This window comes from Cucumis sativus, chromosome 3 (genome assembly GCF_000004075.3).
Source record: "Cucumis sativus cultivar 9930 chromosome 3, Cucumber_9930_V3, whole genome shotgun sequence".
Taxonomy (NCBI): Eukaryota; Viridiplantae; Streptophyta; class Magnoliopsida; order Cucurbitales; family Cucurbitaceae; genus Cucumis; species Cucumis sativus.
Window position 1 is genome coordinate 24,570,309 of NC_026657.2, and position 51,938 is coordinate 24,622,246.

Consider the following 51,938-nt stretch of genomic DNA (forward strand, 5'->3'; position numbering starts at 1 on the left):
TCTTCTTGGAGAGGCAAAAGCGATGTTACACTGTCGTTTTCATCTTGGAGAGGTGAAGACAGAGTTGCTCGATCATCGTCCTCTCAAAGTTGCACGATCGTCGTCCTCTCAAAGTTGCACGATCGTCGTCGTCTCAAAGTTGCACGATCGTTATCCTCTCGAAGAGCTGAAGTTGCAGCATAGATGAAGCCTTCAAACTTGAATATAAGGAATCCTCAATGAAACCTTTATGTTTGAATATGAGGGATCATTAATTACGCCTTTGAGCTTGAATTTCTTCAATTTATTGCATCTCATAGTTACTTGAGATGAACATCTTGAATTTAGGGATTTGCCTCGAATTTGTTATGATTCCTTATAGAAATGAACATCCTTTGAAGGAAAGAATTAAGTCATGACGTAGTTCAAGGTTTTTTTTTTTTTCTTTTTTTTTTATAATGGTGGACTAAACTTAAAGTTTCCTTTAAGTTGCCTACGTACCCTTTATAATGTAGGGATCAAGTCATAAACGTAGTTCAACTTTTTTTTTTATTTTTTTATTTTGAATTGTTTTTGCTAGACTCGACTTAAGGTTTTTCTTAAGCTACCTACGTACCCTTTATAATATAGGAATCAAGTCATAACGTACTTCAACATTTTTTTTTTTTTTTGCCATTCACCTTTTAAGCTCTTGTGGGCTAGGAGCACCATGCAGTTTAGGCTCTTGCGATAAGGAGCTTCGCATATTTAGCTACTCGTACTTCCATCAAGGATTTGTTCACCTTCTTTGTTTGTAGAATTTGTGAATATAATAACTCTTGGCTTCACTGTCAATGAACCTTCTGTATTTATGTCAACAGACAACCTCCTCTTCATGCGTGATGGGACACGACTGTCAATCTTCTCGTTATTGTTTTCTTCATGAAGTGATTTTACCTTCAAAGTTTTCATCTCTTTTTTATGTTGATCGTTTGTCATCTTTAGTCGATAAAAAACAGATGTTGAAGGTTGATATTTCTTCGATGTGGAGATACTCAAGTCTTTTGAAAGCTGAAGTTCGAGTGGAAGTAAACTTTGGACATTGATTTTCTTCTTCTTTCGTGGCCATACTCAATCTTTGAAATACTGAAGATCGAGTAGTTGAAGGCTTGATACGATCAAAGACAGAAGTCATTTGCTTAATTTCTTTTGAATTGTCGGTTTCTTCAAAAGATGCATAATTGTTGTCGACTTCTTCTATGCTGACAACATGACATGTAGCGACTTCTAATACTTCCTTTGGATGATTATCATGGAAACTTCTTGGGAGGAATTCTGTTAAAGTTATCGACGTCGAGGTCGGAAGAAGTCCTCGTCTTTTCCTTTGATAGGCTTAGGCTTCCACATCTTCTTGTTTCTTTTCTCCTTTTTATGAGAGAATTCCTTTTCCATGCTTCTGATGGACGTGCGACTTCATTTTATTGGGGACACAACTACATTAAAAGGAAAATAAATTCCACATTTGTTCAAAGAAAAAGATAAATCCATATTTTGCACACTTATTAACAACTAAGATAACATTAAAAAAAGAACAATAGTGAAACTAAAGATAACCAATAAATAAAACTGCCACACAATAGTTCAATAAAAAAACTAACACGGTCACACATTAATAAAACTAAAAGTTTGAGAAAAATGAATATAAACATCTAGAAGAAAAAGTCACACAATTATTTGATAATCAAATAGTTCAATTAGATAACAGCCAAAACTAAAAGAAAAGTCAAGTTACCCTCCTCCAAAATCAAAATAAATGATGAAAAAGAAAAAGGGCAAGAATAATATATACAGAAATCACATGTGCAAATTTCCAAAATATTAAAGAAAAATAATAGAAAAACCTGACATGGAAAGCTGTTTGAATCTTGTATCAGCAAAAGTTTCCTGCACTCCAACCAACCAAGCACCCCTAAAAAACTAAACATCAAGACATGGAGGGTAATATCTAGCTGGAACAAGAAAAACGAATTATCTCCCTTACTCTTAAGACTAACTTATTGTGATGAACTAAAGACGGAAAATTGAAACACTTTCACCTGATCAATTGCAGATACATTTTTGGAGTAGTGGAAAGTGGAAATGAGAATGGCCCAAGCATAGACATGGTTGACAGTGACACTAAATTGATGCAGAAGCATCCTTGCCCTCTTTGTCACACATACTCCCCCAGAACTTCCATTCTTCTTACTTCGTTATGGTTATACATTCCCCAATAGACTAACATACTGATGAATGCCACCAACAGAACCCAGAGCAAACTTAGGAAGCCAAGCCCTCTTGGCTTGAATGAATTAATGTGGACCCTTTTCTACTTCCAATTTTTTCATTAAACCTTGCAGCCACTTGAGTGTAAATTTCACATGTAAGTTTTGAACATCTTGACCAAATTAAATAATCAATTTATTCTTATGCAGAAAATCTTTACATGAACTGTGACTCTAAAGAAATAATCAATTCATATTTCTATTTTTTTATCTTGACACAGTTATATGTTAGAATTTCAAGATTTATTTTATGAAGTATTAATTGTAATAGAAATTGTTTCTATTATTTCTTATTGACAAAAGAACTTGAAGGACAAAAGTTGAGAAAAAATTAAACAGAAACAATCAGTTGCAAAATTACCTTTGGTCTTCAATAAAAGGAACGAAAGAAAAAATTGTTTACTAGCAACAAATTTATTTTAAAAGTTTTATGAAATACAGGTTTTCAGTAGTTAACATTCATTTATTACAAAAAAAGAAATTAATTTTTTATTAATAATTACAATACAAATATAAGAGTGTAATAGTAACATGAAGGAAATTTTGAAAGTGACAGAACATACTAGAGATGAAATGAAATTTTATAGATTTAGTTTTTAAAAAATATCCAAAGATGGATCTTATTTAATTTTTTATATACATTTATATAAATATCTTCATTAGAAGGACATGAAAAGTAATAGGGTAGACTTGCCTGTTGACGAGGGACGAACTTTCTTTGGTTGCGGGAGGAGAAGCCTCTTTCTTCACTAGAAAAATGGTTGAATGATTGGGGAGCAGCTTATTACTTGTCATGTTTCTCCTTCACTAGCCCTTGCTAAGCCTAACTAACCAAACACCCCTAAAAAAAAAACCAAACACCGCTTGAAAAAAAAAACCAAACACCCCTTAAAAAAAAACAACCATACACACCTAAAAACACAACTAAACTCCCTTTAAGAACTTAAAGATCAGGACAAGGACAAGGAGGGTAATATCTAGCTGAAACAAGAAAAATGAATTATCTCCCTTAATCTTAAGACTGACTAACTGAGATGAACCAAAGACAGAAAATTCAAACACTTTTACCTGATCAATTGCAGATACATTTTTGGAATAGTGGAAAGTGGAAATGAGAATGGCCAAAGCATAAACATGGTTGACACTGATACTAAATTGATGCAGAAGCATCCTTGCCCTCTTTGTCACATATACTCCCCAAAAACTTCCATTCTTCTTACTATGTTCATAACTATAGATTCCCCTGTAGATTACCATACTGATGACACTTAGGAAGCCAAGCCCTCTTGGCTTGAATGAATTAATGTGGACCCTTTTTTACTAAGGGCGAGAATAATATATACAGAAATCACACATGCAAAATTAAAAAATATTAAAGAAAAAAAATAGAAAAACATTACAGGGCAACTGTTTGAATCGTGTACCAGTGAAAGTTTCGTGCATTCAAACCAACCAAGCACCTCTAAAAAACTAAAAATCAAGACATGGTCTTCAATAAAAGGAACAAAACAAAAAATTGTTTACAACAAATTTATTTTAAAAGTTTTATCAAATACACTTTTTCTCGTAGTTGACATTCATTTGTTAATAGAAAAAATTTTATAATATTTATTACTAATTACAATACAAATATAAGACTATAATGGTAACATGAAGGAAATTTTAAAAGTCAACACATTTTAGAGATGAAATGAAATGTTATAGATTTAATTTTTAAAAAATATGCAAAGATGGATGTTATTTAATTTTTATATATATTTATATAACTATCTTAATTAAAAGGACATGAAAAGTAATGGGTAGAACCTGTTAACGAGGGTTGGTGTTGCCGAAGAAGAAGCATCTTTCTTTACTAGAAAAATGGTTCAATGATTGAGTAGAAGACAATCAAATGCTCCTCTTTCACTAGTCCTTAGTCTTAAGCCTAACTAAACAAACCCCCCAAAAAAAACAACTGAACTCCCCTTAGAAGACAACTAAACTCCCCTTAAAAACTTAAATATTGAAATAAGAAAAATGAGTTATCTCCCTTACTATTAAGCCTAACTAACTGAGACGTATCAAAGACAGAAATCGAAACACATTTACCTGAGCAATTATCAATTGCTGATACATTTTTCGAGTAGTGGAAAGTAGAAATGACAATGACCAAAGAATGGACATGGTTTAACACTATCACTAAATTGATGCGGAAGCATCTTTGTCCTTTGGGGTCACACACATTGCCCAGAACTTCCTTTATTGTAACTCTTGTTAACACCATCCCATTCCCTTATAGATTAACAATACTAATGAATGCCACCAACAAAACCCAGAGCAATAATAACCTAGGAATCCAAACCCCTTGGCTTGAATGGATGTGCATTCTTTTTCACTTTCATTTTGCCCATTATACCTTACAGCCACTGAGTGGTGGCTCTGTTGCAAGTTCATACTACTCAACCAAAGAATTAAGCCAGTCTCTACCTTTTCTCTCTCCCTTCTTCAACCATTATCTCCTTCCTTAATAACCTCATACAAAAGTTGCACATAGAGATGCACAAATATAAGATCACTTTTTCTGAACAAAACAACCATCAATCATTCAAAAGAACCCTAGTTCAAGGATCATGTGTGTTTAAATGCAAGCCAAAAAAACTAAAACGTACTAATCCTCAAAATGACCCAGAACACTCTCCAAAATCAAAAAAGAACAACACAATCAGTGAACGCAAACCTGAACTGTTCGTGGAATTTTCGAGGAAATAACTTCTACTTACATCGACGATTCAAAGTACTCCCTACAACTTAAACCAAGTGCGAATCAGGATCTAAATTAGCTTTCAAAAACCGTAGAAAAAGGAAATGATAATTAATAAGAGTGTAATAGTAACATGGGGGAATTTTAAAAAGTAACCTAACCCAAAATTTTAGAGATGAAAGGAGTATTTATAGATTTTATTTTTAAAAAATTACCAAAGATGGATCTTATTTATTTTGATATATATTTATATAGATTTCTTAAGCAAAAGGACATGAAGAGTAATAGTGTAGACGTACCTGTTAACGAGGGACGAATTTGGCTTCTGTAGGAGCAGCCTCTTTCCTTCCTAGAAAAATGGTCAGATGCTTGAGGAAAAGCTTATTACTTGTTGGACAATCAAATGCTTCCCTTTCACAAGCCCTTACTCTTAAGCCTAACTAGCCACACCCCCCCCCCCCCCAAAAAAAAAAACAACCATACACCCCTATAAAAAACTATGAATCATGACATCATGGTAATTTCGATCTGAGACAAGAAAAATGAATTATCTCCCTTACTCTCAAGCCTAACTAACAGAGACGTATCAAAAATGAAATCAAAATACATTTACCTAGTCAATTGTTGATACATTTTTCGAGTAGTGAAAAGTAGAAATAAGAATGGCCAAAGCATAGACAACACTAACTTTGATGCAAAAGCATCTTTGTCCTTCTGGTCACAGATACTGCCCAGAACTTCCTTTCTTCTAACTTTCTTCACACCATCCATTCCCTTATATCAACAATAGCAACGAATGCCACCAACAGAACCCAGAGCAATAGTAACTTAGGAATCTAAGACCTCATGGCTTGAATGGATGTGCACTCTTTTTTACTTTCATTTTGCACAGCCACTGAGTGGTGGCTTTGCTGCATCTTCATACTCATCCCAACAATTAAGTCATTTCTACGTTTTCTCTCTTCATTCTTCCTCATTTATCTCCATCCTTAATAACCCCATTTTAAAGTTGCACATAGAGATACACAAATATAAGATCACTTCTTCTGAAAACAAAACCAACAATTATTCAAGAACCCCAGTTCAACAACCATGTCTGTGTTTAAATGCAAGCCGAAAAACTAAAAAATGAAAATCCTAAAAATTACTCATGACACTCTTCAAAATAAAAAAAGAACAACAGAATCACAAAATGCAAGAGCGATTAAGGTACTCCGGGTCTATCAATGCTAAAAAACTCTTCCATTTCTTCCAAGAGCAAATAAGGATTTAAATTAACTTTAAAAGACCATAGGAAAAGGACATCATAATAACAACACAAATATAAGAGTGTAATAGTAACATGGAGGGAATTTTAAAAAGTAACAAAATGCAAAATTTTAGAGATGAAATGAGTATTCATAGATTTGTTTTTTAAAAAATTACCAAAGGTGGATCTTATTTATTTTTATATATCCCTTACTTTTAAGCCTAACTAACTGAAGACGTATCAAAAGACAAAAATCGAAACACATTTACTCTGAACAATCGTTGATACATTTCGCGAGGAGTAGAAAGTAGAAAATAGAATAACCAAAGCATGGACATGGTTTAACACTGACAGTAAATTGATGCAGAAGCATCTTTGTCCTCTGGTCACACATACTGCCCAGAAATTCCTTTCTTCTAACTCTCTTAGCACCATCTCATTCTCCTTGTAGATGGGATGGTGTTAAGAGAGTTAGAAGAAAGGAATTGGTGGCTCTGGTGCATCTTCATACTCAACCCAACAATTAAGTCAGTCTCTACCTTTTCTCAGTCCCTTCTTCCACTTTTATCTCCTTCCTTAATAACCTCATATTAAAGTTGCACATAGAGATACACAAATATAAGATCACTTCTTCTAAAAACAAAACAAACAATCATTCAAAAGAACCCCAGTTAAACAACCATGTGTGTGTTTAAATGCAAGCCAAAAGAACTAAACAATAATAATCCTCAAAATGACCCACATCATAAAAAAAAAAAAACAACACAATCAGTGAATGCAAACCTAAACAGTTCGTGGAATTTCCTGAGGAAATAACCTCTGCTTTCATCGGCGATTCAGGTACTCCCTACAACTTAACCCAACAATTAAGTCAGTCTTTACCTTGATTCTTCTCCCTTCTTCCACCTTTATCTCCTTCCTTAATAACCTAATATTAAAGTTGCACATAGAGATACACAAATATAAGATCACTTCTGAAAACAAAACCAACACTTATTCAAGAACCTCAGTTTTAACAAACAAGTGTGTGTGTTTCAATGCAAGGGAAACAACTAAAAAGTAAAAATCCTAAAAATTACACACGACACTCTTGAAAATAAAAAAAAGAACAGAATCACAGAATGCAAACCTGAAAAGTTCGTGGAATTTCCAAGGAAATAACCTCTGTTTTCTTTGACGATTAAGGTACTACAGATCTATCAAGGCTAAAAAACTCTTCCATTCCTTCAACTTAAACCAAGAGCGAATAAGTATTCAAACTTAAAAACTACAGAAAAAGGACATGATAATTATAATACAAATATAAGAGTTGTAATAGTAACATGAAGGAAATTTTAAAATTAACAAAACACAAAATTTTATAGATGAAATGAGTATTTATAGATTTGATTGTTCAAAAATTACCAAAGATGGATCTTATTTATTTTGATATATGTTTATATAAATATCTTAAGTAAAAGGACATGAAAGTAAAAATGAGAATGGCCAAAGCATGGACATGGTTTAACACTGACACTAAATTGACGCAGAAGAATCTTTGTCCTTTGGTCACACAATACTCCCTAGAACTTCCTTTCTTATAACTTTGAATGGATGCACATTCTTTTTTACTTTCTATTTTTCCCATTAAACCTTACAACCACTGACTGGTGGCTCTGCAGCATCTTCATACTCAACCCAACAATTAAGTATGTCTCTAACTATTCTCTCTCCCTTCTTCCTTCTTTATCTCCTTCCTTAATAACCTCATATTAAAGTTGCACATAGAGATACACAAATATAAAATCACTTATTATGAAAACAAAACCAACAATCATTCAATAACACCAGTTCAACAACCATGTGTGTGTTTAAACGCAAGCCAAACAAACTAAAAAATAATAAAAATGACCTAGGACACACTCCAAAATAAAAAAGGAACAACACAATCACTGAATACAAACCTGAACAGTTCGTGAAATTTCCGAGGAAATAAGCTTTGCTTTCATTGGCGATTCAAGTACTCGAGATCTATCAAGGCTAAAAAACTCTTCCATTCCACTTATATACTTAATGCGAATATGGATCTAAATTAACTTTAAAAATCCATAGAAAAATGACATGATAATTACAATATAAATATAGGAGAGTAAAAATAACATGGAGGGAATTTTAAAAAGTAACAAATCACAGAATTTTGGTGATGAAATGAGTAAATATAGTGGAAAGTGGAAATCAGAATGACCAAAGCAAGGACATGGTTTAACACTTGACACTAAATTGATGCAGAAGCATCTTTGTCCTCCGGTCACACACACGGCCCAAAACTTCCTTTCTTCTAACTTTGTTAACACCATCAATTCCCTTGTCGATTAACAATACAAACCAGTGCCACCAACAGAACCCAGAGAAATAGTAATTTAGGAATCCAAGCTCTCTTAGCTTGAGTGGATGTGCACTCTTTTTTACTTTCAATTTGCCCATTAGACCTTACAGCCCCTAGGTGGTGGCTCTACTGCATCTTCACCTTCACACCCATCCCAACAATTAAGTCATTTCTACTTTTTCTCCGTCCCTTCTTCCTCCTTTATCTCCTTCCTTAATAACCTCATATTAAAGTTGCTCATAGAGAAACAAAAATATAAGATCACTTCTTATGAAAATAAAACCAACAATCATTCAATAACCCCTGTTCAACAACCATATAGTATGAAAAGGCAGAGAGAGAGACTGAACCGAAAGGGATGGCTTATGGCCAATTCGCTCCTAACGAACCCTTAAAAAGAAGATTCATTCTCCGAAGCTTGTCTATTTCCCAACGCGCGTGATTAAATGCAAGCCAAAAAAAAATAATAATAATCCTCAAAATTACCCAGGACACTCTCCAAAATCAAAAAAGAACAACAGAATCACAGAATCCAAACCTGAACAATTCGTGGAATTTCTGAGGAAATAATCTGTGTTTCATCGGCGATTCAGGTACTCAAGAGATCTATCAAGGCTAAAAAACTCTTCCATTCAACTTATACCTAGAGCGAATAAGGATCTAAATTAACTTTAAAAAACCATAGAAAAAGGGCACGATAATTACAATATAAATATAAGAGTGTATTAGTAACATCGAGAGAATTTTAAAAAGTACAAATCACATAATTTTAGAGATGAAATGAGTATTTATAGATTTAATTTTTTTAAAAAATACCAAAGATGGATCTTATTTATTTTGATATATATTGACCTAAATATCTTAATTAAAAGGACATGAAAAGCAATGGGGGACTTTGGTTGCCAAAGGAGAAGCTTATTACTTGTAGGACAATCAAATGTTTCTCTTTCACTAGCCCTTACTTCTTAAGCCTAACTAACCAAAACAACCCTAAAAAGGTAACCAAACTCCCCTAATGCAAATAACATCGCACAACGCATGACCAAAGAAAGAAAAAGAAGAAACTCAAAATTTCAAAAAAAACATAATACAAAATGCAAAACAAGCTAACGATAATAAATCTAAATTAAAGATGTATCATCCCCCAACAATGGACCCAAAAAAGAAAAAGAAGAAACTCAAAATTTTGAAACAGTTCAATAAGAAATAATCGACCAGAAAGGGTTCTTTATGGACTGGAAGAAATAGTAACACAATTATTTTTAACAATCCAATAGTGCAAATAAAACTAAAAGAATGTCGAATAAAAGAGGGAAGGAACTTCTACTTACATCGACGATTCAAAGTACTCCCTACAACTTAAACCAAGTGCGAATCAGGATCTAAATTAGCTTTCAAAAACCGTAGAAAAAGGAAATGATAATTAATAAGAGTGTAATAGTAACATGGGGGAATTTTAAAAAGTAACCTAACCCAAAATTTTAGAGATGAAAGGAGTATTTATAGATTTTATTTTTAAAAAATTACCAAAGATGGATCTTATTTATTTTGATATATATTTATATAAATTTCTTAAGCAAAAGGACATGAAGAGTAATAGTGTAGACGTACCTGTTAACGAGGGACGAATTTGGCTTCTGTAGGAGCAGCCTCTTTCTTTCCTAGAAAAATGGTCAGATGCTTGAGGAAAAGCTTATTACTTGTTGGACAATCAAATGCTTCCCTTTCACAAGCCCTTACTCTTAAGCCTAACTAGCCACACCCCCCCCCCCCCCCCCCCCAAAAAAACAACCATACACCCCTAAAAAAAACTATGAATCATGACATCATGGTAATTTCGATCTGAGACAAGAAAAATGAATTATCTCCCTTACTCTCAAGCCTAACTAACAGAGACGTATCAAAAATGAAATCAAAATGCATTTACCTAGTCAATTGTTGATACATTTTTCGAGTAGTGAAAAGTAGAAATAAGAATGGCCAAAGCATGGACAACACTAACTTTGATGCAAAAGCATCTTTGTCCTTCTGGTCACAGATACTGCCCAGAACATCCTTTCTTCTAACTTTCTTCACACCATCCATTCCCTTATATCAACAATAGCAACGAATGCCACCAACAGAACCCAGAGCAATAGTAACTTAGGAATCTAAGACCTCATGGCTTGAATGGATGTGCACTCTTTTTTTACTTTCATTTTGCACAGCCACTGAGTGGTGGCTTTGCTGCATCTTCATACTCATCCCAACAATTAAGTCATTTCTACGTTTTCTCTCTTCATTCTTCCTCATTTATCTCCATCCTTAATAACCCCATTTTAAAGTTGCACATAGAGATACACAAATATAAGATCACTTCTTCTGAAAACAAAACCAACAATTATTCAAGAACCCCAGTTCAACAACCATGTCTGTGTTTTAAATGCAAGCCGAAAAACTAAAAAATGAAAATCCCAAAAATTACTCATGACACTCTTCAAAATAAAAAAGAACAACAGAATCACAAAATGCAAGAGCGATTAAGGTACTCCGGGTCTATCAATGCTAAAAAACTCTTCCATTTCTTCCAAGAGCAAATAAGGATTTAAATTAACTTTAAAAGACCATAGGAAAAGGACATCATAATAACAACACAAATATAAGAGTGTAATAGTAACATGGAGGGAATTTTAAAAAGTAACAAAATGCAAAATTTTAGAGATGAAATGAGTATTCATAGATTTGATTTTTAAAAAATTACCAAAGGTGGATCTTATTTATTTTTATATATCCACTTTTAAGCCTAACTAACTGAGACGTATCAAAGACAAAAATCGAAACACATTTACCTGAACAATCGTTGATACATTTCGCGAGAAGTAGAAAATAGAATAACCAAAGCATGGACATGGTTTAACACTGACAGTAAATTGATGCAGAAGCATCTTTGTCCTCTGGTCACACATACTGCCCAGAAATTCCTTTCTTCTAACTCTCTTAGCACCATCTCATTCCCTTGTAGATGGGATGGTGTTAAGAGAGTTAGAAGAAAGGAATTGGTGGCTCTGGTGCATCTTCATACTCAACCAACAATTAAGTCAGTCTCTACCTTTTCTCAGTCCTTCTTCCACTTTTATCTCCTTCCTTAATAACCTCATATTAAAGTTGCACATAGAGATACACAAATATAAGATCTTATTTATTTTTATATATCCCTTACTTTTAAGCCTAACTAACTGAGACGTATCAAAGACAAAAATCGAAACACATTTACCTGAACAATCGTTGATACATTTCGCGAGGAGTAGAAAGTAGAAAATAGAATAACCAAAGCATGGACATGGTTTAACACTGACAGTAAATTGATGCAGAAGCATCTTTGTCCTCTGGTCACACATACTGCCCAGAAATTCCTTTCTTCTAACTCTCTTAGCACCATCTCATTCCCTTGTAGATGGGATGGTGTTAAGAGAGTTAGAAGAAAGGAATTGGTGGCTCTGGTGCATCTTCATACTCAACCCAACAATTAAGTCAGTCTCTACCTTTTCTCAGTCCCTTCTTCCACTTTTATCTCCTTCCTTAATAACCTCATATTAAAGTTGCACATAGAGATACACAAATATAAGATCACTTCTTCTAAAAACAAAACAAACAATCATTCAAAAGAACCCCAGTTAAACAACCATGTGTGTGTTTAAATGCAAGCCAAAAGAACTAAACAATAATAATCCTCAAAATGACCCACATCATAAAAAAAAAAACAACACAATCAGTGAATGCAAACCTAAACAGTTCGTGGAATTTCCTGAGGAAATAACCTCTGCTTTCATCGGCGATTCAGGTACTCCCTACAACTTAACCCAACAATTAAGTCAGTCTTTACCTTGATTCTCTCCCTTCTTCCACCTTTATCTCCTTCCTTAATAACCTAATATTAAAGTTGCACATAGAGATACACAAATATAAGATCACTTCTGAAAACAAAACCAACACTTATTCAAGAACCTCAGTTTAACAACCAAGTGTGTGTGTTTCAATGCAAGGGAAACAACTAAAAAGTAAAAATCCTAAAAATTACACACGACACTCTTGAAAATAAAAAAAGAACAGAATCACAGAATGCAAACCTGAAAAGTTCGTGGAATTTCCAAGGAAATAACCTCTGTTTTCTTTGACGATTAAGGTACTACAGATCTATCAAGGCTAAAAAACTCTTCCATTCCTTCAACTTAAACCAAGAGCGAATAAGTATTCAAACTTAAAAACTACAGAAAAAGGACATGATAATTATAATACAAATATAAGAGTGTAATAGTAACATGAAGGAAATTTTAAAATTAACAAAACACAAAATTTTATAGATGAAATGAGTATTTATAGATTTGATTGTTCAAAAATTACCAAAGATGGATCTTATTTATTTTGATATATGTTTATATAAATATCTTAAGTAAAAGGACATGAAAGTAAAAATGAGAATGGCCAAAGCATGGACATGGTTTAACACTGACACTAAATTGACGCAGAAGAATCTTTGTCCTTTGGTCACACAATACTCCCTAGAACTTCCTTTCTTATAACTTTGAATGGATGCACATTCTTTTTTACTTTCTATTTTCCCATTAAACCTTACAACCACTGACTGGTGGCTCTGCAGCATCTTCATACTCAACCCAACAATTAAGTATGTCTCTAACTATTCTCTCTCCCTTCTTCCTTCTTTATCTCCTTCCTTAATAACCTCATATTAAAGTTGCACATAGAGATACACAAATATAAAATCACTTATTATGAAAACAAAACCAACAATCATTCAATAACACCAGTTCAACAACCATGTGTGTGTTTAAACGCAAGCCAAACAAACTAAAAAATAATAAAAATGACCTAGGACACACTCCAAAATAAAAAGGAACAACACAATCACTGAATACAAACCTGAACAGTTCGTGAAATTTCCGAGGAAATAAGCTTTGCTTTCATTGGCGATTCAAGTACTCGAGATCTATCAAGGCTAAAAAACTCTTCCATTCCACTTATACTTAATGCGAATATGGATCTAAATTAACTTTAAAAATCCATAGAAAAATGACATGATAATTACAATACAAATATAGGAGAGTAAAAATAACATGGAGGGAATTTTAAAAAGTAACAAATCACAGAATTTTAGTGATGAAATGAGTAAATATAGTGGAAAGTGGAAATCAGAATGACCAAAGCAAGGACATGGTTTAACACTTGACACTAAATTGATGCAGAAGCATCTTTGTCCTCCCGTCACACACACGCCCCAAAACTTCCTTTCTTCTAACTTTGTTAACACCATCAATTCCCTTGTCGTATTAACAATACAAACCAGTGCCACCAACAGAACCCAGAGAAATAGTTAAATTTAGGAATCCAAGCTCTCTTAGCTTGAGTGGATGTGCACTCTTTTTTACTTTCAATTTGCCCATTAGACCTTACAGCCCCTAGGTGGTGGCTCTACTGCATCTTCACCTTCACACCCATCCCAACAATTAAGTCATTTCTACTTTTTCTCCGTCCCTTCTTCCTCCTTTATCTCCTTCCTTAATAACCTCATATTAAAGTTGCTCATAGAGAAACAAAAATATAAGATCACTTCTTATGAAAATAAAACCAACAATCATTCAATAACCCCTGTTCAACAACCATATAGTATGAAAAAGGCAAGAGAGAGACTGAACCGAAAGGGATGGCTTATGGCCAATTCGCTCCTAACGAACCCTTAAAAAGAAGATTCTGAATTTAAAAAACCATAATCCGTAATACAAAATACAAACAAGTTCAAAAATAATAAATCTTAATGTCTTATAAAAAGTTATCGCATTTGAAAAAGAAGAAACTCAAAAATCAGAACAATTCATATATGATACCAAATGCAAGCAGGCTAAAAAATAGTAAACCGAAATTAAAAATATCTCTATCTTATAAAGAGAATATCACACAACAACCTAAGCACTCCTTCTGTGCTTGGTTGGCCATCAGGGATAAGTTGGGTACTAGAGATAGGTTAAGTCGGTGGGATAGGTCGATTCCTTTATCGTGTATGCTGTGTGGAGGGAACTATGAATCTCGTGATCATTTGTTTTTTTCTTGTCCTTTTGGGTGGGAGATTTGGTCGAGAATCCTTTTTGTTATGTCTTCTTCTCATAGAATAGGTTATTGGGGGGTTGAGTTATCTTGGATTTGCAATCAGGGTATTGGGAAGATTGTGAGGAAAAAATTGTCGCGCCTTCTCTGGTGTGCTACAATCTATTTCATTTGGCAGGAGCGAAATCATCGTCTTCATGGTGGTGCTGTTCGGGAGCCTATGGTTATTTTCCAGCTCATTCGGTCGTGTATTAAAGCGCGTGCTGCTTCTTGGAACGATGGAGTTCATGGTCTTATTTAATGTGCTTTTCGTTTGCTTGTCCCCTGGCTGTGGGGTTTCTCTTCTCTTTTTTGTCTTTGTTGTCTTTATCTTTTCTTCTTGTCCTTTTAAGGTTTGGTACACTAGTTGGTTTCTTTTGGTTTTGGTTCTTGTCCCCGTGATGTGGGGTTGTTTTGGGTACTTTTGGGTTGTTTTGTCTAACTACTTGTTCTGTGAGTGTTGTTCGCTCTTGTGCCTTGACCTCAGGCTGTGAGGTCCACCTTGTTGTTGTATAATATTATCATTACCTTTTAAAAAAAAAGAATATCACACAACAAATGACATAAAAAACAAAAGCAGAAATTCAAAATTTCAGAACAATCCATGCAAGCAACCTAAAAAATTAACCTAAATTAAAAATGTCTCATAAAAAGGCATCAAAAATCAAAAGAAAGCATAAACTCAAAATTTTCATAACAATCCATAATGCAAGCTAGCTAAAAGTTATTAAACCTAAATTAAAAATGTCTCATAGACAGACATCACAGCAAAGGACCAAAAAACAAAATAAAGCATCATCTCAAAATTTCATAACAATCCATAATGCAAGCAAGCTAAAAGATAATAAATCTAAATTAAAATCGTCGCCACAACAAAAGATCAAAGAGGAAAAACAACCTCAAATTTTTTTGATAATTTTGAAAAAACAACCTAAACATCTAGAAGAAAAAGTCACACAATTATTTGATAATCAAATAGTTCAATTAGATAACAGTCAAAACTAAAAGAAAAGTCAAGTTACCAAGAGACCCTACTCCAAAATCAAAATAAATGATGAAAAAGGAAAGGGGCAAGAATAATATATACAGAAATCACACATGCAAATTTCCAAAATATTAAAGAAAAATAATAGAAAAACCTGACACGGAAAGCTGTTGGATTCTTGTACCAGCAAAAGTTTCCTGCATTCAAACCAACCAAGCACCCCTAAAAAACTAAACATCAAGACATGGAGGGTAATATCTAGCTGGAACAAGAAAAACGAATTATCTCCCTTACTCTTAAGACTAACTTACTGAGATGAACCAAAGACGGAAAATTGAAACACTTTCACCTGATCAATTGCAGATACATTTTTGGAGAAGTGGAAAGAGGAAATGAGAATGGCCCAAGCATAGACATGGTTCACAGTGATACTAAATTGATACAGAAGCATCCTTGCCCTCTTGTCACACATACTCCCCCAGAACTTCCATTCTTCTTACTTCGTTATGGTTATACATTCCCCAGTAGATTAACATACTGATGAATGCCACCAACAGAACCCAGAGAAAACTTAGGAAGCCAAGCCCTCTTGGCTTGAATGAATTAATGTGGACCCTTTTCTACTTCCAATTGTTTCATTAAACCTTGCAGCCACTTGAGTGTAAATTTCACATGTAAGTTTTGAACCTCTTGACCAAATTAAATAATCAATTTATTGTTATGCAGAAAATCTTACATGAACTGTGAACTCTAAAGAAATAATCAATTCATATTTCTATTTTTTTATGTTGACAGTTATATGTTAGAATTTCAAGATTTATTTTATGAAGTATTAATTGTAATAGAAATTGCTGCTACTATTTCTTCTTTAAAAAAAGAACTTGAAGGACAAAAATTGAGAAAAAAATAAACAGCAACAATCAGTTTCATTATTACTTTTGGTCTTCAATAAAAGGAAAGAAACAAAAAATTGTTTACTAGCAACAAATTTATTTTAAAAGTTTTATCAAATACACTTTTAATAGTAGTTGACATTCAATTATTAATAGAAAAAAATTTAAAATTTTTATTACTAATTACAATACAAATATAAGACTATAATAGTAACATGAAGGAATTTTTAAAAGTGAGTAGTGACAAAACATTTTAGAGATGAAATGAAATTTTATAGATTTAACTTTTAAAAAATATGCAAAGATGGATATTATTTAATTTTTATATACATTTATAGAAATATCTTAATTAAAAGGACATGAAAAGTAATAGGGTAGGACGAGGGAGGGACTTTGGTTGTAGGAGGAGAAGCCACTTTCTTCACTAGAAAAATGGTTGAATGATTGAGGAGAAGCTTATTAATTGCTTGTTATGCTTCTCCTTCACTAGCCCTTGCTAAACCTAAGTAACCAAACACCCCCAAAATAACCAACCAAACACCCCTAAAAAAACAACCAGACCTCCCTACAAAAACTTTAAAATCAGGACATGGAGGGTAATATCTAGCTGAAACAAGAAAAATGAATTATCTCCCTTACTCTAAAGACTAACTAACTGAGATGAAACTAAGACAGAAAAATGAAACACTTTAACATGATCAATTGCATATACATTTTTGGAGTAGTGGAAAGTGGAAATGAGAATAGCCAAAGCGTAGAGATGGTTGACACTGAAACCAAATTGATGCAGAAGCATCCTTGCCCTCTTTGTCACATATACTCCCCAAAAACTTCCATTCTTCTTACTATGTTTATAACTATAGATTCCCCTGTAGATTAACATACTGATGAATGCCACCAACAGACCCCAGAGCAGACTTAGGAAGCCAAGCCCTCTTGGCTTGAATGAATTAATGTGAACCCTTTTCTACTTCCAATTTTCTAATTATACCTTACAGCCACTGGAGTGTAAATTTAACATGTAAATTTTGAACCTCTTGACCAAATTAAATAATCAATTTATTTTTATGCAGAAAATCTTACATGAACTGTGAACTCTGAAGAAATAATCAATTCATATTTCTATTTTTTTTATTTTGACAATTATATGTTAGAATTTCAAGATTTATTTTATGAAGTATTAATTATAATAGAAATTGCTACTATTATTTCTTCTTTAAAAAAAGAATTTGAAGGACAAAAATTGAAAAAAAAAAACAGGAACAATCAGCTGCATTATTATTTTTGGTCTTCAATAAAAAAAAAAAGAAACAAAAATTTGTTTACTAGCAACAAATTTATTTTAAAAATTTTATCAAATACACTTTTTCTAGTAGTTGACATTCATTTATTAATAGAAAAAATTTTAAATTTTCATTAATAATTACAATACAAATAAAAGACTATAATAGTAACATGAAGGAAATTTTAAAAGTGACACAACATTTTAGAGATGAAATTAAATTTTATAGATTTAATTGTTTAAAAATATGCAAAGATGGATTTTATTTAATTTCTATATACATTTATATAAATATCTTAATTAAAAGGACATGAAAAGTAATAGGGTAGACATACCTGTTGACGAGGGACGGACTTTGGTTGCGGGAGGAGAAGCCTTTTTCTTCACTAGAAAAATGGTTGAATGATTGAGGAGATGCTTATTACCTTGTTATGCTTCTCCTTCAATATCCCTTGCTAAGCCTAACCAACCAAACACCCTTAAAAAAAAATCGAACAACCCTAAAAGAAAACAACCAAACACCCCTAAAAAAACCAACTAAACTCCCTTTAAAAACTTAAAGATCAGGACATGGAGGGTAATATCTAGCTGAAACAAGAAAAATGAATTAGCTCCCTTATTCTTTAGACCAACTGACTGAGATGAAGCAAAGACAGAAAATTCAAACACTTTTACCTGATCAATTGGAGATACATTTTTGGAGCAGTGGAAAGTGGAAATGAGAATGGCCAAAGCATAGACATGGTTGACACTGATACTAAATTGATGCAGAAGCATCCTTGCCCTCTTGTCACACATACTCCCCAAGAAATTCCAGTCTTCTTACTATGTTATAACTATACATTCCCCTGTAGATTAACATATGGATGAATGCCACCAACAGAACCCAGAGCAAACTTAGGAAGCCAAGCCCTCTTGGCTTCAATGAATTAATGTGGACCCTTTTCTACTTCCAGTTTTCTCATTAAACCTTACTCTCATTTTTGGAGCAGTGTAAATTTCACATGTAAATTTTGAACCTCTTTGACCAAATTAAATAATCAATTTATTCTCATGCAGAAAATCTTACATGAACTGTTCACTCAAAAGAAATAATCAAAAGACATCACAGCAAAGGACCAAAAAACAAAATAAAGCATAATCTCAAAATTTCATAACAATCCATAATACAAAATGATGCAGGAAGCTAAAAGAAATAAAACTAAATTAAAAATGTCTCAAAAATAGACATCGCACAACAAAGAACCAAAGAAAATACAACAGAAAATGAAAAAGAACATGATGGATTGTTAAATCGCCAAAATAAATTTATTGGGGACACAACTACATTAAAAGAAAAATAAATTCCACATTTGTTAAAAAAAAAAGATAAATTCATATTTTGTCACAGTTATTAAAAACTAAGAAAACATTAAAAAAAGAACAATAGTGAAACTAAAGATAACCAATAAATAAAGACTGCCACACAATAGTTCAATAAAAAACAAAGACTGTCACACATTAATAAAACTAAAAGAGTGGGAAAAATGAATATAAACATCTAGAAGAAAAGGTAACACAATTATTTGATAATCAAATCGTTCAATTAGATAACAACCAAAACTAAATGAATGTAATATAAAAGAGAGGTGGGATTGAACTTTTCAACCCTTGTATATGTGCGAATAACAAATAACCAAGAGACCCTCTCCAAAATCAAAATAAATGATGATAAAGGAAAATGGCAAGAATAATATATACAGAAATCACACATTCAAAATTCCAACATATTAAAGAAAAAAATAGAAAAACATGACAGGGCAAGCTGTTCGAATCGTGTACCAGCAAATGTTTCGTGCATTCAAACCAACCAAGCATACCTAAAAACCTAAAAATCAATACATGGAGGGAAACAAGAATAACGAATTATATCTCCCTTACTCTTAAGACTAACTAACTGAGATGAACCGAAGACAGAAAATTGAAACAGTTTTACCTGATCAATTGCAGATACATTTTTGGAGTAGTGGAAACTGGAAATGAGAATGGCCAAAGCATAGACATGGTTGGCACTGACAATAAATTGAGAAACAAAAATATGTAGTATGAAAAAGGCAAGAGAGAGACTGAAAATCCTTACGAACGGCTTGGAACTGATCTCTCCTTCACATGGTATGAAAATCCTTAGGGAAAGGAAGATAAGAATCGAAGCGGTGCCACAAGAAATGAAGAACTTCGAAGAATCGAAGCGGTGCCATAAGAATCGAAGAATCGAAGCGGTGCCATAAGAATCGAAGAATCGAAGCGGTGCCATAAGAATCGAAGAATCGAAGCGGTGCCATAAGAATCGAAGAATCGAAGCGGTACCATAAGAATCGAAGCGGTGCCATAAGAATCGAAGAAGTTAACAAGTAGAGGGGAGGATGATGGAAATGTGACCGTTGAGTGAATTTTTAAATTGATGGGCTAAACCCACAGGTCCAATATTGGACTTCAGATTACTTATTTTTAAATTTAAATCTTTTAAATATTATAATATAAGAAATTGCATTTGATAGCCAATGTATCTACGTTATACTGCAATTAAACAAGTAAAATCAACGTGAGTTTAGAGTTGATTTGTAATATTTTCTTTTATTTTATTTATTCTAAAATTACCTCTAATTAAAAATCAATAAATCATGTTCAAATATTACTTTTCATAATTAGTTAAAGTTATTTTTGTCTTTTTCAAACCGTTTCTAATTTATTAGATTAATTGAACGTGTATCTACTTGTTTTATGATTTACATTTGAGATTTTAGATTGTAATGAGGGAGAAAGAGTGTCATCATCACCATAACAACTATGTGGTTCATCATTGTTCCCTCGCTAAAATATTTTAGGGACATTTTTAAAAATAACAAAATAAATTAAAATATTTACAAACTATAGCAAAGTCTTCTATCTTTGTAGCAACTATCATTATAGCATATCAATTACTATAAATTTGATATACGTTGTAAATATTTTGTATAATTTGCTATTTTTAAAAATTCTCCTAAATTTTATTGGTCGAAAGAAAAGATAAGAATCTAATAAATAATTAATTTTTTATTCATTAAAATTATTAGTTCCGATACACTTTTGAAATCTCTCAAGCAATCTCAAGCAATGCACAACTTGGGAAGATGGGGAAGAAGACAGAGGCAAAGAAGACCAATTAGTAATAAGTGGAATTATGAATGACACTCATGTAGGAAACAATTCCAATTCAAACAAACTTTTTCTTCTCTCTTCTCTCACCCACAAGACAGACAAACAAAGAGTTAAAGCGTGCTTGAGAGCAAAAGTTAAATTTTCAAATTCAAATAATATAAATACTTATATCTAAATTTACAATGTGGGACTATCAACTTCTCCAACATGCCCTCTCAAGATGGTCAATGTACTCGGTGTAGTACTTGGTGAATCTACATTGAACATCTGGTGTTAAATTTGATAATATGGAGTTCCATCTCAAAATCAATTGACAATTAGAGGACTAGCTCATCTATCTTATATGGAGTATGAGTCCCCTTGATTTTTTCAATGTGCGACTATCAACTTCTCCAACATGTCCTCTCAAGATGGTGCTTCTTTGGGTTCACCTATCTTGAACTGAATACTCGTTTGGGTTTAGTGGGCTCTGATACCATGTTAAATTTCATAGTATGGGGTTCCATCTCAAAACCTATTGACAATTAGAGGAGTAGCTCATCTATCTTATATAGAGTATGAGTCCCCTTGGTTTTTCTAATGTGGAACTATCAACTTCTCCAACAGTTGGTATGAGTCCCCTAAACCACATTTTCATCGCCTGCGAGAATGCTCAAGACCTTTGGAATAGGACTGATAATCTGCTTCTTTGGCAGAACTCCCATGAGAGCATCAAATCCTTATGCAAGGAGATTTGTTATATATCAACCAGAAGAACAAAAAAAGGGGTCATTGCTTTCAACTTTATTGCTGTTTTATTGTGGACAATTTGGCTAGAAAGAAATCAAATGTTACTTCCTATTATTCTGTTGATTATCTCTTTTTCCATTCCCTCTAGGTTGACTTGGATTTATTTATCTTCACTGTTTCAACCATCACACAGCACACATCGTGAAGTATAAATTAAAGAAGTATTTTAAATTGTGAAATAATATTTTCACTAAACAATTAGCATATGTAATTTCAACATGAATTTTAATTAATAATTAGTTTTAATGCTAACTAAGTGTAACCAAGATGATTAAAATCCACCATTTAAAAGAGGTTGTTAAATAAACATCTTGATGTCATCTTTGCGTTTGATGTAAACATAATATCTACCTATCTATTTACATTTAATTATCTATTTACAAATGGAGTGGCCGGTGTTGGAGATCTTCGCAGGCGTCGAACAAGTGGGCGACGAAGGAGATGCTGGCGACGGAGGACGATGGAAATGGCAGCAGAGGACGACGCAAACGCAGTTGACGACGAAAGGCGTGAAGAGAACGTGAAGAGACGACGCAAATGTGAAGGTGAAGAGAATGTGAAGGTTGGCGTGAAGGTGAGGAAGGTGAAGCAAACGAAGCAGTCATACCGTGAACGTGAAGAATGCGTGAAGAGGTGGAGCCGTGGTGAAGAGAGCTAATAAGGGAAAGGTGTCGGGATGTTTTTTAATATTTTTTTAAAAGTTTTCTCTCATGCTAAAAATAAAAAAGGTGTATATATTTTTATACTTGAGTTTCAAACGAGTCAAATAAAAATGTTAACTATACTTGATGTTTTTTCCGTGTCGAGTAAATTTAACTATACTTGACGCGATAGAAACGTCGAGTAAAAGCTAACATGAGATAGTTCGAAAAATTCGCGAAAAACTTTGCTTTTTCCAAGTATACTTGACGTTTTTTCTTTAAACTGATCAATACTTGGCTTTTTTTTTCTAAAGAAAACGTCAAGAATGTAAAAGTTGTTAGTGTCAAGCAAAGTAGATTTTGTAGTAGTGAAACCAAATGTGAAAAATGAAAAATAGAATCTTATGTTTTTTTAGGGGAAAAACACACAATTTTGTTAGTTTGCGTATAACAGCTGTAATTCGGCAAAATGTTATTTAAGGATAAGGCAAACTAGGATTCTCCAATTTCAAAGGATGCAACTCATATCAAAAAAAAAATTTGTCAGCGCTTTTCTATGTTAAGAATTGATTCAACAACTTGAACACAAATATATGTAGGAAATAACTCTCACCTTATCACAATGTATTCTATATAAATAAACACATCGATTGAGAAAAACAAATAAACCAAGGACACAAGTTGTGGCCGGATAAAGGATGTTTAAGCTTCAATGGCTTGTTGCAACTCTAGCTTGCTTGACTTTTTGCATAGGAGATAATGTTTCATATGATTCAAATGCGTTAATTATCAATGGAGAACGGCGCATTATCTTCTCAGGCTCAATTCATTATCCACGCAGCACTGAAGCAATGTGGCCTGATCTCATTCAAAAAGCTAAAGATGGTGGACTTGATGCAATTGAGACATACATTTTCTGGGATCGTCACGAGCCACAACGACGAAAATATGATTTCTCTGGACGTTTAGATTTTATTAAATTCTTCCAACTTATCCAAGACGCTGGACTTTATGTTGTCATGAGGATTGGTCCTTACGTGTGTGCCGAGTGGAACTACGGAGGCTTTCCAGTGTGGTTGCACAATATGCCAGGAATCCAACTACGAACTAACAATCAAGTTTACAAGAATGAAATGCAAACTTTCACGACAAAGATAGTAAATATGTGTAAACAAGCCAATCTCTTTGCTTCACAAGGAGGGCCAATAATATTAGCTCAAATCGAGAATGAGTATGGAAATGTGATGACACCAGCTTATGGAGATGCAGGAAAAGCATACATCAATTGGTGTGCTCAAATGGCCGAATCTCTCAATATTGGCGTTCCATGGATCATGTGCCAACAAAGTGATGCCCCACAACCTATGATTAATACATGCAATGGATTCTATTGTGATAACTTTACTCCAAACAATCCTAAGAGCCCAAAAATGTTCACTGAAAATTGGGTGGGATGGTTCAAGAAATGGGGCGACAAAGACCCTTATAGAACTGCAGAAGATGTAGCATTTTCTGTGGCAAGATTTTTTCAATCTGGTGGTGTGTTCAACAATTATTACATGTATCATGGAGGCACCAACTTTGGAAAGGACATCGGGAGGTCCATTCATCACTACATCTTACGACTACAACGCCCCACTTGATGAATATGGGAACTTGAATCAACCTAAATGGGGGCATCTCAAACAACTCCATGCATCAATCAAGTTAGGAGAGAAGATTCTCACTAACAGCACACGCTCAAACCAAAACTTTGGTAGCTCTGTAACTTTAACGAAATTTTTTAACCCAACAACTGGGGAGAGGTTTTGCTTTTTAAGCAACACGGATGGAGAAAATGATGCCACCATAGATCTACAAGAAGATGGAAAATATTTTGTACCAGCTTGGTCTGTGAGCATTCTTGATGGTTGCAACAAGGAGGTTTACAACACTGCAAAAGTAAATTCTCAGACATCTATGTTTGTGAAGGAGCAAAATGAGAAGGAAAATGCACAACTGTCATGGGCTTGGGCTCCAGAACCTATGAAAGACACACTGCAAGGAAATGGTAAATTTGCGGCAAACCTTCTTTTGGAACAAAAAAGGGTCACAGTTGATTTTAGCGATTACTTCTGGTACATGACGAAGGTTGACACTAACGCAACATCTTCACTTCAAAATGTGACTCTCCAAGTAAATACAAAGGGTCATGTGCTTCATGCTTTCGTCAATAAAAGATACATTGGGTCGAAATGGGGGAGTAATGGCCAGAGTTTTGTGTTTGAGAAACCCATTCTACTAAAATCGGGAATCAACACAATAACTCTTTTGAGTGCCACAGTTGGGTTGAAGAATTATGACGCGTTTTATGATATGGTGGCCAACAGGAATCGATGGAGGCCCGATCTATCTAATTGGAGATGGAAATGTGACAACTGATTTGTCATCAAATTTATGGTCTTATAAGGTTGGATTAAATGGAGAAATGAAGCAAATTTACAACCCGATGTTCTCACAAAGAACAAATTGGATTCCGCTAAATCAAAAATCTATTGGAAGGCGAATGACATGGTACAAGACTAGCTTTAAGACACCTGCTGGAATTGACCCAGTAGTCTTGGACATGCAAGGAATGGGAAAAGGCCAAGCATGGGTAAATGGGCAAAGCATAGGCCGATTTTGGCCATCTTTCATTGCTGGCCAATGATAGTTGCAGCGCAACATGTGACTACAGAGGTGCATACAACCCTAGCAAATGTGTGGAAAATTGTGGAAATCCTTCTCAAAGATGGTATCATGTTCCAAGATCATTTCTTTCAAGCGACACAAAACACATTGATTTTATTTGAAGAAATTGGTGGAAATCCACAACAAGTGTCAGTTCAAACAATCACAATAGGAACTATATGTGGAAATGCTAATGAAGGAAGCACCTTAGAGTTGTCTTGTCAGGGAGGACATGTCATCTCTGAAATCCAATTTGCTAGCTACGGAAATCCAGGGGGAAAATGTGGTTCGTTTAAGAAAGGTTCATGGGATGTGACAAACATTGCTCTTATTCTTGAAAAAGCTTGCATTGGCATGGAAAGTTGTTCAATTGATGTATCTGCAAAGTCATTTGGATTAGGCGATGCTACAAATTTATCTGCAAGATTGGCAGTTCAAGCACTATGTGCACAAAATTGATTAATGGTGTAATATACATACATGAATAAATATTAAATATTTTTTTAACAAACTATGTATCTTTATTTCTTTGTTTTTCACAGTATATGATTTCTTAATCACAAACGTATAAGAAACTATAAAAAACACCGTCAATAGACCACAATCAATCTTTTTGAATCATGAGTTTTGCTTGATGTTATCATAGTAATTAATATAATATGATATAATATATGTGATTCGTAATCTTATTCTCAACAACCCTTTAATTAACATATAATATCAACATGGTCATGATCTCCATTCTCCAATCCAAACTGATGCAATCTTTGCGAAAACAAATCAGAAACCTTAAACCACATTTTCATCGCCTGCGAGAATGCTCAAGACCTTTGGAATAGAACTGGTAATCTGCTTCTTTGGCGGAACTCCCATGAGAGCATCAAATCCTTATGCAAGGAGATTTGTTCTATATCAACCAGAAGAACAAAAAAAGGGGTCATTGCTTTCAACTTTATTGCTGTTTTATTGTGGACAATTTGGCTAGAAAGAAATCAAATGTTACTTCCTATTATTCTGTTGATTATCTCTTTTTCCATTCCCTCTAGCTTGACTTGGATTTATTTATCTTCACGGTTTCAACCATCACACAGCACACATCGTGATATATAAATTAAAGAAGTATTTTAAATTGTGAAATAATATTTTCACTAAACAATTAGCATATGTAATTTCAACATGAATTTTAATTAATAATTAGTTTTAATGCTAACTAAGTGTAACCAAGATGATTAAAATCCACCATTTAAAAGAGGTTGTTAAATAAACATCTTGATGTCATCTTTGCGTTTGATGTAAACATAATATCTACTTATCTATTTACATTTAATTATCTATTTACAAATGGAGTGGCCAATGTTGGAGATCTTCGCAGGCGTCGAATAAGTGGGCGACGAAGGAGATGCTGGCGATGGAGGACGATGTGTCGGCCAAACCCCTATGCCAACGTTGTTTGGTTCAAGCATCGTCATTTATCTTTTACAACGCTCATGTCGATGTGTCTTTCCAGGTCGGCATAGCCTTTGCCGACGCATTATGAATGTTTTACAACACATCGTTTGTTTGTTGTTTTTTTTTTTCCTTTAATTTTTGAAAAAACCCATATTTTCAAATGTGATATACTTGTTAGTTTGTAGAACATAAATGGTACATGTTAAATTTCCTCTTTTTTCTTCGTTTAATATTCTAGATAGGATTATAAAAAATAAAACTTGAGCCTCTTTCACATTTAAGAAAGCAACAAACGTCTGGAACAAAGATAAAAAATCAATTAGTTCCTAAAGAAGAAATTTGTTGGACCATTTGTTTATTTCCAATTTGGCAAACATAATCTTTGCTACGTGTTTCAAATTGGATAAAGATTGGGACTCGATACTTTTTTTGGATATCAAATCCCTTTCTCTCTCTCTCTCTCTCTCTCTCCCCTTTGTTTATTTATTGCGGTATTAATCACACTTCTTTGCCGGAGCTCAGTCTAACCCCACCGGAGAGGAAATCTCAAGCTCAACAAGAACCATTAATGGAGGATACAGAAGTTCCATCTCACCCTTTATTGAGAACACGAAGAACAGACCTCAACCATGACTTCTCTTCTTCTCAAATGGAAGCCATGGCTGCCTTCTGTGAAGCCCTCATTCCCCCTGTGCCTCTTTTTAAAGAAAGCCCACTTGATCAATCTCTTCTTTCATTCTACCAATCCTCTGCTTTTCAAGCTCCAATCCCAGATGAGGTTATATTTTTACTTTTAATTCCTTTTAAGCTTTTATTCTTTCTTGTACTGAGAACTTGTTTGTTTGTTTGTTCATATGGATTTTTAGGTAGCTGACCTATTGGTGGAGAGGGCTAATCCAAAAGCTGTGTTTCTTGTGAAATTGGTTCTGAGACTTCTCTCTTTCAGAATTGGAACTTTGTTGCTTTGCGGGAATGTTTGTTTTGATTGGAGATGGCCTTTCTTTCTTAAATTTTCTGAGATTTCTTTGGAGAAGAGAGAACGAATTCTCAAGAATTGGTCTATGGCTCACCACAAGTATACTGTACTTTTGCGAATGACTTTCATGATTATTAAAATTTTCTGCTGCTTCAAATTCTTCTCCAGGGTAACTTTTTCTTTCAATTCTACTCTGAGGTTTCTTTTTACTATAATTTTGTTTTGGTGTTCATATTCAACATTGCTTTAGAATATTCTGGTATGATTGCTAGTTTAACATTTCTTCTGCTCTGTTATTGGTAGGAGTAACAATTTGCTTTAAGAACAGATTCCTGTATGTTAACGCTTTTCTTTTTATTTTTAAATTTTCTCTTTTTGTCCTGTATGTATAAATACTACTTCCATCCATAAGTTTCTTATTTCTGATGTAGAATGTTTTCATAATATTGAAAACTAAGCTTGTTTCCTTTTCGGAATTTGGCTAAATGTTTCCTCAAGAAATGTGAAAACGGTAGTAAAGAAATTAGAACAAGCACAATTTTCGAACAGTAAAACAAAAAACGTAAAAGTACAAAAGTGTTATCCAAGGGGGCCTTACTCATTTCTTTTCCAGTTGGCCTCTTCACTATTTGTTTTCACCTATATTGCCATTTATAGGGTTCCTCTTTTTGAATATTTAGTTAGGAGTTATAGGGTTCCTCTTTTTGGTATTGACTATTGAGTACTATTATACAGAGGATTCTTTTCTGTTATGTTTCAGATCGATGAGGGAACGAAAAACGTTGCATGGAAAGGGATGGGGTATAAAGTAGACACCCGAAAACAGTTGAACCATACCCAAAAAGAGCGGCCTCTTGAAAGGGGAATGATAGAAACTGGCAATGAAGATGATTCCACTCTTCTCCGCTCTCTTTCACAGAAAGGCCTCGAAGTAATTGAAGATAAAAAACATGGTAATGCCTATAAGATCAAATGTGATGTTGTGATTGTTGGCTCGGGTTGCGGTGGTGGAGTGGCTGCTGCGGTTCTTGCAAAATCGGGTTTGAAGGTAGTCGTTCTCGAGAAAGGGAACTATTTCGTGGCTGAAGATTATTCTTCCCTAGAAGGTCCATCCATGAATGAACTATATGAGTCAGGTGGACTCAAGTCAACTCTCGATGGGAAGGTTATGCTGTTGGCTGGAACTACTGTGGGTGGAGGCTCTGCTATAAACTGGTCTGCATCAATTAAAACTCCAAAATCCATTCTCGATGAATGGTCTACTGATTATAAAATTCCTTTGTACGGGAGCATCGATTACCAATTGGCAATGGATGCAGTGTGTGATAGAATTGGAGTGACGGAGGAATGTCCTGTAGAAAGCTTTCAAAATCAAGTTCTTCGAAAAGGATGTGAGAATCTTGGTTTAAAAGTCGACTCGGTTTCGAGAAATTCCTCAAAAGATCATTATTGTGGCTCTTGCTGTTATGGGTGTAGAGTTGGTGACAAGAAAGGGACTGATACTACTTGGCTGGTTGATGCTGTTGAATATGGTGCAGTAATCCTCACAGGCTGCCAAGCTGACAAATTCATTTTGGACAACACAAATAACACAAGTAAAAGAAAAAGATGCATAGGAGTGATTGCAACTCCGCGAAGCAAAAACATCACAAAAAAACTCCATATCGAGGCGAAAGCAACAATCTCTGCTTGTGGTTCTCTCCTGACACCCCCTCTACTTATTGCGAGCGGATTGCGTAATAAAAACATAGGCACCAATCTTCATTTGCATCCAGTTTCTTTGGTTTGGGGGTACTTCCCCGAAGAACTATCCGATTTTAAGGGTAAAATATATGAGGGAGGGCTCATTACTTCCCTGCACAAGGTAGTCTCAAAATATTCCAATAGCCATGCCATAATTGAAACCCCTGCAGTTGGACCGGCCTCATTTGCTGCACTGTTTCCATGGACTTCCGGACGCGAAATGAAAGATGCAATGGTGAAGTACTCTCGAACTGCTCACCTTTTCGCTTTGATAAGAGACCAAGGTGCAGGAGAAATAAAGGTGAAGGCCAATGTCAAGTACCGACTCAACCAAACTGATAAAGAAAATCTAAGAATCGGTTTGAGGCAAGCATTGAGAATCTTGATTGCAGCAGGAGCAACTGAGGTTGGCACGTATAGAAGTGATGGCCAAAGAATCAGATGTCAAGGTACAAACAAGGAAGAGTTGGAGGAGTTCCTTGACTCAGTTGAGGCAGTCGGGGGTCCGTTGTCGAGGCAAAAGTACTGGACCATGTACTGCTCAGCACATCAGATGAGCAGCTGCAGAATGGGAAGCACAAAGGAAGAAGGAGCAGTGGATGAAAATGGTGAAAGTTGGGAAGCAGAAGGTTTATTTGTATGTGATGGAAGTGTGTTACCAACAGCAGTTGGAGTGAATCCAATGATCACAATTCAATCCACAGCCTATTGCATCTCAAAGAAAATTGCAGAATCTTTGAACTAGAGAACAAACTTCATGATAGATGTTTCAATGTTCTTCATTTAGTATTTATTATCTAAAATAAAATAAAAATAAAAATAAAGAAAAGGAAAAGTTCTTTATTTAGTTCAATCTGTTCTTCTAGGAAAACTTTTTTCACTTACTAGTGAAAATAAATGTGATATCAAATATTTAAATTTCAGTTCAAGAATATGTTTTAGAGGTCAGTAAATATGTTTATGTGAGATCGATATGTTGTCAACTGCTATAACTAATTGTTAGTTAGAACAAATAACCAATTGTTAGTTATACCTAATTGTTGATATTTTATTTGTTCAATATATTTGTTTTTTAGTTGGGACTTAGAATCACCTTTTTTTTTCTTTTGTCTTTTTTTAATTATAGAAAGGAAGGAAAACCAACAACTTCAAGGAATTACTAATTCCAGTATAAATACTCTTGCATGGGTAAGCTCCAATGAGATCATCCAAGCAAAGAGGGGGCAATGTTTATAATTTACATTGGCACAAAATAGTTTGAATAATATTATTATCCTTTTTCAAGTACAATAATGATGAAAAAGAGATTGAAAAAGGAAATGAGAGAGTCTCCTTACGATGAAAGATCATGCAATTGTCAACTATTGTTAAACTAAGCTGATTTGTACATATTATTAATAAACAACAAGATTCTAACTATTTACAAAATACGATAAAACCAATCTAATTTTATATAGTTCAATTAAACTTTTTTTTTTGGTTATATTTTATTATCCATTTTTTTATCTATAAGAATTTATCTATTATTTATAAGATATTTCCATCAATATATTATTTATAAGATATTTCCATCAATATATTATTTATAAGATATTTCCATCAATATAATTATTGTGTTACCTAAAAGAATATATATTATTTAATTGAATTCAAGAAATCTGTATTCCGTGAAGAAGTTTATGTATTTAATTAGTGAAAGAATGCATTAATGGCTAATACCGACAGGGCAGTCTCAAAGTCAATTTAAATATAGTCTTGGTCCTTCATGCTACAATGGTTGCATTTATTGTTCTGGACAAATGTTTTCTTGAATAATAATAAGTAATTAGTAAAACATTATTTGATTACTTTAATTGAATATTATTTTTAAGCACTAGATAAGATTTACTTTATTAATTTGAAAAACTATACAATATAATATTTTTGAAAAGTATATAAACAAATATTTGAAAAAACATAGAAATTGATAAATGATCCATATGGGTCTAAATGATAAATGATCCACTTCTTAAAAATAAATGAAAAGAGGCATTTGGTGTTACCTGTCCACATGTCTTGACTTCACGAATATCACTCGATACTTGATGTTCGACTACTCGGTGCATGCTACTCAACACACAATTCCTCGTTACATGTTTTACAATAAACAATTGATATTACTTTATTTTGTTTACTCGAACCTTAGTACCCACTGTATATAGGTTATTGGATACTTACTTATCTTTGCTTGTCTGCCCACGCTTTGCTTCGCCTGTGCAATGAATGCAATTGTACGAACACACGCCATTGAAAAAAAATCTTGACAATTTGCACAATCTGATCAAATCAATTTAGTGAAAACTAATTTTTTAAACACAACACACCATTTGTAAATTGTTATCAAGCACTTACACTTACCAAATTACCGCATCAAAAGAAAATTGGAACTTTTTTAAAAAATCAATAGATAGAAAGGCAATTTGGACTAGGTGTTCAACAATTCCATCAAGTAAACTAGTCTCAAACACCTTTTCTATTTTCCTGAAATTGTGTGTCAGAAGTTTGATCGCAACTTCAACAAATGTGTGCAGTGACCGTGGTCTATGTGATCACTACAAAACAAGTAATCATTAGATAGTGGCATAATATTTGGTAAACATCAAGTCAGAGGGTAGTGTTAGGAGAGAGTAACGTGAAGCATAAGGGACTGTGTGACATGAATCTAGTAACATGTAGCAAGTAGTGAGAAAGCAAGTGCCATGTAGCTTGCATCGAGCAGCAGGGATTTTTCAGAATTAATAATTTTTTAAATGTAATTTAGTTTCGTTTTTTGCTTTTTGCCTTTTTTTTTTTTTTTTTTTTTTTTTTGAAGGATGGAAAGGAAGCATATACTCATGCAATATGATTGTACATGAGACGAGGTGAAGCAATGCTATAATGGATGTCGTTTGAAGGGGCCCTGGTTCTGAGCACACTAACATACAATGACATACAATGCAATGAGAGAACTGGTATATAAAGTGACTAAAATTAGCACATTAGAGTTCAACGTCATCATGCAAGTGAAGTATAAGTTGGATATTAACGCTCCTGCGGTATTGTTAATGGATGATGATGATTCCAATTTCTTCGCGGTAGATCTAAGATATATGTAAGTCTTGAGAAAATCCATCAGGAGAGAACATTTAATGACACTGAGATAGAACAAGCCGCATTTACTGGAAAAAATGTTGATGACCTAGAAAATTTTCCATCATCAGTCTCCTAGGAAATTGATATAAGGAACCAATGGCTAAGATGTGATCAGGAAGACCCAAATGCTATGAAACTTAGACAAGAATACAAATACGCGATAAGGATAAGATCAGATATGGTAATTCGTTAACTTTTTAAAAACTAAGATATGGATACATCTAAGTATACATTGTTTTTTCAACACACACTAACTTAAACATCTTTATTTTATGGGATTTTTTTAAAAATTATATAATAAACCGATAAAATATTTACGCTATATATAACAATTTCGAAAACGAAAAAAGCAAACAAGCCCACAATGAAAAATACCAAAAAATTCCTTAGTCAACACGTGATTAATTGGCCACTCGCACACGTAATTCTTCTTTTAAACGATCATAATAGATACTTGATCATGTAGGAAATGATACATGATCGCGTACAAAATCTAAACGATTTTTGTTGTTTAGATTTGGTACACGATCGTGGATCTTGGTTGTTTGCAAAAACCATCAAGGTAAACATTTTTTGAAGGACCAAGTCCCAAAATATAGAAAATCAGTTACCAGATGCATTTGTAGATGCAAAAAAAAGTAACTAAATCACATATAGCAGCCGCAAATGTCTCATCAAAGATTGATATTCCAACACAACATGTTGTCATTAATGAATATGGAACACGCCAGAAGCGTGGTAGACCAATAGGTTCTAAAGATAAAAATCCTAAGAAAACGAGTCGAGTCAATAACTCGATTAAAGATGTGAATGTTCTAGAAGAAATCCAAAAATTAACTTCCGACAAAAATGTCGAATAAGATAAAACAACCGAAGATAATAATAAGATCTTGATAAACTATGTCATGACAAGAAAAAGATGGAACTGAACTAATGTAGTTGTTGACAATATTTTTTGCATATAATGTTGCTGTTGATATTATATTCGAAAATGAGGATTCTGAACCAAAATCTGTTGAAGAATGTCAACAGAGAAAATATTGGTTTTTGTGGAAAGAAGAAATTGAGGTAGAATTAAATTCACTTTCCAAACGTCAAATTTTTGGACTAGTAGTCCAAACACCAAAAGTTGTCAAACCTGTGGAATATAAATGTGTATTTGTGAGGAAAATAAATTAAAATAATGAGATCACAAGATATAAAGTAAGATTAGTTGCAAAAGGTTTTTCACAAGATCTAGTATTAATTATAAGGAGACATATTCTCCGGTGGTGGATGCAATCACATTAAGATTTTTAATTAATCTAACTGTGTATGAAAATCTGGACATACATCTGATGGATGTAGTCACAACATATTTATATGGATGCCTTGATAATGATATTTATATGAAAGTCCCAAAAGGATTTCAGATACCTGAAACATATAAATCAAGTACCCGGGAACTATGTTCAATAAAGTTACAGAGATCATTATATGGATTGAAATAATCAGAACGAATGTGGTACAATTGACTGAGTTAAATATTTGCTGAAAGAAGGAAATAAAAATAATTCAATACCTCCACGCGTTTCTATAAAGAAATCATAGTCATGATTTGCTATTATAACTGTATGTGCTAATGTTTAAATAAATTTGAAACTCATGACATTTATTCGAGAAAAAATTCGAGATGAAAGATCTCAGAAAAACAAAATTTTGCCTTGGTTTACAAATTGAACATCTAGCAGATGAAATATTTATTCATCAATCAACTTATACAGAAAAAGTTTTAAAAAGATTTTATATGGATAAAACACATCCATTGAACATTCCAATGCAAGTTCGTTCACTAGATGTGAAGAAAGATATATTTCGACCTCGAAATGATAATGAAGAACTTTTTGGTCCAAAAGTACCATATCTTAGTGCAATTGGTGCAATTATGTATCTTGCTAATAGTACAAGACTGGATATTGCATTTTCAATAAATTTATTAGCTAGATACAGTTCCTCTCCAACAAAAAGGCATTGGAATGAAATTAAACATATACTTCGTTATCTTCGAGGAACAATTGATATGAGATTATTTCATTCAAATAAAACAAATTTAACATTTAGTTGGTTTTGCAGATTCTGGATATTTATCTGATCCACACAAAGCTAAATCTCACACATGTTATCTATTCACATGTGGAGAAACTACTATATCTTGGCGATCAATAAAATAGACTATAACAACCACCTCCTCAAATCATGTTGAAATTCTTGCAATCTATGAGGCTAGTCGAAAATGTATATGGTTAAAGATCGATGGCTCAACACATTTGAAAATCATGTGGTTTGTCTTCTAGTGAACTCTCTCCAACAATATTATACAAAGACAACACAACATGTATAGATCAAATAAAAGAAGATTATATTAAAGCTGATAGAACAAAGCACATCTCACCGAAGCTTTTCTATACTTATGATCTTAAAGAAAATGATAATATCACACTACAACAAATTTGTTCAAAAGGATAATTTGGCAGACTTATTTACAAAATCACTACCTACTGCACCTTTTGAAAAATTGGTGCACAACATTGGAATGTGGCAGCTTAAAGATATGAAGTGATGCTACCATGAATGGGAGTAAATTTTATTTTTGTAAGTATATATGAAATATGTACTCTTTGTTTTTCGCTAGGATTTTTTTTTTCCATTGGGTTTTTTCTTAATAAGGTTTTAACGAGACATATTTAATATATGTAATAGATATCTAAGAGAAAGTATTATAAATAATATTAATAATATGTAGATATTCATTGGTGTGCATAACCACGTGTCAAACAAACATTAGCATTAGTGTCACCATGTGTCAAGCAAGCAAGACTTCTTAGTGGCCATGTAATCCACGTCCTACTTGCTAAGTTATCTATAAATAGAGGGCTTTGGTGGATTTGTAAAGATATACCAAGAGTGGAGGACTTTACAAAGAAATGAGAGAAAGTGGAGAAAATTAAGATTTTCTTTTTCTTAATTATTTTTTTATTTTCTAAATTTCTTATTTCTTTATTATATTATTATATTATTTTATTATTTTAATATTATAATTCTTCGATTTCTGTATTTCGGTTGTGCTCCGTTTTCGCAACAAGAGGGAATTTTTAAAAATGACAAATATACCTAAACTATAAGTTAAATACCCACAATACCTACGTATCATAAAGTATCATAAAGTATAAATTTTTTATAGTTTTCCTTGCCATCCAAGTAAATTACAAGTGAAAATACACACAATACCTACGTCTTCAACCCATCATCGAAGAATAAGTAATTGATCATCAATGTTTTTATTTAGTCCATTTTGAAAGAAAAATAATTGATTTTTTTGAACAAATGTTCAGCCGAGGAAGAAAAAGCAATCAATCATAGAAGAGATCTTCGTTCACAAACGAGAGTGTTAAGTAAGAAATTTCGGCCAATTAAACTATGTCACATCATAACAACAAATATTGTGACAATTATATTTTTGATTAGGTTTGAATAATTAAGTATATTCAACCCAACCCAATTCAAACTCAACAAGCAGATGAGCCCAAGCCCAAGCCCAAGTCCAAGTTCAAAAAGCGCAGATGGACACAAGCCCAAGCCCATCAAGCCAAATGGGTCCAAGCCCACCTAAAGCCCATGAAATTTCTCTATAAATAGAGATCTTTGGTTGATTTGAGGGTGGATTGAAGGAAGAATTGAAGCTCTGAAGAATTAAAGATTCAAACTTCTACAAGCTCTCAAGACGTCCAAGTCTGCATCAACATCGAGATCAACATCTTCTGAAAGACTGAAAACTTGGAGATTAAACTTTTTTTGGATTTCAGAAGATCGAAGTTTAGATCGACTTACAAATACAACATCCTGAAGACCGAAGACTAAGAAGTTCTAAAGTTTTTATCTTGTATTCGAGAGAAAGCCAAAGGAGTAAATACTAGAGACTGTATTCACAATATTCATCAATATACAAAGTTCAATTCCACGAATTACATTTCTTTGAAATCTCGTCTGAACAGTTTGGCACGCCCAGTGGGACCACCTCTACCTTTCATCTCTTTCTCTTTTGAAGATCTAAACAAATCATGACATCCCAAGGCAACACTTCCAAAGCTCCAAGTGACATCAGCAAGCAGCCAAATACTCGCAACTGCTCAAGAGAAACTCAATCATCAAGGATATGTCATCCTTTGAGGTCACAAAGAATATTTGGGAGCAAATGTCCAAGCCACTGAAAGGTGGAATCGTAATATAAGAAAATATTATGATTGACAAACACAACTCGTCCTCTGAACGTCCAAATGAGAAGATGCCTCATCCATATATAATGTCAGTTATGGTGACTGACGTGGATACAAGCAAAGACAGAATAATAGAGTTGAAAAGAAGGTTAACATGCTCATGAAGGCATTCGAAGAAAAGGACTACGAGATTGAATCTCTCAAGAATCACATCGAGAGTCGTGACGCTGTTGAATCAAGCCATATACATACTGTCAAGAATACTGACAAAGGAAAGGCAGTTATGCACGAAAGTCAACCACAAAATTTGACCTCAATTGTATCGTTGTCTGTTCAACAGTTGTAAAAGATGATTGCAAACTCCATCAAAACTCAATATGGTGGACCTTCTCAAACCCTCTCTTTGTATTCCAAACCATATACGAAGAGGATTGATAATCTCATAATGTCGAATGGATACCAACTACCCAAGTTCTAACATTTTGATGGAAAGGACAATAAAAAACAACATGTTGCTCATTTCATCGAAACATGTGAAATTGCTGGTACGCGAGAAGATTTATTGGTAAAACAGTTCGTTCGAACTTTGAAATGAAACGCCTTCGACTGGTACATCGACTTGGAACATGAATTCATTGATAGTTGGAAGCAACTTGAGGGGGACTTTCTCAATCGCTTCTACAACACCTGATGTATCATCAGCATGATGGAGTTGACAAACACCAAACAACGAGAGGGGAAGTCAGTCGTCGACTACATTAACCGATGGAAAGCTCTAAGCCTGCAAAGACAAGCTCACAGAAATGTTTGCAATTGAGATGTGCACCCAAGACATGCATTGGGAACTTCTCTATATTTTGCAGGGAATAAAACCACGTACGTTTGAAGAGTTGGTGACTCGTGTCCATGATATGGAACTAAGTATCACTAACAGGGGAGCAAAAGGTTTTTTGGTTTCAAAAATGAGGAGTGACAATAATGAAATTGAAGACACTAAAAAGAGTGCAAATAGTGTTATAAATGAGTTTATGGTTGTTCATGCAACTCCTTTGAAATCTTTCTCTAAAAGAAAATAAACAAAAATGGAAAGAAAGCATGATGACAACGAAAAATAACGTCCAACTCTTAGAGAATGATAGGAAAAAGTTTATCCATTTGCTGACTCTGATGTTGTAGACATGTTAGAGTAGTTGCTAGAGAAACAACTTATTCAACTGCCAGAATGCAAACGACTGGAACAAGCAGAAAAAGTAGATGATTCTAAGTACTGTAAATACCATCTGGTCATTAGTCACCCTGTTGAAAAGTTTTTTTGTGTTGAAGGAGTTAATTCTAAAGTTGGCTCATGAAAACAAGATCAAACTGGATATTGATGAATTAGCTTAAATGAATCATGTTACAGTCGAGATGACTTCAAGTGTTCCACTATCAATAAAACTTTATGTCCATGATCTCAAACATGTCTCTAACACATTTACGTTAACTATAGGTTGCAAAGAGTGGTACTTAAGGTACGAGTAATGTACCACCCCAAACAGAATGAAAAATAACCATTGCTGTATATAGCTTTAAAAGAAGAACCAACTTTTTGCCGGTCTAAAAAATCCCTTAAAATGCATGTCTAGTTATAAAATGGGTTCATTGGGAATATTGAAGTTTTTCCCAAAAATAATTGATCATAGATGTGTCTCATACTTAGTACGTATTTTGGGGTCTAAAGTGATTTTTCAACGATTTTGTTTTGCCATTTTCACCTCGCACCTCTATAATTAAGAGATTCTTGGCTAAAAAACATGTGTCTATGATCTTAAACATGTCACTGACACATTTACATGAACTATACGTCACAGAGAGTGCTACTTAATGTATAATTAACGTAGAACCCAAAACAAATGAAAATTGGTCAATGCTATAGCTTTTATAAAAAGAACCAAATTTTTATCAGTATTAAAAACCCCAGAAAATGCATGTGTAGGTATAAAATGGGCTCATTTTGGAAAGTGTTTAATTTTTTTCTAGAAGTAATTAATCAAGATGTTCTAGACTCAATTTTTATTTTGGGGTCTAAAGTGGTCTTTCAATGGTTTCCTTTTGTTACTTTCGTCATGCACCTCCGTACTTTAGGGATTCTTGGCTTAAAAATGTGAGTCCATAACCCCAAAAAATGTCTCTAACTCATTTACATAAATTATAGGCCGTGAAGATTCTACTTAAGATACGATTAGCATATCATCCAAAACAAACGAAAATGACCAATGTTGTAGCTTTCAAAAAGGGAACCAAATTTCAGCCAATTTCATAAACCAGTAAAAATGCATTTCTAAGTATAAAATGAGCACACTTGGAGGAATGTTGAAGTTTTTCCCAAAAACAATTGATCAAATATGTTCCAGACTCAATTTTTATTTCAGGGTGTAATGTGGTCCGTCAATGAGTTCCTTTTGGTATTTTCATCCTGCACCTTTAGAATTCAGATATTCTTTGCTCAAAGACACACGTCCATGACCACAAACATGTCTTTGACACATTTACATGAACTATAGGTCGCGAAGAGTGTTACTTAAGGTGCAACAAATTTACCACCTAAAACAGACAAAAAAAACTACAAATGTTGGAGCTTTAAAACAAAAGAACCATATTTTGCTAGTTTTAAAAATCTCTGAAAATTCATTTCTAGTTATAAAATGGGCTCGTGTAGAGGAATGTTGAAGTTTTTTTCCAAAAACAATTGATCAAAGATGTTCCACACCCAGGTTTTATTTTGGGGTGTAAAGTGGTCTATCAACGGTTTCCTTTTGGTATTTTCATCTTGCATCTCTAGAATTCATGAATTTTTGTCTCAAAGACGCACGTCCATGACCTCGAACACGTCTCTTACACATTTTCATGAACTATAGATCGCAAAGAGTGCTACTAAAGGTATGATTAACGTACCACCCAAAACAGACAATAAATTGCCGATGCTATAGCTTTCAAAAAAAGAACCAAATTATGGCCAGTTCCAAAAGCCCCTTAATATGCATTTTTTAAAATATGAAATGGGCTCATTTGGAGGAATGTTGAAGTTTTTATAAAAATTAATTTATGAAAGATGTCCCAGACTCAGTTTTTATTTTGGATTCTAAAGGGGTTCTTCAGCGGTTTCTTTTTTGGTATTTTGGTATTGCACCTTTGTAATTCAGGGACTCTTGGCTAAAAAATATTTACATGAAATATAAGTCACGAAGAGTGCTACTTAAAGTACAACTAACAAACCACCCGAAACAGACAAAAAATGACGTATACTCTATCTTTAAAAAAAGAACAAATGACCAAATTTTGGTCAGTTTCAAAAGCACTTGGTATTTCTAAGTATAAAATGGACTCATTTGGAGGAATGTTGAAGTTTTTCCAAAACATAATGGATAAAAGATGTCTCAAACTCAATTTTTATTTTTTGGTCTAAAGTGATCCTTTAACTGTTTCATTTTGGTATTTTTATTCAGCATCTTTATAATTCGGACTTTGAACTCAAAATGCACGACCATAACCTCAAACATGTCTGCGACACATTAACATGAACTATAGATCGCAAAGAGTGCTACTTAAGGTACGACTGCGTACCACCCAAAACGAAAGGAAAATGACCAATGTCATAGCTTTATAAAAACAAATAAATTTTGTTCAGTTTCAAAAGCATGTGAAAATGCATTTCTAGGTACATAAAGAAAAGCTACTTTTTTAACCATTCTTTTTAGAATAACAATTATAAAACACATATTTTGAACTATCCAATCAACATAATGTTAAATAAATGAATACATATTATTTTATGTGATGGAAAATAACAGGGTTGCAATTAGTTAGTGTATTTTCTTCTTGTAAAAAAGTTAGTTAGTTGTTGATGATAGGTAAGAAGGTAGGTGCTTACTAAGTACATTAAATTTAATGAAGTAGGAGGGTAAAATGGTAACTTAACATTACAAGTTTTTTTCAATGCTTGCACCTTCTTCACCATCCGAAATTCAAAAAAGAAAGTTCAATCTAAAGGTAAAAAATAGCAACTTATTTTAGAAAAAACTGTAAATTACCAACTATTTAAATGAGATTTCCAAAAGGGTAATTATAATGAAAAATAATAAAGATAATACTAATAGAGTTTATAGCAAAATTCATAAAAGAAATTGTAAATATAGCAAAGTCTATTAATGATAAATTGGTCAATAAACCAATACATCTATGGAAAATAGCCAAAAGTAGGCAAAAAATGGAGCAGAAAAAGAGTTTTAGGATTGATTATAAAAAAGTTGAGATTTAGGACAAATTTGGGGTGAAATGATGAAAATACCCTTATTTAATTTTACTTCACATTTGCTCTTCTCTTCCAACATCTCTCTTCATTGTAGAGTACGTAACGAAAAAAAAAAAAAAAAAACTCATTTGCAGTTCTTCTCCTCTCTCCAAAATTTGTCAACTTTCCGCTTTATTCCGGTGTCGTTCATCCTCTACTCCGGCGAACATCTCACGCACTGTGGTTTGTTTTAATTTTTTTTTAATTTGAATCGTGTTGTGTTATATTTATATATATTTGCATCTTAAATATAGAAATCAAATATAATTTTTAATTGTTTCAAGTTGATTTAGGGTTGATTTAGGGTTGTTTTAGAGATGTTTCAAAGGATGTTAGCAAGTTATTATTATTATTATTTTATCTCGCAAACATCTCTCAGACATCTCGCAAACATCTCGCAGACATCTTGCAGGTTCTTAAATTCAAATGTTTAATCTGAAATGAATTGATTTAGGTTGACTTTTAACTATTTTTTTTTGTATCTCGCAATATCGTAAACATTTTGTAGCTGTCAAACTTTAAATGTCGAAGACTGAATTAGTCATACACTTATTTAGGGTGTGACTATACACGTTTTATTTAGTGTTTAGCTACTGTTTTTTAATTTCTCAAAATAAGTCAATAAACTTTTTTTTATGTGATATGTCAAATTCTAACTTCAAATCAGTTTTTGCAGCAATTAAAAAGTATAAGGTGGTTTAAGGATGTCACATGTTCCCATGTTCCCATGTTAGTGCATTACGGTGGTACATGGGATGAGGGGCGAAGAAAATACGAATGAGGCATGTTACAAAATGAAAAAAATCAGCAAAAAACCTTTCATAATACAAAATGGAAAAAAGACTATTGTTTTTTTCTCTAAAAAAGATGATCATGAATCAAACAAATGCAAAAGTGCAAGGAACCATGGCAAAATGATCCAAAAAAGATCAGCACTATGCCTACTTCCTACCACTTAATCACACAACAAGCTGGAAAAGTGATTCTTCAGCCAGAGCCAAAAAAGTTGGTTGGATACCAAATTTTTAATTATATCTTTCTCACTTTAACACCTAAATTGTTTGTGATTGGTTCCATTTCTTTCTCTAACCAAACCCAAATGATGTTGGTCCATAGCAGTAGCCCCTACAAAAAACAAATCACCTGTATAGTCTTCATACTATCAGAGTGCAAGATAACCACATCTCAAATGATGCTTATGGGATTGTACATACTGCACACTTGACAATTTTTCCAAAAGAATAATAAAAAAAATCATACCATAAAATAACAATGGTATTCATTCCATTATATAAATCTATTTATGTACATAGTTCGCAACATATACAATTCCTTCAAAATTTGCAACTAAAAGTCAATACATGGGATTGTTGGTCCATAATTGAAATGCCAATTGTTTTCTAAAATATGACATGTTTTCTTGACATAATGTAGCTACATCTAAACCAGAAGCTTCGTATTCGAAATACTGATAAATACACCATAATCACTATTGTTGCGTTGCAGTGGAATGGAGTCAACAATGACAAGTGGCCAAGGTTCCTTGTGTGTTGATGATCCGCCTCTCCTAGCAAAGAATCCAGTAGTATCTAGCAACTTTGGCACCATCTCTCGAATTGGCATTAATATGCTTCTCATATCTTCGGCACTCGTAAGCGACGGAAGCGAATCTCATACCTTAACTTGACAACTTACCAAGTCCAAGCATAATAGAAGCCAATGATTTCCATGGATATTGAATGGAGAGTAAATATAATCAACATTCGCCTAATAAAATTGCTAAGTCTATTCAAGGCTATTACTTGCTAAGTCTAATAAAATTGCTAACCATAAACCCTTAAAGCTCAGTAAACTAGCTAAACATGCATTCTAAACGGTTTAGGAAAAGTAGCACTCTCATCTTGAAACTTTTACTCAAATTTTGGTAGGTGCGAGATAAAAAATTCAAGGCTATTACTTGCTAAGTCTAATAAAATTGCTAATTCTAAACCCGTAAAGCCCAATAAACTAGCTAAACATGCATTCTAAACCGTTTAGGAAGGGTAGCAATCTCATCTTGAAACTTCTCAAATTTTGGTAGGTGCGAGATAAAAAATTCAAGGCCATTACTTGCTAAGTCTAATAAAAACAGAATTCATGTTCCCACGACTCTCTATGTGTGTGTGGTTGTACGACATATGCATTTTTTCTCTACAAATTTAATGATATATCTAAAATGTATCCAACAAAAAACTCATATCTCAACAGACAACTTAAACAAAATGATTTATAAAAAAAAAACTCAGATTTTATTACTCACTTGACTTCAAAGAGTATGGATACGACACTGCCAACGGAGAGGAGTGGAGAAGAAATGGAAAGGTCCGGTGAAAACAAAGCTGAAATCGATAGGAGTGGAGAAGCGTTCACCGGAGTTGAAGTCGAAACTAAAACAGAGACCCGTGGAGAAGAAATGGAGAGGTTCGGTGAAAAAGTTGAAATCGGAAAAGAGTAGAGAGTCGTGGAGAAGAGATGGATGGAAGTGGAGAATAAATGGATGGAAGAGAAGAGACGTTCATCGGAGGTACCAAGTTGAAGGAACGGTAGAAGCGGGAGGTTCAAGTTTACGTTTTTATTTTAACGTTGTTCTGTTTTTAGGTTGAAGAAAAGGAAAAAGAAAGAGGAAATGGGGAAATTAAATAAGGGTATTTTCGTCATTTCACCCAAAATTTGTCCAAAATCTCAACTTTTTTACAATCAATCCTAAAACTCTTTTTCTACCCCATTTTTGGCAAGTCCCCTACATCTATCAAGATAAGCTTTTATATTTTATAGGTTCTTACAAATTTTGTTATATTTATGTGTTTTTTTAAAATGTTATCATATATGCTAATACTTCGAATCTAATTGTTATATCTTTCTAAAACAAATTAACATGTAAACTTTTATGAAAGTATTAATAATATATTCTAAACTCTCATTTGTAACGATTCAATTCCTAAACATTAATACGAAACAACTTTGATGTTTTTATCTATGATCCATATTAATATTAAGAAAGGCCTTTCCTAAAAACATTTTTTCAGTTAAAATCATGTAGGTAGATCTATTCAATAAACATGTATGTTGTAGGCTATTTTACATTTTAACTTTAATAAGAGTTGATCGTTTTCTAATTTAACAAATCTATTACAGTTTCTTTTAGTAAAAAAAAATTCACAAATTCTATTTTTCACAATAACAGAGAGTTGATTTGACTATGACGTTTGTTAAAATTCAGATACAAATGTATTAAACTGGAAATGTGAATGTTCAAATTCAAATATTTTCTTGGGATACATGAGTGTGGGCCTCTAGAAGGGAATTCCAAATTGACTTGCAAGGTTCTCTTTTTCTTGGTTAAATTTTGGTCATAGCACCCACCATGTAAGTAGTTAACAATCATGGAATTCAGCAAACAGTAGCTTGAGATTAATTTTCCCCAATATTACACCACCGAACGAAAAAACTTAAACATACAAGAATTATGTAGTCAAGTGGGAAGACACTTAAACTCCACTTACTTGAGCTATATCACATGTTGATTTTAAACTCAAAGCATGTTTGTATTTGAAATAACTCCAAATCCAGTATGGTATTCATAAACTATTTTGTTGGTTGAAATCAAACCTACCTGATGTCTATAAATCCTCTGACCTTGGAGCGTATGTCCAAGTAGGAGGACGAGATTCGAGCTCAAAATGGTCTAGCTAGAGCTTTATCATTGATCCATGAAGGCTTCTTTGCTTTGTAATAGAAAAATGCAATCATCTGAACCAATTCATCTGCCGTCCGAAAGTCTGCAAAAGAATATATCAAAAAAGGCACACGTGTCGGTTTAAGTTTAAAAGAAATATTTGCACAAACTGGAATGAAATGTAGCAGGAAACAAAATGTAGACCTTTTTCTCTGTATAAGACCTTGTTTCCTCTTAAAAATAGAATTTGAGGGCATTCTCTAACTTTCAAAGCATAGGCTAGATCGCGCTCGATATTGATATCAATCTTAACTGACTGAAGCACAAGTTTAAAAACACAATAATCAACAGATACTAGGTAAAATAAATAGTGAAATCATTGAATACACAGATCAGGTATAAAAATCATTATGAGAATATCAACAGAAGAAAAATGGGAGAAATTCAACTGACATAACAGAACAATATTTAAACATATGAAACAAAAAGTTTGTTATGGGGAGAGGGCAGGTAGACTGAGTATGAATCAAATGATTTGCCTCGAGGATTCGACTTATCAGGATTTAAATTTTGTGAAATCAAACAGCTAAAAAACATGCAACTTAGTTCATACCCGGGGTGGTAATCGATCCTTTGCATTCCAGTACACTTTCAGTGCTGTCTCAAGTTCTTTCAAAGTCTTCCAATTATCAGTCGCCCTGCACAGAAAAATCAATGATTCAACATGGAATATGATCTGCAAGAAATTTCAAAATATGGCACATAGATCTTAAAGTATTATCATTTATCCCAATTTGTAGTATTACAAGAATGCATGTTGCATCATGTTCATTAAATAATCTATAAAACGTTGAAGCCCATTGTATTAGTATCATTATTTTCAATATACTTTTAACACATTATTGACGTAAGAATCACAAATTTCGAAAATTTCAAAAGGTAGAAGAAAGCAACCTGTTATATCTTTCGAAAACAAGAACAACAAGTGGACTAGGATGAAAAGCAAAGCTCTCCCACTCCAAACAGTTGATTTCCTGCACCCAACTGTCATCAATTTCCCCTTCCCAGTCAATTTCGACACCATCATCCCCAACCACATTCTTGATAGGGTGCTGTTCAAAATACTCCGAGGCTCGAACTCCCCATCCCACATCAGCATCCAGCGGCCAATTTGGATCTTCTTCCTCTACCACCATCTTCTTCTTCTTATTCCTTCCAGCTCCATCATTTTGTTCTACATCCTCTTCTTCGTCCGCATCATCTTCATCATCACTACTTTCAGATTCAACCTCATTATCAACCTTTTCCTTGAATACATTTTCCTTATTTTCCATTACTTCTGCATTCTGCTGTCGGATAGATGCAAATGTTTGTTCAAGCGTGTTGCGAACATAATCTTCAAGAGCTGCAGCTTCACTTCTACGACCACGTCGAGGCTTCCTTGGGATTGTTGTTGGAAAAATCCCAGCACCATTTTCTTCCTCCTTTTCAGAAGAAGTTTTGCTTCTCTTAATGCGACTTATCGGTTTTGGTTTTACTTTAGAATCAGCACTAGGTTCAGGATCATGTTCTGAATTAGATTTAGACGAAACAGCAAGGCAAGGAAGTTTTCGGCTGTTTCTATGGTGTACAACATTCGGCAAAATACTGGCTGAATGATATCTAAAATAACAAGAAGGCTTAAAAGTTTGATATTCAGTAGGAGCTGTTAAAAATCGACGCAAAGTAAAAGCATTATGAACTACATATTGAGGTGAAACCGTCATTGAGATGAAAGAGGCTTGGAGAATCAACATTTTCTCTATTTCCAGACTAGCATAGGTTGAAGCCTGTTAAGCACATGGAGCAACAGGGGCATGGATGTTTGGAACGCATATGAGACCAAAATCCATATCAAAACTAAACAAAAACAAAGCCACTCACAAATATCCCATTATTAGGCCATTACTCTGCAGTTAGACCATGACTTAACTGAAAACTTCAACTCAAGTCTCCTCTTAAGCTTACGCGTCCACTTTATGTCAATACCTAACCATAGAAATCAAATTAATTCCATAAACCAACATCGTAAATTAATTTTTAACAATCCTTAGAACATGCTTCATTTGTTCTCTCTTAAGAGTCTTCAGACTTTACAACAATCAATTATCAAACTGACAAAAACCTGAAGCTAAAGTGATGCAGGGAGTGCTTTTCTAACATAGTAGAAATATTTTTAGGTGATTGAAAACACTTTCAAATTCAAATACTTATGCCTCTTTAAGTAACCATCTGGCTTTGGCTTTTTGGTTTTTGAAAATGTAGTCTACTTCCTCTAAAAAGATTTGTGAAGGAAAAGAGAACTCTAAGCCAAATTTCAAAAACAAATGCAAGTCTTTAAAATCTACCTTTTTAGTATTAAAAATTTGATTTAGTTTTTGGAATCATCGGTAGAAAGTAGAAAATAAGGCAACAAACTCATGGGTGAAGGGTGTTCATGGGCTTAACTTTTCAAAAAATAAAAACCAAAAACCAAATGGTTATCAAACGGACCTTTACAAGTCCAGAAGAGCTTTCCAAAATAATCAAAGTAGTGCGTGTCAAATAAGAAACTCGTAAAGTACTTAAACAGACGGGCTTAGACACTCCATTTTCTATGTAGTTTGTCTCCACAAATCCTTTCTCAATAATCTTTCTCATCACGTACATTTTCTCACTACTTCTCTTATTTTGAGTTCAACCATACAGGAGTCGGAGGATTCAAACACCTGATCTCTTGGTTATGTAAACCAATTAAGTTGGGACAATAGGCTCTCACTACCTTATCATTACACATTCCTACACAAATTATACCAATTTCTTCGTACAAACTTCCTCTCCCAAGCATATTTGTAGACATATATTTTCTCTCAATAATCTCTCTTTTATACTCACATTCCCTGGCTAACTTCATCTCTAGGCGTCAAATTCACAGAACGAAGAGACGTCTTAAAACTAAACATGAGGAAACACCTCATAATTTAATCCCAAATCCAAATTTTCCTTTCTTCAGACCTACGAGATGCTACTTAACAACACTTGTGTACGAAAAATGAAAGATAAGCAAATCGAAGAGATGAAGGAGGCATAAGTAAAGTAAAAGAACCCAAAATTGAGCAAGTTTGTAAGTAATTTTGACCATACCATAACTGGGTGCCAATAGAAAACGGGGAAAATGCTCTGTGTGAAGAAGTTTGGAGCTCCCTGGTGTAAATTATCAAGATAGAGAGAAGAATGAAGAATGAAGGATGAAGGATGACGATGAAGACAGTGGGGTTTATGAAATGATGAGAGCTTCAATTGAGGGTTTATGAGAACAATTCCAATCCAATATCCAAAGGATAAAATATTGGTAAATTTTGAAATACATATTTTTGTTTTTAATTGTATCCAAATATTTTAAAATAAATTATCTTATATTGCGAACTCAATTATTTTTACATTAAAATATGTACTATAATTTATTATATAATACTATAAACTAATAATTATATTAAAAGAAATTAACATAAAAGAGGTTTACAAATAATTATTTTTGGTTATATTTGTTAAATACTTTCGGTTTCTTTTTATATTTTAAATTTTTTTATTATTTAAAATTATCAAAAATAACAAATTTTGACAAAATATTTATTAACATATTGCAAAATTTTCAGATTCTATCCATAACATACATTTGATAAACACTAATAAAAGACTTTCGATTTTTTACTGATAGAATCTAAAATTTTGCTATTATTTTAATTTATTTTGTTATTTTAAAAAATATTCATTTTATCTACTATCAACCCCCAATTAAATACTTAAACTTCAATGTCAATTTTTGAATTTTTTAATTTTCAATTTTGTAAATTCTAATTTTTCACGATGCCATAATTTTCTTCCATGCATTGTCAATTGAATTTTGGATGTCTTTCTTTTATAACTCTATAATTATTCTTCGAAAAAAAAAAATTAAAAGAAAACGATAATTATATAATATAATTGTCTCTATTTATTGAGTATTTACACATTTCATCCCCTCAAAATAAATAAATTTGATTTTGAAGGGTTTTAGAATGGACATTTCTAAAACAAAAATAGTAAAATATTTGAAACTATTTTAAAAAAAGTATAGCAAAGTTTATCCAACTCTATTACTATTAAGTTTTTTTTTTCTATGGTTTGTATTTTGTATTTTTTTATTTCTAATTTAAAAATAATTCAAACAAAATTAGGAATATAGACATTTTTTTAATAACAAAATAAATTAAAATATTTATAAGTTGTAGCAAAAATTTGAATTTTATTAATAATAGTCATTGATAGGCTCTTATCACTGTCTATCTATGCCACTAATAGAAGCATATCGATATCTATTATTGATAAAATCTAAAATATTTGTTTGATGTTGTAAATATTTTGTTAAATTTGCTATATTTTACAATTCCCCACAAATATATCATCACACTCAATCCATACCTAAACCGAGTAAATATCCACAATTCCTAAGTCCTACCCAATCCATGCCCAGACCCATGTTGTCATAACAATTGTGTCATAAAGGTTAGTTGCATAGTACGAGTTAATCGTTTGAAAGCTCTAGTATGAGTTGGTTTTAGTTGATGAGCCGAATATTAAATCATAAATCCATGTTTAAAGGAACAAATATATCACAGTTTGTCGGTACAAGTTTTTCTAACTTAAATCACTTAAAAATGTATACATAGTGAGTCTAAAGTTGAACAGAGGTAACTTATTGTCTTAACACTTGTCATTCTCTGTTTATGGTGTATGTCTATGTCGTATGGGTATATATGAACAATATGCATTGACAATATAAATCTATTGAATACAAATTAATATGTACAAGTTTGGGTGGTTTACAATGTGTGATTGGATGGTGGGTGATTGGATGGTGGATGAGTGTGAATGAAATGAACTTGACAATCTTTTTTTTTTTTTTTTTTGTCTGACAATTGTGAGTTAATGAAGGAATAACATTACTTATTGATAGTAGAACTAAACATGATTAGCTTAACAACTTCTCAAAGTGATAGTAATTAAATCGCATTAATTAAGACAAGCTACCTTTCGACGTCATAATGTTATACATATTTGTATCTCTAGATACATGTTGAGGCACAAGCAATTTCACTGTTCTCTAAGGACTGTATAGACAAGCATTCATGTTTCAACCTTTAATTAAGACAAGCTACCTTCATGGCACTGAAATGCCACGTGTATTCGTATCTCTAGACATATATGTTATGGTTCAAACTAAATATCTAATTTTATCTCTCTTCTCTTGTTTAATGTGATCTAAGTCACTCTCTCGTACAGTTAACTACCAATGTTTAAACCAATCTCAATAGGTTTTGGTGTTGAAATAAACATAGATTAAGCAAGATGAACATTCCTACTCATACATGATTTCAAAGAACTGTTAGTTTATCTTTTCAACTTGTTTAATACATTGATCGCTCAAAATGGTAAAGATCATAGATATGAATGGATGAGATCGAAAGGTATTCATATCCATATTAAAAAAAAATTGATATTTTTTAGTCCTCAAATTTATAATACAAACACAATTATCATTATTCTCATTCTCTTATTCATGACGTTCGATGTATTATTATTCATATGTGACTTGTGAGTGTCTTTTGTCTAGTGCTGTGTTGGCGTCTCCTTTTCACATTCACCATGTTTGAGTTTGGTTGGTTCTTTTTGCTTATGTGTGTAAGGTTTCTGGTTTCCTTTTAAAATATCTCTCTTTTGAGCTTTTATGATTCACACGACCTTGAATTGTGGTCTCCTTTCATTTTTTTTTTTTTTGTAATACATACACTTTACAAATAATAATAATAATAATATATAAGTGATCATGAGTTCAACCTTTAATTATAAAGAAGACAATATGTGTTTTATGTATTGAGCTTATTTAACATTATTAGTAAATGTTAACTAAATTATGGAGACATTAGAATATGGATATTGGATTATAGGTTTCAAGCACTAAAAAGGTAGAACTAATCCACCATTGCAGAGAAAATTGAGCAAAAATGGACCAATTTGAATCCTAACGAAGAATTTAGGCTAAAAAAACCAAAACAATATGAAACTTCATTCAAAGATGTGTAAATTTCGCTTATTTTTTATGATAACACCACACTGTTGTTGTCGTCGTTGCGCATATGCAAATTCGTAGCTTTAGTTTTTAGGCTATATCATTTTATCCAGACAACCGTTTTGGGCGTATAACCAATCATTTTCTTTGCTTTTTCGTCCTCTATCCATCTAAAACATTAGTTTTTAGGTTTCATCTCATCTTATTTCTATAGTCAAGCAAAAACCATGGGATGAGGAGTTAAGGTACACTTTCTAGCTTGGGTCGTCGGATTCCTTCCTTATTTAATTGTTTGTGAGCTTTTGGGACTTAGTTTGTTCTATTCCATGATTTGATTTTGTTTTAAATCATCATTAAAACATATAATTATCAAACATTTATGAATGTATGTTTATTGCTTTAATTGGTATGCAATATCGTCACACACTACTTGATTTCATAGTTTTTTTAGAAGCAAATAAAATGGTTGAGTTAGCTTACAATTGTAATTATTTAGAAAAGTATTGAACTAACCAACTTAGAATCAATAGAATAAGTAGCTAGGCGCTTGAAAATGAATTGTTCACCCAACTTGCCTTAAACCTTAATCCGATTAGTATTGATCTAAAATTTGTATGCATCGTCATCCGTTCAATTAATATCAATTAGTTACTTAGGACGATTCGGTTACCATTTCTAATCAAATTGGTTGGAATTTAACATTTAAATCTAGTGTTCAACAAAATCAAGATACAGAACTCCATTTACACCCAAACTAAGATCTTTTATTCATTGAATTTTACAATTCTCTTTAGATTTCATACCATTTATTTGGTTGCAATGGAAAACAATCTCAAACCCTCCAGTTACTTCCATTAGAAAATTATTTTGTTTGAGAAATTAACTCACCACTAAACCAATGTTTGGTGTATGATTCAATAATTTATT

At 33.2% G+C, this 51,938-nt stretch overlaps 2 protein-coding genes, 1 long non-coding RNA gene and 1 pseudogene across 6 annotated transcripts; 2 read left to right on the plus strand and 2 right to left on the minus strand.

The window, feature by feature from the left end:
- Positions 1-424: 424 nt before the first annotated feature.
- Positions 425-5,456, minus strand: LOC116402486. The gene is made up of 2 exons (XR_004214879.1): positions 5,322-5,456; positions 425-5,062 (listed from the first exon to the last, which is right to left on the minus strand). It is a non-coding gene; the product is annotated as an uncharacterized LOC116402486 (long non-coding RNA).
- Positions 5,457-22,068: 16,612 nt separating this feature from the next.
- LOC116402596 lies at positions 22,069-25,808 on the plus strand (annotated as a pseudogene).
- Positions 25,809-27,103: 1,295 nt separating this feature from the next.
- Positions 27,104-30,452, plus strand: LOC101220239 (long-chain-alcohol oxidase FAO2). Its single transcript, XM_004152009.3, has 3 exons — positions 27,104-27,474; positions 27,563-27,841; positions 28,433-30,452. Exons 1-3 carry the CDS (start codon positions 27,265-27,267, stop codon positions 30,158-30,160), a joined length of 2,217 nt encoding a protein of 738 aa, XP_004152057.1. The 5' UTR covers positions 27,104-27,264; the 3' UTR covers positions 30,161-30,452.
- Positions 30,453-44,575: 14,123 nt separating this feature from the next.
- LOC101220475 (thioredoxin-like fold domain-containing protein MRL7, chloroplastic) lies at positions 44,576-48,239 on the minus strand. Of its 4 annotated transcripts, none has more exons than XM_031883162.1 (6): positions 48,047-48,230; positions 46,857-46,912; positions 45,839-46,713; positions 45,498-45,582; positions 45,089-45,200; positions 44,576-44,987 (listed from the first exon to the last, which is right to left on the minus strand). In XM_031883162.1, the coding sequence occupies exons 3-6, from the start codon at positions 46,678-46,680 to the stop codon at positions 44,884-44,886; spliced, it is 1,143 nt and encodes a 380-aa protein (XP_031739022.1). In that variant the 5' UTR covers positions 46,681-46,713; positions 46,857-46,912; positions 48,047-48,230; the 3' UTR covers positions 44,576-44,883. The 4 variants fall into 4 exon arrangements, with proteins under 4 accessions (XP_031739022.1, XP_031739021.1, XP_031739020.1 ...); XM_031883161.1 differs by having other exon boundaries at positions 46,808-46,912; positions 48,047-48,227; XM_031883160.1 differs by having other exon boundaries at positions 45,839-46,912; positions 48,047-48,238.
- Between the last annotated feature and the right edge of the window lie 3,699 nt (positions 48,240-51,938).

What these genes read in the sequence shown, in the direction of transcription:
- LOC101220475 (XM_031883160.1), bottom strand. Translation starts at nt 46,680, where the DNA reads ATGTTGATTCTCCAAGCCTCTTTCATCTCAATGACGGTTTCACCTCAA. An exon ending in AGGATCGATTACCACCCCGG is followed by an intron (nt 45,201 to 45,497) that starts GTATGAACTAAG and finishes CTTGTGCTTCAG; the next exon opens with TCAGTTAAGATTGATATCAA. An exon ending in GGTCTTATACAGAGAAAAAG is followed by an intron (nt 44,988 to 45,088) that starts GTCTACATTTTG and finishes ATTCTTTTGCAG; the next exon opens with ACTTTCGGACGGCAGATGAA.
- LOC101220239 (XM_004152009.3), top strand. Translation starts at nt 27,265, where the DNA reads ATGGAGGATACAGAAGTTCCATCTCACCCTTTATTGAGAACACGAAGA. An exon ending in AAGCTCCAATCCCAGATGAG is followed by an intron (nt 27,475 to 27,562) that starts GTTATATTTTTA and finishes ATGGATTTTTAG; the next exon opens with GTAGCTGACCTATTGGTGGA. An exon ending in GCTTCAAATTCTTCTCCAGG is followed by an intron (nt 27,842 to 28,432) that starts GTAACTTTTTCT and finishes GTTATGTTTCAG; the next exon opens with ATCGATGAGGGAACGAAAAA.